Source organism: Xenopus laevis, chromosome 6L, assembly GCF_017654675.1.
Source record: "Xenopus laevis strain J_2021 chromosome 6L, Xenopus_laevis_v10.1, whole genome shotgun sequence".
Taxonomy (NCBI): domain Eukaryota; kingdom Metazoa; phylum Chordata; class Amphibia; order Anura; family Pipidae; genus Xenopus; species Xenopus laevis.
In genome coordinates this window covers 68,070,690-68,142,778 of record NC_054381.1, presented here as the reverse complement: position 1 = coordinate 68,142,778, position 72,089 = coordinate 68,070,690, and the positions used below count along the sequence as shown (strand labels likewise).

General features: G+C 38.7%; 1 protein-coding gene across 5 annotated transcripts; it reads left to right on the top strand.

Annotated features, from left to right (window-relative positions):
* Positions 1 to 11,954: 11,954 nt before the first annotated feature.
* septin7.L (septin 7 L homeolog) lies at positions 11,955 to 66,281 on the top strand. 5 transcript variants are annotated; one of them, XM_018266501.2, is made up of 15 exons: positions 11,955 to 12,145; positions 12,522 to 12,523; positions 30,278 to 30,380; positions 39,156 to 39,262; positions 42,833 to 42,933; positions 45,129 to 45,263; positions 48,218 to 48,335; positions 50,981 to 51,073; positions 51,673 to 51,769; positions 54,790 to 54,841; positions 56,885 to 57,010; positions 59,712 to 59,732; positions 62,430 to 62,565; positions 63,951 to 64,090; positions 65,216 to 66,281. In XM_018266501.2, exons 1-15 carry the CDS (start codon positions 12,142 to 12,144, stop codon positions 65,253 to 65,255), a joined length of 1,275 nt encoding a protein of 424 aa, XP_018121990.1. In that variant the 5' UTR covers positions 11,955 to 12,141; the 3' UTR covers positions 65,256 to 66,281.
* The last annotated feature ends 5,808 nt before the right edge of the window (positions 66,282 to 72,089 follow it).

Here is a 72,089-nt window from a genome sequence, read left to right as displayed (position 1 = left end):
GGACAGGAATTTCAGAACCCTCCAGGAGGTGACGCCATTCTTCAAGGGCAAGCTTGACTGCCAAGAGTTCTCGATTTCCGACATCATAGTTCTGCTCTGCGGATGAGAACTTCTTGGAGAAAAACGCACAGGGGTGCAATTTTCCATCAGTGGAGTGTCTCTGAGACAGGATAGCTCCGGCTCCGACTTCAGAAGCATCAACTTCGATGCAGAAGGGTAGTGCAGGATTGGGATGTCGAAGAACAGGAGCGGACGTGAAGGCCTCTTTCAAGGACTGAAAGGCTTCTATGGCAGATGGAGGCCACAGGCTGGGTTTACCCCCTTTCCGGATGAGGGCCAGGATAGGTGCAATGCGGGAAGAGAACCCCCGGATGAACTGTCGATAATAATTAGCAAATCCGATGAATCTCTGGATTGCTTTGGTACTCAGTGGGAGAGGCCACTCCAGGATGGCCGACACTTTCACGGGGTCCATCTCAAATCCCTCTGGAGAGATAATGTATCCTAGGAAGGGGATCTTGGATACCTCGAAAACACACTTCTCCAACTTGGCGAAGAGAGAGTTCTTCCTCAGACGAGAGAGTACCTCCTTCACCTGGGAGCGATGACTTTCAAGGTCCTTGGAAAAGATCAGGATGTCGTCCAAGTATACGACTACGAACCTTCCTAGGAGATCTCGGAACATATCATTAACAAACTCCTGGAAGACGGCAGGGGCATTGCATAGGCCGAAGGGCATAACGAGATATTCATAGTGCCCATCCCGAGTGTTGAATGCCGTCTTCCATTCGTCACCCTCCCGGATGCGAATGAGGTTGTAGGCCCCCCGGAGATCCAACTTGGAGAAAATCTTTGCCCCTTTCAGCTGGTCAAAGAGCTCGGCAATCAGGGGCAGAGAGTATCTGTTTTTCACGGTGATCTTATTCAGACCCCGATAGTCTATACAAGGCCGAAGGCCTCCGTCCTTCTTCTCCACGAAGAAGAACCCAGCCCCTGCAGGAGAGGTAGAAGGGCGGATAAACCCCCGCTGGAGATTTTCTTGGATGTACTCTTTCATAGCGGTAGTCTCTGCAGGAGAGAGAGGGTAGGTGCGCCCTCTGGGGGGCATAGCTCCTGGCAGGAGTTCAACCGGACAGTCGTAGGAGCGATGTGGGGGAAGGAACTCTGCAGACTTTTTACAAAACACATCGGAAAATCCCTTGTAAGTGGAGGGCAAAGTCTTTAGTTCCGCAGTGGAGACATTCACCTTCTCAAGGGGTCTTGGCGGAAGGCAATGTTGCAGGCAAAATAAACTCCAACGAGAGATCTGCCCAGTGGACCAGTCTATGGTGGGGTTGTGCAGACGTAACCACGGAAGACCCAATATTACTGGAGTAGAAGGGCAGGGAATGATGAAGAAAGAAAGTTTTTCTTGATGCAGCGCCCCAACTTGTACAGATAGTTCCGCCGTGAACATTGTGACGAATTCAAACTCCAGGGGTTTGTCATCTATGGCGGTAATTCGCAGGGGTGAAGACAATGGAAGCAGGGGAATCTTCATGCGTTCGGCAAAGAAGGCGTCCATGAAATTGCCATCTGCTCCGGAGTCAAGGAAGGCCCTTTCGAAGACAGACTTACTTGCCAGGTGAATCTGCAAAGGAAGGAGAAGTCTGCGTGAATTTTCTTGATACTTCTCCTGAGGCCTTCGAGTGATGCCCCCTACATGAGAAACCTGAGACATACCTCGGGGTACAAAACTCTTGGCTTTGGCAGGACAGGCGTTGGCAAAATGGGAATGCCCACCACAGTACAAACAGAGACCTGCCATACGTCTTCGGAGTCTTTCCTGCTCGGAGAGGCGAGCCTTTCCTACTTGCATAGGTTCCTCCAGGGGAGACGTGGACACATGAGTCACAGGGACAGTGGGTGCTTGTAGAATCGGCCTTTGAAAGCGAGGGGCCAACATGGGAGAAAATCGTCTGCTGCGCTCTCTCTCCACCTGGTGTTCTCTGAGACGGATGTCCACCTTAATAGATAGCGCAATCAGTCCTTCCAGGGTGTCAGGAGTCTCTCTGGAGACGAGATCATCTTTGATGCGGATGGATAGGCCTTGGTAGTATACGGCCTTGTAAGCGTCATCACACCAGGAAGTCTCCGCCATCAGTGTTCGGAAGTCTATAGCGTACTCATTGACACTGCGGCTTCCCTGCCGGAGCTGCAAGAGACGGGCAGGGGCGTTCGTAACCCGACCTGGAGCATCAAAGACTGTGCGAAAAGCTTGGAGAAAGTCTTTAACATCATAAGTCACTGGGGAATTCTTCTCCCAAAGAGACGTTGCCCACTCCAGTGGCTTGCCTTCCAATCGAGACATCACATAACCCACCTTGGAACGCTCACTTGGAAACTGTGTGGGTTGGAACTCAAATTGAATTTGGCATTGTGTGGCAAATCCCCTGCAGGCTTGTGGGTCCCCACTGAAGCGAGGGGGAGGTGGAATGCGAGGCTCACCTGTCGGGTAGCTTGCGTTCGTAGAGGCTGCCGCCATGGGGGGATCTCCAGTAAGTGGAGCAGCGGAGGGCGTAGAAGGCACTTGAGCTAGCAGGACATCGAGTGCTTGCCCAATGCGAACCTGCTGGTTTTCGTAGTCCTCCATGCGGGATGCCAGTCCGCGGAGCGCTCGTCCGACATGAGGTGTGGCTTCCTCAGAAGGATCCATGGCCCGAAAATAATGTCAGGGAGCCGGGAGCCCCCTCTGGGGAGTAGTCCGGATCTAGGAGGAAGCCCCTCAGGAGGGATCAGGGTCGTGGTATCCAGGGGTAAGACAAGAGAATAATCAAAGTCCAAGCACAGGTCAAAAGACAGGCGGAATACAAACAAAGTCCAGAGCCAGGCAGGGGGTCAATGGCAGGCAGAGTATCAGCGAAGTCCAGGTCCAGGCAAGGGGTCACAACAAGGAATCAGGCAGATATAAGCAGGGAAAACAGCAAGGGAACCCAGGAAACTCTCAGGGAACAGAATCCTATTTTCGGGCGCCATCTTGGCGCCTCAGGCGTCCTTTTATGTTTGAATTTGGCGCCCTTGCGCCAGCGTCGGCGCGCCTGCGACCGTCGCGCCGCGCTGACGTCACGGCGCCGGCGTCGGAACCCACGTGGGTTGCCTGGGCGCCGCCATCTTGGAATCTTCGCCGCCGGGAGCGGACGCGACTCCTCGCGCTCCCGGCGGTCTTGACATTAATAGTGCTGCTCCAGCAGAATTCTGCACTAAAATCCATTTCTCAAAAGAGCAAACAGATTTTTTTATATTCAATTTTGAAATCTGACATGGGGCTAGACATAGGGGCCGATTCATTAAGCTCGAGTGAAGGATTCGAATTAAAAAAACTTCGAATTTCGAAGTGGTTTTTGGGCTACTTCGACCATCGAATGGGCTACTTCGACCTTCGACTACGACTACGAATCGAACGATTCGAACTAAAAATCGTTCGACTATTCGACCATTCGATAGTCGAAGTACTGCCTCTTTAAAAAAAACTTCGACCCCCTACTTTCGGCAGCTAAAAGCTACCGAAGTCAATGTTAGCCTATGGGGAAGGTCCCCATAGGCTTGCCTAAGTTTTTTTGATCAAAGGATATTCCTTCGATCGTTGGATTAAAATCCTTCGAATCGTTCGATTCGAAGGATTTAATCGTTCGATCGAAGGAATAATCCTTCGATCGTTCGATCGTAGGATTTGCGCTAAATCCTTCGACTTCGATATTCGAAGTCGAAGGATTTTAGTTCCTAGTCGAATATCGAGGGTTAATTAACCCTCGATATTCGACCCTTCATACATCTGCCCCATATTGTCAATTTCCCAGCTGCCCCAAGTCATGTGACTTGTGCTCTGATAAACTTCAATCACTCTTTACTGCTGTACTGCAAGTTGGAGTGATATCATCCCCCTCCCTTTCCCCCCCAGCAGCCAAACAAAAGTACAATGGGAAGGTAACCAGATAGCAGCTCCCTAACACAATCTATAGTATATACAACTTACAAACGTGCATATATACATAAATATATTTATATATATATTTATTCAATATATTTTTCTCTAGTTTTGGTTTACTATATTACAACATACCATTATGTGCTAGATCACGTTAGATCATATTTAAGTATATGTAATTTTTGGATTCCCACATTGGTATTTATATATATATATATATATATATATACGTGACTACGATGTTTTTAATTGATTGGTCTTCACCAGGTGTTTTTAATTAATGGATTAAGCAATATGCATAAATGTGTTGCCAGCAGGGGGCGCTTTTGGCTTCTGATGAAGTGACCGTTGTAGTCACGAAACGCGTTGAGCCATGCACTCCCCTGCTCTGCCCTTTTGGATTTTTGTGTGCTTTTAAAGAATATTTAATAAAATAAGTTTTTTATATAACAGTTCGATACAAAAAAATCCTTTCTATCCTAACCAGTACCAGACTTATGCGCCTTCATTTGCTGTACCTTAACACAAGATAACAGCTGCCTGGTAGATCTAAGAACAACCCTCAATAGTAAAAACCCATGTCCCACTGAGACACATTCAGTTACATTGAGAAGGAAAAACAGCAGCCTGCCAGAAAGCATTTCTCTCCTAAAGTGCAGGCACAAGTCACATGACCAGGTGCAGCTGGGAAATTGACAAAATGTCTAGCCCCATGTCAGATTTCAAAATTGAATATAAAAAAAATCTGTTTGCTCTTTTGAGAAATGGATTTCAGTGCAGAAGTCTGCTGGAGTAGCACTATTAACTGATGTGTTTTGAAAAAAACATGTTTTCCGATGACAGGATCCCTTTAATATCCACTTACCAAAATTTGAAGAACAAACACATCATCTACAAGACTCACCTTTTAAAATAATGCTTTAAAATATAATACAATAATATAGGATACTTTTGTTGTTAGTAATGTTCATTGGCCACCAGCCTGCCTATGCTCTATTTCAATTTGCAGGCAGATAACACTGGACTAAAAAAGCATATCCCCTTTATTTATGCCACCTGGTATGCTTTAAAAATTAGAACATCAGTCTGCAGCCAAATTCTACTGTAAAGTGTTGGGGAGTCACACAAGCATGAAAAAAAAGCTCAAGGTATCTGCTGTTATTGCCTATGTGGTAGCTCCACGTGGACTGACAGCCTATAGGAAGCCTTATTTTTGCAGTCTATCTTTTTGTGCTTTATGCCTGCAAAACATGCCTCTAAGCCTGGAATTCAAAATACAGTATGTGCTGTGTGAAGGTAAGGAGGGAAAGAGCATGGACATCTAATTAGGTGGATTTAAAAAAATGAATGTTTCAGGGTAAGGAAATGCAGTTTAAGGAGGGGTTGCGATTTCACTGTTTGCCGTTAAATGATGCACTGCTATGGGGGACAAACCTGCTTTTGTTGCTGCCTATCCAGCGACTGCAACGACCACAGATGCATACATATGCACTCAAGCAATGACACATCATGTTTAAAGGGATACTGTTATGGGAAAAAAACTTTTTTTCGAAACTCATCAGTTAATAGTGCTGCTCCAGCAGACTTCTGCACTGAAATCCATTTCTCAAAAGAGCAAACAGGTTTTTTTTATATTTGATTTTAAAATCTGACATGGGGCTAGACATATAGTCAGTTTCCCAGCTGTCCCCAGCCATGTGGCTTGTTCTCTGATAAACTTCAGCCACTCTTTACTGCTGTACTGCAAGTTGGCGTGATGTCACCCCCTCCTTTTCCCCCCCCCAGCAGCCCATCAGCAAAACAATGGGAAGGTAACCAGATAGCAGCTCCCTAACACAAGATAACAGCTGCCTGGTAGATCTAAGTACAGCACTCAATAGTAAAATCTAGGTCCCACTGCGACACATTCAGTTACATTGAGTTATAGAAACAACAGCCTGCCAAAAGCAGTTCCATCATAAAGTGCTTGCTCTTTCTGAAAGCACATGGCCAAGCAAAATGACCTGAGATGGCTGCCTACACACCAATATTGAAACTAAAAAAAAATACACTTGCTGGTTCAGGAATGAAATGTTATATTATAGAGTGAATTATTTGCAGTGTAAAAAGTGTAATTTAGAAATAAAAATCATAACCAAGTCCCTTTAAGGTAAAGTGCCTTGTACGCTGTTACCTAGAAATGTCCTTCAGTGATGATGTCAGACGAAACATGCAGAGTAAAATGAAAGATGTGCACAGGGCTGGATTTGTGCTCCGCGCCCCGGAGGTCGGCTACCTCCGTCACACCTTCCCCTCGGGGAGGGGATCTGTTTCGTCCACAACCAGAGCACTGGGACAGGACGCAGAGTCCCTAGTGCTCCGGCTCAGCATACATTTAAGTGCGGATGGGCGGCATTCCGCCCCAAAGCTTATGCCGCTTTATTATTATTTTCTTCTTATACGGATATTGGGAGAGGATTTGCGGCAAGGCCGCAAAGGCCCAGGCCTGTATGTGCAGCACAGAACTTTTGTTGCACATGCTAAATACCCAACAACACATCCAAAAATGCCTGTGTATTGGAGTCTATCCAAATCTCTGCAACATATGAATAATGTAATCACACAAATTGTTCTGCATTTTCGCACAATTAAAATATTTATTTACTCTATATACCTTGATTCCACAGTCCACTAGCGTGAAATACTGCCTCTCTCCATTCATTTCTATGGGATTTTTAAAGGCATACTGTATTTATCAAAAGGTATAGTGAACTTTCACCCCTTGATAAATACGCAGTTAAAAATCCCATAGACATTAATAGAGAGAGGCGCTATTTTACGCTAGCAGACTGTGGTGATCTCTAACTTAACTCTTTGATAAATATACCCCAATGACTTTAAAGGAGTGGTTCACTTTTCAGTTAACTTTTAGTATGCCATAGAATGGCTAATTCTAAACAACTTTTCAACTGGCCTTCATTTTTTCCTTTTAATGGTTTTTGAATTATTTATTTTCTTCTTCTGACTCTCAGCTGCTTTCAAATGGGGGTCACTAACCCCATCTAAAAAAACGAATGCTACAAATGTAAGGCTAGAAATTTATTGTTATTACAACTATTTATTACTCGTAGTTCTACTCAGGCCCTCTACTTATCATATTTTAGTCTCTTATTCAAATCAATGCATGGTTGCTATCATAATTTGGACTCTAGCAACCAGATTACTAATATTGCAAACTGGAGAGCTGCTGAATAAAAAGCTATATATAGTGAATAAAGTACCCCCTCTTGTAAACTATAAGGATATTGTAAGTTACCAAGGAGTTTCATGACCATATCTGTTTTTATACAGGTCATGGAATCCGAGGTAACTTCTAATATCCAAATATTTTGCAACAGGGGGTACTTTATTTATTATAATACACAAGTTTCAGTGAGTCATGTGACAGAAATGACATCACTTCTCACTGTTTATAACTGAGGACATCAGTACCATTTATATAGTGAATAAAGTACCCCCTCTTGTAAAATATAAGGATATTATAAGTTACCGAGGAGTTTCATGACCATATAAAAACACGAGGCCGAAGGCCGAGTGTTTTTATACAGGTCATGGAACTCCGAGGTAATTTATAATATCCTCATATTTCACAACTGGGGGTACTTTATTTATTATAATACACAAATTTTAGTGAGTCATGTGACAGAAATGACATCACTACTCACCGTTTATAACTGATGACATCACTACTCACCGTTTATAAGGATATAATTTACAAGATATTCACGGCTTTTGTGTATTATATAGTGAATAAAGTACCCCCTCTTGTAAAATATAAGGATATTATAAGTTATCGAGGAGTTTCATGACCATATAAAAACACGAGGCCGAAGGCCGACTGTTTTTATACAGGTCATGGAACTCCGAGGTAACTTATAATATCCTCATATTTTACAACTGGGGGTACTTTATTAATTATAATACACAAGTTTCAGTGAGTCATGTGACAGAAATGACATCACTACTCACCGTTTATAACTGATGACATCAGAACTCACCGTTTATAAGGATATAATTTACAGGATATTCATGGCTTTTGTGTATTATAAGGATATAATTTAAAAGATATTCATAGCTTTTGTGTATTATAACTCTATAACCACAGCTAAAAACGAAAACCAATTACATATTGTCTCAGAATATCAATCTCTACATCATGCTAAAAGATAAAGTTGAACAACCCTTTTAAAGTCGCTCACTTAGTTATTTATAGAAAGGGAAGCCTTTTGCAGTTTATTGACATGCTTTGTTGAGATTGGGGGTTTGTAAATAACCAATTTTATGATTGTTTAGGAAACTAAGATCTGTCTCCATGCAGTTTTCATTGTTCAAAAAGTATGAACGCAGTACTTTACTAGAAAACACATAGGGGCAGATTTATCAAAATGTTAGATCAGAGCTCAGTGCAAAACAACTCACCCACTTTCTTTTCATTCCTATGGGATTTTTAGAAGTGTATTTATCAAACGGTGAACTCTTTCGTTCACCTATTGATATATACTGTATGCTTCTAAATATCCCATTGGAATAGATAGAAAGTGGATGAGTTTTTCTGTGCTGAGCTCTAATCCCACACATTGATAAATCTACCCCTAAGGGCTAGTCCACACGGGGAGATAGCGACGCGTTTGCGGTCGCGGCGACAAAGCGCCGCGACAGTCGCCGCGACCGGCGCAGGCGACAGTTTTGTATGGGCGCCTATGTAAAAACGCCTGTGCTAACCACACGAGGCGATGCGCTTTTCAACAGTCGCGTGAAAAAGCCTGGCGAGGCATTTTCAGGCGACTGTTGAAAAGCGCATCGCCTCGTGTGGTTAGCACAGGCGTTTTTACATAGGCGCCCATACAAAACTGTCGCCTGCGGCGACTGTCGCGGCGCTTTGTCGCCGCGACCGCAAACGCGTCGCTATCTCCCCGTGTGGACTAGCCCTAAAGCTGGCCATAGATGCTAAGATCTAAATCCTCGAACGATCCTGACCTGCCACTAACCATTCTGATCAAATAAAGTAGTAAAAGAACAGATCAGCCGATGTTCTGTCCCTGACTGCAATCGTACAAAAGTTATGTCCGACAAAGCTGATGACAGTCTCCCACTGAAAATCATACGATCGGCAATACATGCAGAGAAATTATCTGCAGTCGACCGAAATCTTTTAATCTGTCTGATCGACCAAAACGACCGATCTCCGACGAAAAATATCGGGACTTTCCACACACAGTCCAAAAATCATATGAATCCTCCTGAATGGGATGGATGCCCTCGCGTCTGCTGGAAGACCTACTGGTAAATAAACCATTAAAGAAGAAAATACCAAACTTCAAAGCCAGTGAAGCGGGTAGAAACCCTGCGTGTTTATTAGTCACTTGAGTGACTAATAAACACGCAGGGGTTCTCCTCACTTCACTGGCTTTGGAGTTTGGTATTTTCTTCTCATACGGATATTGGGAGAGGTGCCGACCCCTCCAACCATTGTCAAGCCTATCGCTACTGGGAGATAATCGGGGCTATAGGAAAATCCACAAAATAAACCATTAAAGACATTCTTTCAAGATCTCTATTCTGCCACTAGGTGCATAAGGTTTTTATATATGGACAAGAAAAGATACTATTCTATTCAGTGTTGGACTGGTATGCCAGGGGCCCACCAGAAAACCTTAGGCTGAGGGCCCACTTTCCAAACTATTATACCTCCTCGCCTCACTCAACCTCTTTATTCTTCTAATCTCTTTTCTCTCCTATACTCTATTCTTCCATTATTAAGCCTCTCTGTTCCCATAAGGAAGTTCGAAGCAGGAGGCCCACTGACACCTAGGCCCACTGGGAGTTTTCCTGGTATCCCGGTGGGTCAGTCCGATTAATCAAACAGGCCCACTGCCGTTCGTCGCCCCTGTCCAGGGCCGCCATCAGGGGGGGGACAGGGGGGTACAAGTGTCCCGGGCTTGAAGGGGTGCCCGGCAGTGCTGTGTTTTCGAAAGAGCCGGGCCCCCCTTGACGCTTGCCTCCGATTCGACTGCAGCCGAACAGTCCTCCCGATAAATAATGACTGCGCTAGAGCGCGGATTGATCAATGCGCATGCACTTTTCCCAAAACAAAAATGGCCGACCCCATACAAAGGCGCATATGGTGGGGAAACGGAAATTGCTGATGATATCCGAGAGTAATAAAATTGCGGTGGTTGGAAGAGGTGAGTAGCTTGGGTGTTGACTTGGTTACCATATAGTTTTTTTCCTAAATAACTAGTTCTTCAGTCGTATTTGGGGTTCAGATTAACTGGAATGTGACTTATTCAATCGGTGCCTCCAACCCAGCCATGTGGGACATTAGTCAGAGCTTCTTTTGCGCTGTATATTAGTTTCTTAACTACCGAGGATACTGCACAGGGCTGAGATCAGTGAAGGGGCACATGGTACAACTGTAAGTGGGCGTGTTATTGCTCACGAGACGTGGAGTTTTAAATATCAACCTCGTATAGACTCCCAAGGACAAAACAGCTTTCTGATGGCACCCCAGCACAAGATATATATGAGAAACCAGGGACTAAAGAGCATGTGACCTGGGCTCCCAGAAGGGACTATTAGGCAGCCCTGGACCAGGAGTCAAAAATAGGCCCTGACATCTCAAGCACAAAGAGACCCAAACAGCCTCCCACCAGCCCAATAAATAGTCTATTTCCTGTTACAGCAGCCCCAGGTTCTACAGATTTCCAGTCTCGGCCTGCTAATGGGGAAATTATGAGTTGTATGTAGGCTGGCCCAAAATCTTTAGTCAGTGGTGGACTTAGTTGTTGCTGGGCTGCCATCCCCCCCCCGAAATGAGGAAGTGCCGAAAAGCCAACCAGCCGAAGTCCCAAAGCAGCGAAAAGACCCGAAGTCACGAAAACAGCCAAAATTGTAGTCCTGAAGTGCCGAAAAGTCACAAAAGGAGGCGGAGTTGAAGTTCTGAAGCCACGAGTTCAATTCCTCTGAATACCAATGTGTTTTTTTATTTTTTGTAATCCCCTGGCCACCAATGTATTATTTTAATATTCTATAGGCCCCTGCCACCAATGTTTTTTAAAAAAAATATATTCTTCGCTGCCCCAATTTTTTTTAACTTGTAAAGGGGGCCCTGGCGCCAATGTTTTTTGTTTTTACTTATAGGTGGGCCCTGGTCACCAATTATTTTTTTTTAACTTGTAGGGGGGCTGACCACCAATTTTTTTAAAAACTTTTAAAGGGGGCCCTGGCACCACAGTGTTTTTTAACTTATAAGGGAGCCCTGACCATCAATAGCTTTTTATAACTTGTGTGTGGGGGGGGGGTTACCTTTTTTAGCACTGATGTCTGTGTGGTCTTTTAAATGTTATGTGGGGTGGGCGGGATCTGGGGTGGGTGGGGCCCCAGGGGGGCCCCAGGGGGCCGGCAATTTTGTTGTACTGGGCCCCGTGATTTCTAACGGCGGCCCTGCCCCTGTCCCCTCCTCTTTTATTCGTGCAAATTTTCATCATCATGTTTTTGAAGCAATGTGGGTGTGGCTGGGGAGCAAGCCGCCCCCCTTAAATCCTGCAGCTCTAGGCCTAGGTGGCCTTACTACAAATCCGGGCCTGCCTCTGAACTGATCTGCCCTGCCCCTCGTGTTCGGGTTTCGCCATCAGCAAAGGTGGCATAATATAAATTATATCATTCCAATTTACGGGCCAATGCCACGGTTACTATTTGAAGTACAACTAGTCGAAACTATTACACCACGAAACTGTGTTATGGGTTCCATTCATGATATCAGGTCATCCAATAAAAACCCGTGCTCTATCCTATCAGTTACACCAATCATACCCACTGAACGTCAGAAAGAAGGCAGAAATAAAGATAGCGGCATCCATGTTTTATCTCCATATTTGGATGTCAAAACACGAAGGACCGCCTTGCTCCGCGTACACAAAGTATTGGCGGAAGAATATTCGATAAGGGGTCCTTGCCAGCATAGCAAGGTTAGAGTCTAGTGCGCATTCGCGCAATCCTGTTGAACGTCAGTGTGTGGGCAGTCTCTTCAGCCTCCTTGCCATTCACTTACGTAACGCGTACAGCAACGTCCCGGGGCTGTGTCAGAGAGTATAGAGGCGCGCAAGGCGAGGCACTGACTCTACAGCACTGTTCGAACCATGGGTTAGTATTTTCTCTAATATCTCGTGTATATTTTGTTATAGCGATAGTGTAGGTATCGGTAGCGTTAATCTTGTACGGACGGGCTGCAGCGAGGGCCTTTGTTGCGCCTGATGAAAGGGGGAGAAATCATGGAACGAAGAGGAGGCCCTGCTTGAAGAGGGAAGGGAGGGGGCTGAGAGGAGCGGGATCTCGGTTGTGCCATATTTTGCTAAAGGCATTTGCAGCAAATATCTTTATAACTGTATAAAAGGCCTTTAGTGGTAATATGTGGTACACAACAACGGGTTATACTTATAGTACTAATTATATTGTTCTTCAGTATAATAAAGGGGATTTATCGCTGGTTGAGCGTTTCGGGTAACTCAGAACTTCCCAGCTGTTGCGGAGCTCTCGTTCTCAGCGATTTGATGGAGATTGTGAGCATTTTAATAATGCATCAACGTTGTTAAATGCTTCGTTGATATTCCCTTTGGAGTGGCTACTTGAAAAATGAATTGTAGAATGAGCCACACTGAGTTTTGACAAGTTAGAATGTTTGTGCATGTTTTGGGTGTGGACATGTTCTTTGTCACTCTATCTAGTCGGGAATAATCACTTTTACATTGCTATGGATGCCTGATATATAGGTGACTGTAAAGCCAGATCATCTGTATGGAGTATAAAGTATACATGTGTTAATTATTTAAGGCACTGTAAGAAAGAAAAGTTGGTTTTGGGTGACTGGATATCATTGTTGGAGTAGCACGTACAAGAATGCTTAACTAAACAGGAATAGGGAGGTGATAAACAGTGACACTCCCACCACTGCCTCTTCAAATAATATCACAAGATACTATAGGCATTTTGTTTTTGATACATAATTCCGATTTTAAGTTATTTTTTCTCTACTTACATCTCAACCCACATTTTTAAAGGGACTATGCACTGTCTGCTTTTATTATAAAAGGTGTGTGTTAATCAATAATCACCTCTCTATGCCATTGCTAAGCACCTGGGCAGAGTAATCGCCTACTTTTCATTAGTTGGTGTATTTAGCATTCTCACTATTGCAAAGAATGCTTAGCACTGATGGTTACAACTGAGCTCTTTAGCTACTAATGGAAGTACATAAGTGCCCCTTGAAATCGAAATATGATTCATGGTCTTGCATTAGTTATTAATATTTAAAATGTCAGTTGTTGACAACTGTGTAACTTGTTGTCAAAATGACTACGGAAAAAGGCCTCACTTTTGTGATTTTATAAGCTTTTATTTTGAATTTGTGATTAAAAGTGATCAGTGTCAAAGGCAGATTTTGAAATTATAGTGGTAGCTATTTAAAATCTTGTGGTACATCTCCCAAATCTTTAAAGTTTTCTTGGACTGGTTAGTGTTGCGTAGAGTAACTTGTTTTGCATAGGTAACCTGTATGTGTTTTAAAATTGAGTGGATGCATTCATTCTACTTTCATTGAAGAGCATTGTTAAGAGGCCTTATTTCATTATTGGTTATGCTCAGAAAAGCATGTTCTAGGTCCGTGGCACGCCACTGTCCTTAGGTGGGAAAACATCACCAGTTGCATTTTGTTATACTATTGAATAAGATGCATGCAACTGAAACACTCAGCCAGATCTCAGCACCTGAACAGTCAAGCTAGTTGTTTAGTGTCAGAACACCTAGCACTGTTATGTAGGTGTTCAGTCATGCACTTTGTTAGTATAATGGGTTTGGGCAGGGGGGCATTGTGTCCATTGCTATTCTCCGTCTAAAATCTGCAACAGACAAAGTGCCCTGTGCACAGGAACCCTTAAATTATTTGTTGGTCGACTTAGATGTCTTTTATACTATCAGGTCAGCTACTAATTATTTTTATGACATCCAATTTAAATAAGGCATAACTAATATGCAGGTATGGGATCAGTTATCCAGAAAAAAACAATCTCCCGTAGACTCCCATTATTATTAAATAATCCAAATTTATAAAAATGATTTCCATTTTCTCTGTTATAATAAAACAGCACCTTGTACTTGACCCCAACTAAGATATAATTAATCCTTATTGGAAGCAAAAGCAGCCTTTTGGGTTTATTTAATGTTACACGATTTTCTAGTAGACTTAAGGTATGAAGATCCAAATTACAGAAGGACCCCTTATCTGGAAAAACCCAGGTCTCGAGCATTCTGGCTAAAAAGTCCCATACCCGCATGCATAAAATTCACCCCAAAGACAATAACTAAAACAATTTTAATATTGAATATCAATGCTTTGCCTATAGCTAACATAGATATTTAAGTGTATATCATTACATTGTTAACTTTTCATGGCCTGAGCCATTTTAAAACACATTCTATGAAATACAGGTAGGCATGTAAAAGAAAAAAGGCCACGGTGTTCTATAGTCTGGAATCGGGCATCTGTCCTGCAGCTGAAAAGCACAGCATTGAACAGTTATTCAGTCTGTAGGATTTAATGTGCCACAAGGATGCTTCCTGTTAACTCAATACTTTTTTTAATGATCCTGGAAACTCGTGCAACTGGGGTTTACAGATATCATTGTTTGTTTTAATTGCTAAAACCTTTTATATGAGGCAGTTCTTTTCAGCTAATGTTACAGTGGGTCGGTTTCAAAAAGGAAGTCATGAAAACGGTTTAGTTAACCATGAGAACTACAACCGCTATGCATATTTGGTTCTTGCTTAATCTTGAGACTTATCTGTTTTCTGGAAGATCTATTTACTAGAAGTATTCTTCTGTGCCTTTGGATAACTCAGCCTTGTTGCCGCATGAAGCAAGTAGTTATTCAGCAAAAAAAAAAAACACATTGACTTTTAAAACCAATATGACCTATAGCGGCAATTAGGTGGGTTGCCACCTCACTAACTGTTTTTAAACTGGCATGACTGAAGACACCTGCTTGTTTGTTGCCATGATTTTTTTGTCAGGCTATTATTTTGACATAAAATGTGCACAACTGATAATTCTATAGTTTCACATCCATCATTTTTACATCTGACTTGATAGCTGCAACTGATTTCAGCAGTTAAGTGGCAGATTTATCAAAGTGTGTGTTTAAAGGGATACTGTTATGGGGAAAAATTTTCAAAATGAATCTGTTAATAGTGCTGTTCCAGCAGAATTCTGCACTGAAATCAATTTCTCAAAAGAGCAAACAGATTCTTTTATATTTAATTTTAAAATCTGACATGGGGCTAGACATTTTGTCAATTTCCCAGCTGCCCCAAGCCATATGACGTGTGCCTGCACTTCAGGAGAGAAATGCTTTCTGGCAGGCTGCTGTTTTTCCTTCTCAATGTAACTGAATGTGTCTCAGTGAGACATGGGTTTTTACTATTAAGTTTTGTTCTTAGATCTACCAGGCAGCTGTTATCTTGTGTTAGGGAGCTGTTATCTGGTTACCTTCCCATTGTTCTTTTGTTTGGCTGCTGGGGGGAAAAAGGGAGGGGGGTGATATCACTCTAAAGGTGGTCATACACGGATAGATCCGCTCGTTTGGCGATGTCGCCAAACGAGCGGATCTCCCTCCGATATGCCCACCTTGAGGTGGGCAATATCGGGCTGATCCGATCGTGGGCCCTAGGGCCCAACGATCGGATCCTAGCGTTCACCAAACGGGCGGTCGGATCGCGGGACCACATCAACGAACAGATGCGGCCGCGATCCGACGGGATTTTTAATCCCATCCGATCGAGATCTGGCCGACTTTCGGCCAGATCTCGATCGGGGAAGCCCGTCGGGGGCCCCCATACACGGGCCAATAAGCTGCCGACACGGTCTGTCGGCAGCTTTTATCGGCCCGTGTATGGCCACCTTTACTTGCAGTACAGCAGTAAAGAGTGAAGTTTATCAGAGCACAAGTCACATGACTTGGGGCAGCTGGGAAATTGACAATATGTCTAGCCCCATGTCAGATTTCAAAATTGAATATAAAAAAATCTGTTTGCTCTTTTGAAAAATGGATTTCAGTGCAGAATTCTGCTAGAATTTTTTCCCATGACAGTATGCCTTTAAACCTTAAGAAATATACTCACCCATGTTCTATGCATTCCTATGCGATTATTAGAACCGCATTTATCAAATAGTGAGTTCACTTCACTCATGATAAATACAATTCTAAAAATCCCATAGGAATGAATAGAACATGGGTGAATTTTTATTTATTAAGTTCTAAACTCACATTTTGATAAATCTGCCCCTAAGGGTAAGGGCAAACAATAATCTCCCCGAAAAACCTTCCCGCCGGCTAGAATGCGGGATGGCACTCGGATCGTTTCGTTTTCCAGTTGCCTGAAGTTTCCTCGTGAGGCAACTTCGGGTAACATCCGAAAACAAAGTACTAGATCTCCATGAATCTTAGCGTGTGCCATTACCCTAAAGTGTGGATGGGGCTGTCCGAAATCCTGAATTGGGAGTCACTGGGATTGCAAATAGAATCGCAACTGCAGGCACATATTGTCTTATCTTAAGACAGTCGGCCAAGAGCAGACAGAACGTTGGTTCTGCTGCTCTCAGCCTGCAATTATTTTTGCAGGCTGAGAGAATTCGTGCAGCCACACGCAGCAGAGTGGAGGTCAGCCTGAAAATGCCTGAATTCACATATTTGGTCCAACTTCCATTCCACTGCGTATGACTGCAGGCAAGTGGATCTTATTCAAATCAACGGAGATGGGGCACAGAACGGATCCGATTTTCTCAGCCTGAAAAAACTTTGCATACTGAGAGCAGCAAAGCCAACGCTTTGTCTGCCTTTGGCCTACAAAGTGATTGCTACTTTTTATTACTCCTCTTTCTGTTCAGGTCCTCTCCTATTCATATTCCAGTCTTTTTCAAATCAATGCATGTTTGTTAGGGTAAATTGTACCCTAGAAACCAGGTTGCTCAAAGTATTGCATATTGGATAGATGCTAAACAACTCAAAAAAACACAAATAAAGTGAAAGTCAAATTGTCTCAAACTATCACACTCTACATCATACTAAAACATAAAGGTGAACAGCCCCTTTAAGGATTGCTGGAGTAGTGAATTATGGAGTAGCACAGGCAAGTATTACCAATTTATAGTAGCCTATTAAAGACAATCAGAAGTGATCTCTAGTAAAGTAGTGCATTTAGACTAATTAAATATAAGATCAGAATATGTTAGTGAACTGAAACATCTGCCAAAATGACTGCATAATTGCTGCATAACTCCTCAGTATTATGGTAAACATTTTCAACTTAGGGGAAGAGGTATGTTATTTATGGAATACTTCAAGCCTCAGGGGTGGGGCAGATATATTTAATGCACAGGCAAACTAATTACTGAAAAATTTGCTGCAATCTATCTAAAAACTATCTAAAAAAAAAGTCATTTCAGATTCTCTTGATTTTTCAGTAAAGTATGAAAATAAAATGGTTTCCCATTTAAAACATGAGGCAATTAGTATATTTAACACCAACCTTTTTATTGAATTAGGATTTTCAGCAATACACTCATTAGGGTTAATAAATGCCTAAAACTACATAAAACCTATTTTTTTTTATATTTTTTTTTTTTTTAAAAAAAAGCTCTGGATAGGCAGTAAAGACAACAGACTTTAAAAGGAAGTCTTTAAAAGGGACGGGAATGCAAAACTCCTCCTCCTGTCATCTCTTAAGGAGATGCCTCCATCTGTATTCTGCAGAGGCAATCCGTTTTTTTGTATTTATGTATTGGGGGACAGATAGCTATGATTGTGATGAGAAAGCAGGAAAAGAGGGCTGCATGGAAATGGAGATGGAAGAACAGAGTTTAAAAGGTAAACTGTTTTGTATAAATGGTAATATTTTGTTTGCTTGTAAGTGGATAGTGCAGTTTTCTTTATATGATCATGTCTGCAATTGCAAACACATGCCTTTATATCCCATTCGTTTAATTTATAAATGCAAAATTTGGTGACTCAATTACAATAATGCTAAGATTATTGCTATGCACTTTAATCTGTTACATTGCTATTCTTAGCCCTTATACTATTGATGCATATTTGAGAATTCTGAAAAACTTCTCCACACTTCATGGTTCTCTAGTAAAAAAAAAAAAGTTTTAAAATGTTCGTAAGCACAAAACCATCACATGCTGTAGAAGCTAGCAAAACACGTAAAATTCAGTAACATTTTTCATCAGTTGTTTCTTCAACAACAAATACCTAAATAGTTCTGTAAATCAAATGATTGCATTAACCTGATTTAAAACAGTAAAGACTTTACAGACAGCAGGAGCCCTGTCACACGGCTAGCATATCCTGCTAAACATGCCAAAACAGGCACAACAATGTTCCTTCACCTTTCCAGTGTTTGCAATATATAAAGTAAGAAGTCAAAATGTTATTTTTATTATTGCAGTCCTTTGGAATGGAATTTCCTGTGCATTGCACATCTGTGAAATGTTTGATTAATGATATCCATGCTGTTAAATTAGCAATTTATTTTCAGGATTATGCATTACCCATAAGTGCAAACTTCTAAAACTATCTTTTTGATTTTATTTGAATTCTATTTATGTTGCATAAATAAGCACACTGATTGATGTGAGTTATGCTGTTCATATAGCTATTGAAGGGAAACATTTTCCATGCTATTAACACCCACGGTAAAGCCACTAAATTTGCCCATGGGCAGTAACTCCTAGCAACCAAATAGCAGGTAGCATTTACTGATCACCTGTTTAAAAGCAAACATCATATTGGTTGCTATGGGTTACTGCTCCTTGGCAAATTGAGTGTTTTTTATTTACTGTGTCATGCTACAAAATGCATATGGAGCTGCACACACTCTATTTATGCAGGGAGCTTACCTCATTTATTACTTTGCCAACGATATTAGAGTTTCGGGGGTACACCCTGAAACAGGTGGTTTTTGCCTCAAAACTACTCTGTTCTTATTTTTGCACTAAGAGCTGCCTAACACTGGTTATAGTTTTAATAATTTTAACACATTAATTGAGAAGTCACTTTTAGTTATAAATTTTCCTGAATGCCCTGCCTCCTGTCTTTTGTGTAGGTCTTAAGTCTTCTCAATCACATGTTGGAAAAACTGCTACCATATATACATACTTATTTTAACTTGCCTAATGCAATTAAATCCATTCCTTTAACATGGGCAGAAAAGGAACACATGAACATGCTGATGCAGTCTAATGAAACTAAGTATATATAGAACACCTCTTTTCTTGTAAATATAAGCATGATGGAGCAACTGTCATTTTGAATCACATTGTGCATGTTAAAACATTTTTTAAGTGGAAAAAAACCACCATGTTTTCGGTTGACAATTTTTTCTTTTTTAAAACACCATTACAGTTTGGTTGCATGTTTATTTGAATGAATCCCCCCCCCCCGATTTCTGACTGTAGCACAAAAGGGTATTTTGAACATTGTGGAGCTCTCATTGACAATCATAGAAGTAAAAATCCTGCATCTATGGCAGACACCGCCGTTGACCGATGGGCATCGTTCTGCAGTGCTTGCTTTTCATTGCCAGCATCTATCATATGCACAATATTTCTCATGCTTTTCTGTGCTAAGTGGTAGTATGTGATTGATTCAGCTTTTTCAGGGAGAACAAACGTCCTTAGTCTTCTCTCCTGATGTTCCATTAGTATAAGGAGAAATACATTTTCATTATACAGAGGGATTACCTTTTTCCATCCTCCTTCACAAAATTAAGTGATACAATGATTTCTGCTTCATTGTGAGTTTGTGAGAAAATTTGACCAGCATCCAGCCCACTGCTCTGCAACTGCTTATATACTCTGATGTTATCGAAAGGGGATGGTGCAGGGAGACTCGGGGGGGGGGGGGTGGAATCTTATATCCCATGTATGTCCACCAGAAGCATGTTTGATATGTTTAGAAAAATATAATTATATGATGGCCACATTCATTTAACATGCCAATTGAAACCTAATCCATGGAAAGAAGGTCTAAAGAGGGAGTTTGTTCATATTTTATTTCCTGACCAATCAATGCTGGTATGGTCCTGCCCTACACCATATTTCTAAGCCCTTCAACAACTTTGTCTTCTCAGCCTACAACTGCATGTCCTTACTCCTTAGCCTTTTTTTTTTTCTACCAGACAAATCCATTTTCTTATTTCTTCATAAATGTGTTGACTATTAGAACTTTTTTTCATCTTGTTTAGGAATTCAGAGCGTTTCTCCACAGACATTGCAATTGATTTAGAATTGTGCGAACTCTTTGTATGGGTCAAACAATAAGCTCTTGTTTTAACAGATGTCCACATTTAAGAGTAACCACACATTTGAAGTGATACTGACATGCTCCTATGAAAATTGATTCGAGCATGTTAGTATAATTAGGAATGAAAAGCCACAGGGTCCCTTTTTTTCTACAAGTACACATTTGCAGACTACAAATGTAAACAGTGCCCTAGTCTATTAAAAAGATTGCACCACCTGCAGCCCAGTGTTAATTTCAAAACTGCCTCCAGGCAACTCAGACATGTCTAGTGTTGGAGCTGATGAGTAACTGGGGCTAGGGGCACCTTTGTGGTACTTTTGGAGTTTGGCCCAGCCCATGCATTTCTAGTCCACTGGTAATACAGTACAAATTAGAGTGTTACAGTAATTCAGTCAGTTAAACGTTTTGATGATCATTTTGGCTGCTGACATAAAATTCCTATTTATTAACTATTTATAGCCGAGGTTCCTCATTATCAGTAAATCTGGACACCTTACTATATATATAACCATCTCGGGTGGAACAGACTGGGTCTATTTCTCAATCAAACAGCAATGTGTTTTCTACAATACTGCTTTACAACATGCTTTGCATTTGGTCAACTGTGTTCATATCTTGGTAAAGTTGTGCAAGCTGCAGTCCAGAAAAATACTTTCCAATTTCAAATTGGCCTTCGCTTTCCATATGGGTCGGGTCTGCATTTGTGCCTGTGGTCTACTTTTATGACCTAATTAGTTTTCTAGAACAGGATCACAAACTTTATGGAAAAAAAATGTCAACTATATAAGCTGAACCTTCGATAAGTAAAGCTTAATTTGGCATAATCAGTTCTTTGAAATGGCTGCAATAAAATAAAATAGTTATTAATAAAACATGCAAGTGTTGTTTTCACATGGGATCTTAGTGTTTGTGTTTTCTATCACTTTTTTTCATGTCTGGTGGCTTAGGGCATAGAATCTAAAGTCTAAATGCACTAATTATAGATTACTAGGACATTTTAGCATTTTTAATAATCATATTTGCAATAAAAACAATTACAAGGTGATCTTTAAGACCTCAAGTTTAGAAAAAGCTAGATATATTGCTAATTTTTTTTCTGGTCAAAACCAAATCTGTTCTGTATTATTGGAATTCATTTTATTGTTATCCCTCCAGCACTTTCTGCAGTGCTGCACAATCTGTACTTTCAGATTTCATAATTGAAAATGCTACAAGCTGCATCACAAGTGCTAGAGGTCACTATATTAGAGATTTCTTGCCTATGCTAACAATCGCTACACTAGTGACCTATTTCTGATATTGATTGCCATCATTTCAATTACAGATCCATTAAATTTAACCTTTTCCTCCCCCTGCCTAACTGCTAGTTGAGTCAGAGGAAAGAGAAAAAACCCCGTCTGAAGTCTCCAATCTTTTCCCTCTGGATCCGCTTTGTACTGAGTTGATTTCAGTAACGTTGTAATTCTTATGTTCTCAAAGGGAGACTTCATCTTAAAGGGAAATCCACACAAACATAACTTTTTGAAAAAGTAACCCTAATTTCAAGCAACTTTGCAATATACACCAATTAAAAATAAGCAGACTTTTCATGATTTTTAATGGTTTGGAACAGTTCCCTAAACCTAGCCCCCTGCTCGCCTGCTGATCTCTCTGACTACTTTGCTGAGCTGGCTGACTACTGTTAACTTTGTATCAGCAGCCAGCTGCCCTCCGCCTTCATCAAAAGGCAATACCTGTATCAAAAGTGGGGTGTTCCCAGGATTATTGAAGTGCTCAATACATGCAGGTCATGATCAAACGTTTCGGGACAACTTCCCTTCCTCAATGTATCCTCAGCCTTCATCCTCCAAACCCCACAATTCCCTGCACAAGTGATTTCAATAAGGAACAGAACATTACAGTGTAATGCATTGTGGGTTATGTAGCTCCTGCAAGCTGTCTGTAAGCTGTGGAATTGTTACAATTTCAGATGATGCAGAAAGAGAGCTGTTAAACTGCTGGATTTCAGCATACAAAATGGCATTTATTCATACTTTTTTGAAGAAACAGTTAACTGTTATATTAGAGGTTTCTGTGTTACGTGGGCCTGTCAAATTTAGGTTTGGAAGCCTAAGTTTCCTCCCCTTTAATATTCAAAAAGGTTTTGTTTTTTACAGTGAGAACTGTGACATTGTAATTCTTTCTCTGAAGTGGTTGTACTGGCTGATACATTTGATAGCTTCAAGGAATGGTAGGCGGGCTTTTTTAACAACTGAGAAAATACAGGGTTATTGAAAATAGGTCTTCGTACCAAGTTGATCCAGGGACTTGTCAGTAAGGATTTTTTTTTTACCTGAGACAAATTGAAGATGGCTTTTTTTTCTTTTCTAGATCAACTAGCAAACAGTATATGTATAGATAGATAGATAGATAGATAGATATAGATATATAGATATATAGATATATATCTATATATACACACATACACACATACATATAAATATTTTTGGATATTTGTGGTTTTTTTTTTTTTAAACCTAAGTAAAAAAGACGTGCATTCCCCAGGTGCCCCCAACCATGTGACTTGTGCTCTGATTCAGTCACTTTACACTGCAATTTAGAGTGAAATAACCCCCCCCCACCCTGTAGCAACCCATCAAAAGAACAAGGCAAATAACGCAAAAGCACAAATTGAAGATGACTTTTTTTTCTTTTCTAGATCAACTAGCAAACAGTATATATATATATTTATATATATATATATATATATAGACACATATATATATACAGTGGTGTGAAAAACTATTTGCCCCCTTCCTGATTTCTTATTCTTTTGCATGTTTGTGACACAAAATGTTTCTGATCATCAAACACATTTAACTATTAGTCAAAGATAACACAAGTAAACACATAATGCAGTTTTTAAATGAGGGTTTTTATTATTTAGGGAGAAAAGAAATCCAAACCTGTGTGAAAAAGTAATTGCCCCCTGAACATAATAACTGGTTGGGCCACCCTTAGCAGCAATAACTGCAATCAAGCATTTGCGATAACTTGCAACGAGTCTTTTACAGCGCTCTGGAGGAATTTTGGCCCACTCATCTTTGCAGAATTGTTGTAATTCAGCTTTATTTGAGGGTTTTCTAGCATGAACCGCCTTTTTAAGGTCATGTCACAACATCTCAATAGGATTCAGGTCAGGACTTTGACTAGGCCACTCCAAAGTCTTCATTTTGTTTTTCTTCAGCCATTCAGAGGTGGATTTGCTGGTGTGTTTTGGGTCATTGTCCTGCTGCAGCACCCAAGATCGCTTCAGCTTGAGTTGACGAACAGATGGCCGGACATTCTCCTTCAGGATTTTTTGGTAGACAGTAGAATTCATGGTTCCATCTATCACAGCAGGTCTTCCAGGTCCTGAAGCAGCAAAACAACCCCAGACCATCACACTACCACCACCATATTTTACTGTTGGTATGATGTTCTTTTTCTGAAATGCTGTGTTACTTTTACGCCAGATGTAACGGGACGCGCACCTTCCAAAAAGTTCAACTTTTGTCTCTTCGGTCCACAAGGTATTTTCCCAAAAGTCTTGGCAATCATTGAGATGTTTTTTAGCAAAATTGAGACGAGCCTTAATGTTCTTTTTGCTTAAAAGTGGTTTGCGCCTTGGAAATCTGCCATGCAGGCCGTTTTTGCCCAGTCTCTTTCTTATGGTGGAGTCGTGAACACTGACCTTAATTGAGGCAAGTGAGGCCTGCAGTTCTTTAGATGTTGTCCTGGGGTCTTTTGTGGCCTCTCGGATGAGTTGTCTCTGCGCCCTTGGGGTAATTTTGGTCGGCCGGCCACTCCTGGGAAGGTTCACCACTGTTCCATGTTTTTGCCATTTGTGGATAATGGCTCTCACTGTGGTTCGCTGGAGTCCCAAAGCTTTAGAAATGGCTTTATAACCTTTGAAATTGAACTCAGGTGTGATAAACCACAGTTAAGTTATTTTTTAACAAGGGGGGCAATCACTTTTTCACACAGGCCCATGTAGATTTGGAGTTTTTTTTCTCCCTTAATAACGTAAACCTTCATTTAAAAACTGCATTTTGTGTTCAATTATGTTATCTTTGACTAATAGTTAATGGTTTTTGATGAGCAGAAACATTTAAGTGTGACAAACATGCAAAAGAATAAGAAATCAGGAAGGGGGCAAATAGTTTTTCACACCACTGTATATATATATATATAGAGACACACACACACACACACACACACACACACACACACACACACACACACACACACACACACACACACACACACACACACACACACACACACACACACACACACACACACACACACACACACACACACACACACACATATATATATATATACACACACACACACACACACACACACACACACATATATATATACACACACACACACACACACATATATACACACACACACACACACACACATATATACACACACACACACACACACACATATATACACACACACACACACACACACATATATACACACACACACACACACATATATACACACACACACACATAAATATTTTTGGGTATTTGTGTTTTTTTTTTTTAAAACCTAAGTAAAAAAGACGTGCATTCCCCAGGTGCCCCCAACCATGTGACTTGTGCTCTGATTCAGTCACTTTACACTGCAATTTAGAGTGAAATAACGCCCCCCACCCTGCAGCAACCCATCAAAAGAACAAGGCAAATAACGCAAAAGCTATAAAAAAAAGAAAAAATCAAAACCAATTAAGGTGGCCATAAACGTGGACATTGTGGACAGGACCTGCGCAGAGAGGTGAGTAACAAGTTAGGGGCATTTGCCCGGGGGGATAGGTAGGCCAGGAGGGAGGGGGTGGCAACACAGAGGAGGATGGAGGGAATTTTGCGCCCAGGGGGTTTCCTTCTCCTTTAATGCCATTCTCTAGACCATAATATAGAATGTGATACCTTAACAAACCTTCAGATATAATAATATATTTAACTCGTGGATACAGTAATTTGTAATTGTGCATATAGACTATTTGAACATAGAAGTATGCACTGTAGCCACATTCATGTAAAAAGATCTGCATATTTTACATGCTTCTAGCAAGAAAAGAAACCTGTTTTTGGCGGAAAGACTTCTTGTCGTGATATGTTTTTGGCTCGCCACAGAACTTCCTGTAGTGCAAAATTGAAATGTTGTTCTTGTAAAATAGTAAAAAGAAAAACCTAGAATTTGCAGCTCAGTACTTAAACCAAGTAACCAAGCAGGCTAAGAATACGTTCAGTGTAAGGCCTCTTGCACATGAGTGTTTAGTCTTGCGTTCCCCTGCGGTGAACGTGTCATGCAGGGGAATGCAGGAGCAACCCTCTGTTTTCTATTAGTTTGTACTCCCCTAGTTTGAAACAAGCAGTTGGCAAGCCTCGGAGGCAGAGAAAAGCTTGTGTTGGTAGTAGAGGTGATCACAAAATCTGAATTACTGATGTTTACGTTCCTTTGCAATCAGTGGGCAATACTGCAAATAGCTCTGCTCACAAGAATCATGTAAGATATATTAGTAGAACATATTGGGCTGAGGTCACATACTGCGCTATTAAAGAAACAGTGACGCCAAGAAATTAGGGTTGTAAAATATAATGTATTGTTAGCCTGAACTGGTAAAGGATTTGTGTTTGCTTCAGGTAGAGTATAGCTTATAAAAATAAGCTGCTGTGTACCCATGGGGACAATTATACAACATTGGTACGGAGCACACATTGGCCGGACTAATTAAAACTTGAAAGGTTTAATGAAAATCTATTAAAATCAAAACATGTAGTATGAGTATAGCATTACCCCCAACGCTTAGCCATGGGGACAGCCGTTCAGTTTTGAAATAGTAGAAAAGGCACAGGTTACAAAATAGATTACAGATAACCTCAGTAAAACACCATCGTATTCTACAGAGCCTAAATGCTATGTAACCATTAAGACCAATTTCGATTTGAATAGCTACTTCTGAGTGTTCAGATTGGTGGTTCCCACTGTGTTAAAATTATTCCAAGCTGAGCAGTTGTTTCTGCTAACTGGTGTGCAGCAATCCTTATTTCTCACACCAGATTCCTTTTGCTCTGCTATAGACAGCATTTATCCATAGACACAACATTGATACTGTTCTAGCCCATGCTCTTGCTCTCCAGGATACAGTTATGAAAACATTCTTAATTCATAACTTGCCAGCTTTTCCCATTCCAGTCCAAAGAAAAAACATGCGTGAAATCTTTATTTAAGGACACTGTCACCCCAGACTCCTTATTTTATATTTGAAACATTGTTTCTTTTACCCAGTGTAAAATTTATGCCACCTACTTTTATTGAATATGGGAACTCGGAAAACCTCTTACACAAACTTTTAAATGGAAGAATAAGGATGTTATGTTTATTTTTATTCTTATCGTTAATGTTATGAGGTACTTGAAAGTATCCGTTATTGTATAGAAGTTATGTGGGGGTCGAGAACTTCTCAACCCGCTACCGACCCTAACCTGACTGATTAGGACCTGCACCAAAACCGATCTGCGCTTCCGCATCTCTTTTAATTACCCGCACCTGCCCTCTGGGAGGCGAGCATCTCTAAATTGATGCAATCGGCGATTAAAGTTGGGCACTGTTGGGTTGCGGGCCCAAATAATTTGTGCGATTGTCGGCCCGAACCTGCATGCGCCACAGGTCCCGCAGACTTCAGGCCGGCTACACATCACTATTGTATAGTATACATGTACAGACTACATGTATGCATGTGCACACTACAGTCAGCCAGAAGCCAATTAATCTGATGATTTAGTGGAGGCCTATGCAGACACAATATAATGTACACTCTTTGTAGGTGCATTTTGTAGATGCCTTGTAGTGCCTTGGTAAGCATAGAACTCCCAGCACTGCAGTACGGAAAGCCAATGGGCCACCATATTGGATTGTCCGTGTTACCGTTTGACCATTAGTTGGTACATTTCCCAGCAGTATCTCTGGAATATTAGCTACTTTTGTATCAATTCTAACAGCTGCCTTAATGGAACTCGGATTCTGCTCAGCAGGACCAAAGTTAAGAAATGTATAAACTAAATGTATCAATTTAAAATAGTTTGAGTTGGCGACACCCCCTTGCCAGAGCTGCTTTAGAAAAATAGAAAGTAATTGCAAAAAGTCTTTATTTCTGGTGAACTATCTGAAACCAACTGAACTGAAAAAAGTGTTTGAAGGGGAACAACCCCTTTAATGTTTTTGAACTCTTTTAATTTCATAATGCTTTTGTATCTGAGCTTGTGATTTTTCCTAATCTGTCTGCTTGACGCTCATTGGTGCCTTTTCTTTTTGGAAAATATAGATTTACAAATTCACTTACAGTAATGAACATTAAAATCATTGTGGTGTAACTTTGTTGCAAAAGGTTGTTCATTGCCAGAAGCAAAAATCTTTAATGTGTCTCTTGTGCTCCATGTGATGGAAAGCACCAGGTTTTTTGTTCTTTTTTTCCCCATTATTGGATCCTATATTGAACTTTTATTCTTATTACTGCTTACCATTTCTTTTTTTGCTCCCTCAAATAATATAATATAGTATGTACAGTATAATACAGTATTTATACATACTGATGCTGATTTTATTTTCATGTATACGTTAATTTTTTTTTTTTTTGCGTCAAATTGTCTTTTATACATGGCAAGAAAAGCAATGCATTATTTTTGTTTTAAGTTCCATAGTTTGGCTAGTATAGTGTGTAACTGATTTAATTTATCAACACTATTACATATGTATTTGCTGTGACTATTTTTTTTTGTGTCAGTTGCAGGGAGTACCCTGTATGCAACTGTCATAGGGAGTTTGCATTTGTGATACTGAGGGATGATCTGTATTTTATAGACTTGTCACAAAACAACTTAAATCATACTCCATAAATAGTCAAACTGTGATTAAAGTAACTGACTTAAATTTTTTTCTTCCCCACCTACTTCTGATCACATGAACTTCCGGACATCTGATTGTGGCCACTTGGATACTCCAAATGCTGAAAATGCATTATTTACAAAGTAGCTGTAAGTAGCCCTTATGTTTTTACTGTGTAACTTAAAGGAGAACTGCAGCTTAACTACAGAAGATGGGCAGAAATGTTGTAGGTTTTGGGCTTTTATACCAGCCCAAAACATGATAGGTGTGTGTGTGTGTATATATATATATATGTATGTGTGTGTGTGTGTATATGTGTGTATATATATATATATATATATATATATATATATATATATATATATATATATATATAAAACACGATGGATCAGCACACACTGTAATTTTGTGAAGCAATAGTGTTTATTTCATACAAAACACATTTGAATGTGTTTTGTATGAAATAAACACTATTGCTTCACAAAATTACAGTGTGTGCTGATCCATCGTGTTATATACATGCCTACCTTTGATCGTGCACTACTGGACACATCGGTTTGAGTGCTGGTACTGTGGGATTCTATATATATATGTGTGTGTGTGTGTGTGTGTGTGTATATATATATATATGTGTGTGTGTGTGTGTGTGTGTATGTATGTATGTATGTATGTGTGTGTGTGTGTGTGTGTGTGTGTGTGTGTGTGTGTGTGTGTGTGTGTATATATATATATATATATATATATATATATATATATATATATATAAATATAATGTATATAGATAGATATCACAAAGCTGATTAGAAAACAATTCAAATTATTGGTATATGGCTCCTCAGAAACTAGCACAATTAGCATCAGAATATGTGATGGGCAAGCCTCATTTTCTGGGTGACGATTTACGACTTCTAAACTTCACTTCTCAACAGCAGCTCAAGAGCACACTGCGCATGTGCATGTCGTAGACACTCTTAACAAAAAGAAAAAAAAAGATGGGAAACTCCTGTGGCTTTGAAGGCCTGAATCATAGCTGCTATAGAGATGCTATAGAGATGCTGCATCTTTGGGCTAGTTCTATCTATATAGGACTAGTGTATTCAATATATAACATATGACATTTCTAGCCATATCCATTTTTAGGGTTTAGTTCTCCTTTAATATAATGCCAGGCCTGTGCATGGTGTGGTTTATATAACAGTGTCTCTAATATGGTGTTCTCACCAGGCTGATTTCCCCCACCAGCCAGCCAGTACCTGTACTACCCCATATCATACACCAGTGATCCCCAACCAGTAGCTCGCGAGCAACATGTTGCTCTCCAACCCCTTGGATGTTGCTCCCAGTGGCCTTAAAGCAGGTGCTAATTTTTCAATTCCAGGCTTGGAGGCAAGTTTTAGTTGCATAAAAACCGGATGTACTGCCAAACAGAGTCTCAATATAGGTTGACAATCCACATAGGGGCTACTAAATGGCCAATCACAGCCCTTATTTTGGCACCCAGGAACATTTTTCATGCTAGTGTTGCTCCCCAACTACTTTTACTTCTGAATGTTGCTCACGGCTTCTAAAGGTTGGGGATCCCTGTCATACACACAGTTAGAATTTCCATAATGAAGCCGGTAGGACAGTGCTCTGTTTGCTGAAGTTCAAAATCCTTGGCATTTAAGGAGATCTTCTATCATTCAGGCAATTTCCCAGAGACCTCCAAACTAGAATAGTATTCTCACTCACCCTAGTCACAATGAACTGTAAAACATTTTTAGGGCCAGAAAAAAGTGAACGTGTGTACGCTAACTAAAGCTGTGTGTCTTGTGTTCTGTGAGTAAATAAAAAGTATGTGTTTGTTGGGGGGAATAACAAGTAACAGATACAAGGAAAATCACAGCTGATTAGCTTCCTTTCAAACATCATCCATTGCTTATTAGTTGTCAGAACTGTACTTTTGCATTCTATTTACATATTCTAATAATTATCCGTCTTTTAACTGCAGCAACAGAAGAATCTTGAAGGATATGTCGGATTTGCCAATCTCCCAAACCAAGTGTACAGAAAATCGGTGAAGAGGGGGTTTGAGTTCACGCTTATGGTAGTAGGTAAGAAATAAGAGATTTTATTTCACTAGAAGAAATGGAAACGGTTTTATGAGATTACCTATTCCATGGTTTAATACCCCCTTCAATTTTTAGATTTCTATAGTGATTCTAGTGCTGATATCAATAACTAGGAAATAAATAGTAACAACGATGTATCGATTCTTGTGAAATATTGATATAAGTAAACTGTCTTATCTTTCCTGCAACCATTGTCCTCCTTAGCTGTGAGGCTCAGGACAACTGTCCTATTTGACACCCATAGGTGACTCTCTATGTGTATGTCCACTAAACAGTTGTAAGTTCCCTTTAAAGGAATTGTTCAGTGTAAAAATAAAAACTGTAAATAGATAGGCTGTGCAAAATAAAAAATGTTTCTTATATAGTTAGCCAAAAATGTAATGTATAAAGGCTGGAGTGATTTGATGTATAACAAGTCAGTCAGAACACTACTTTTCAGCTCTCTTGGTTTACACTGACTGGTTGTCCTGGTTACCAGGCAGTAACCAATCAGAGACTTGAGGAGGGGCCACATGGGTCATATCTGATGCTTTTGAATCTGAGATGAATGCGGAGGATCAATTACAAACTCACTGAACAGAAATGTACCATGTGGCCCCCCTTCAAGTCGCTGACTAACTCAGAGTTATTGTGGGACATTCACTAAGATTCGTAGTTGCGCCAGGCGTAGTTTCGCCAGCGCTTCGCAAATTCACTAAAATCCGAAGTTGCGCTCAGGGGTTGCGTAAGGCTGTGAAGTTGCGCTACCGTTGATTCGCTAAGCGAAGCGAAGTTACGCTAGCGATGGTTAATTTGCATATTGCGCCAAATTCAAATTTCAATGGAGGAATATGTAGCAGCACTACAAATGCCTGGGAAACCTTCAAAACATCAAATAAAATTTTTATTTTACACTACACATGTGCCCACTGTATAGTTAAGTTGCCATGAGTTAGGAAATGTAGGGGGAAGGAGGGGAGCCCCAAAAATTTTTTCGATCTTTTTCAGCCTATCACCCATAATATAGAAAAAACGCCAGCGTTTTTTGGGACTTAGAAAAAAATGTAACTTTTTTTGAAGAAATCCCTATCTACTCTATTGCGCTTCACCTGGTCTAAGGTTGCGAAGGAAGTCTAGCGTAAAAGGTAGCGTTCAGAACAATGCGCGCGTTAGTGAATTTGCGTAGTTATGTCCGTTGCGCAAATTCGGCAGGTGTAAGGGTGCGAAGTAACACTAGCGAATTTACGCCAGCGTTCGTTAGTGAATTTGCGAAGTAACGAAAATGCCCAACGCTAGCGAATTGACGCTAGTGTTAGGCGCTTCGGCGCATAGTGAATTTGCCCCATTTAGCTGAAAAGCAGGAACTTGGATTCTGGCTGTTTTATTAGACATCTGTTCACTCCAGCCTTTATATATTACATTTTTGGCCAACTATATTAGAAACATTTTTTATTTTGCACAGCCTATCTATTTACACAATTTTTATTTTCACACTGAACTATTCCTTTAACAATTCAGCATTTGTGTAGGCTTTTGTAAATGCATAACATTGCAGTGTATTTGTATATGTTTCTGGCTTGGGGAGCATTGTATAGGAAAAGATGTCAAATGTCTGAAGTTCTCATTCACCCAGTTCATGGTATATCTATAGTAAAAAGTCAAATCTACCGGACTTGGAGGGATCTGGGGAATATAGTTATGCTGCATTTGAAGGAAATGTGAAGGTACAAGGCACTGATTTATTATTACAGAGAAAAAGGAAATACTTTTTAAAAATTTGAATAAAATGAAGTCTATTGGGAGATGGCCATCCTATAATTCAAGAGTTGTCTGAATAACGGTTTTCCAGATAATGGATCCCAAACCCGTATTTAGCTCAAATTTAACACCTGACAGGTACTTTCAGATGAGTCACTCAGAAATCAGTGGTTGTGTTTAAAATCTTTGGCGCTATCTTCGATCTACTAAAAGTGTTGTGTGGAGTGACTTCAAAAATTTTCTAAGAATTTGCAGTTGTCCTCAGGGTTAAATGACTGAAGCAGCCTGCAACATTGTTGCCCTCTTGCACCTGGATGTCGCTGCAGCTGTCAGAGCTGCTGTACCAAAAGAAGAATATTAAAGGTTAACAAAAAGCAAGAGAAGATTAACGTGAATTGCAGAAATGTTCAGACCACTCTGAGCAAATTTATGTTAAAATTTATGCCATTAAATTCCTTTTTAGGCAGTGCTAATTTTTATAATGCTCAACATTTGTAGCAAATGGCTGCTTGAGGGGTTATTCGATATATATAATTTTTTTTTTTTTAAAAATAGCTATAATGCTGTAATGCTGTATGTGTATACTTCCTTAGGTTTGCATATAATCATGCTACTCTGTTTATTGTTGCTGTAACTTCTTGTTTTCTGGATGATTTACAGTGGAATGCTTTGTTTCCTGAGAGCAGCTGATGCATTATAGGCACTATAAGCCTTGGCTTTGTAATACTGTTAGCTTTTTACTTAATATTTTGTGTTCCTACAGTGAAATTAGAAAGACGAGTTCATTTTTCATTTGAACCAGAAAATGATGTGATTAAGCTGTAGATTATCATGTTATTCAAACGTTTAAATACCAGATTTGGCTAATATGTCCATTTTCAGATGTGTATAAGGGTGCAGTTTGAGCAATAAAAATTGATGTAGCAAGGTTTGCTAGAAAATGCTCACTGGTAAACTTAGTTGCTTGTAACTTTCCAATACAGCTAACAACATTTTTTAATGGCGGATGTTCAGGTGTATCTGCTTTAGCATTAGGTGGATTATGGTGGCTATTGGAGAAAATGTGTAGCTCTCTATCCATATCCACTGGGGGGGGGCATGATTCTCAATCAGGCATCTGGTGATTACACAGAGACGTTGCTTCTTTTTTGGATTGCATATGGCCTCCTGTATAACAGTGTTGATAAAACAAATACATGTATGGGATACATTATTAGGAAACCGGTTATGCATAAAGCTCCGAATTATGGGAAGGCTGTCTCCCATAGACTTCATTTTATCCAAATAATCCAAAATTTAAATTGTTTCCTTTTTCTCTGTAGAAATAAAACTGTATCTTGTATTTGATCCAAACTAAGATATATTGGAAGCAAAACCAGCCTTTTGGGTTTATTTAATGTTTAAATAATTTTCTAGTAGAATTCAACCCGTAATAAAAAAAAAAAAAAAACCCTACCCTGGGTAGAACCTCCTCCCCCCAGCCTACCTGCCCCCCGGGGAAATGCCTCTAATTATTTACTCAACCATCTGTGCAGATTCTGGCCTCGGAGTTCACGGGCGCCATCTTCTTTCTTCTGTCTTTTTTGAGAAGTTTCGGCGCATGCGCAGTTGAAGTAAATTTCCGGTCCTGAACTGTGCAAGCGCCGAAAGTCACAAAAGTTTCTGTAAATGTTAGTGACTTTAAGCGCATGCATAGTTGTTCAAGGACTGGAAATCTACTCAACTGCGCATGCGCCGAAAATGGCGTCAAGACACAAAGATTACCGGAGAAGAAGAAGATGGCTGCTGTGAACTCTGAGGCCAAAATCTGCACGGAGGGGATAAGAAAAAAAATTAGGGGCATTTGCCCGGGGGGGGGGTATGGTAGGCTGGGGGGGAGGAGGAAGGGGGTCTACCCAGGGTAGTGGGGAGGAGGTTTTTTATGTTATAGTATGTTGCCAACTTTTAAATTAATCTTCATAGTTTTTTCAATTAATTGCCTTTTGGCTCTTTCCAGCTTTCACGTGGGGGTCAGTCACCCCATCCCTTTCCTAGCAGATGTATTAGAGCTCACTCTAATAACAGATTCCAGTAAAATCAAAATAAACTGTCTTTGGCACACACCCTGCTTTTAGAGATACATGAATTAAAAAGTGTGAACTCTAATGCATCTTCTAGGCAAAAGGAGCCCCCCTAAAATATAAATTGGATCTAACTTGTTCTGAATCAGACTTCCAACTCCTGCATTAAAGGAGAAGGAAAGCTATGGAGGGATTTTATTGCCAATAGATTAGCTGCAATAGTGCAAGCTGGAATGCTATATTTATTCTGTAGAATGTTTAACCATACCTGAGTAAAAAGCTCTAGAAACTCTGTTTGTTTAGGATAGGAGCTGCAGTATTAACATGGTGTGACATCACTTCCTGCCTGAGTCTCTCCCTGCTCTGGGCTCAGATTACAGTAGAAAAGGGAGGGGGGTGGGGAAGAGGAGCAAACTGAGCATGCTCTTGCCCAGGGCAATGAGGTTTAAGATGAAGGCAGGAAGTCTGATACAGAAGCCCATGTGTATACAATAGAAGGAAAGAAATGCTGTGTTTCTTTTGACAGAGGACTCAGAGCAGTATTACTTTGGGGGTTTACTGGTATATTTAGATGGACCTTTCTGATAAGGCTTACTTAGTTTTAACCTTTCCTTCTCCTTTAAGGTAGAGAATGGAGAGCTGACAGATGCAGACAGGGGAATTTTGAAAAATTTTATTTCTAAAACAGTTTAGTATAGTTTAGATTTTCGAAAAAGTAAGATAAAGCTTATATTGAATGTAAAAAGTTCCTGTTAAAATGTTTCATTTACTGTAACTTTTGTCTTATACTTATTTTAAAGTGGTGCATAACTTGCTGGTGTTATATGAATGGTTGATGATCCCTGGATCTATTAAGGGAAACACACAACTATAGTTCTGTAGGGGTTTTCTCGATATTATGCAAACAATGTTATGTGTTTTCTGTGAATCCAGTGCATGGTCACATTTTTTTTGGATGCTTATGGGTTAAAAAAAAAGTCAGTTTCTTCTGGATAGCTTCCTTTCCCATCCCCCAAAATTCTTTGACTTGGGCTGGGCTGGGAAACTTCCTGTGTTTTTCATTCAAGCAACTGCAGCATGTAGCCAGCTGACATTCTAGTGAACTATTCTAAGTACTGGCAACCTTTGCATTTTAGCAGAGGACAATTTACTGAAGTTTTCTTCTCCCGTTCGGAATACTGTATTTTACAATAATACAATAGACAACGAGGCCTGCTCAAAACAATCATTTGATAAAAGTGTAATGTAGGGTTTTCCAAGCTAAAGTGCAATTCCTCTATGCCAATAATGCTCGTCTGCTGGCTTTTGTCCAGGAAACTTAACTTAAGCTGGCCATAGATGTGCGGATTTTGTTCCCACGTACGAAGGACGATCGTTCATTCCAATGGACCGGCCTGCTACTAACCATTCAGATGAAATAAAGTACTAAAAATAACAAATCCGGCAATGTTCTGGACAATAATTGACAGAACTTAATCGTACGAAATTTATGTCCGAGATATAGTAGTGACAGTCACCCATTGATATAGTCAGATAGGCAATACATTATAGTTAGCCAAAATAAATCTTCTAATCTGTCCAATCGACTAAATTACTTATCGCCATGGTACGAAAAAATGTTGACTATTCACACACTGTCCGGAAATCGTGCGAATCTTCTTTTAGTATGACTGTATCTTTGCTTCTATGGCCAGCTTAAAGGAACAGTAACATCAAAAAATGAAAGTGTTTTAAAGTAATAGAAATATGATGCAGTGTTGTCCTGCATTGGTAAAACTGCTGTTTGTTTCAAAAACACTACTATTGTTTATATAAATGAGCTGCTGTGTAGTAATGGGGCAGCCATTCAAAGGAGAAATGGCCCAGGTTAAACAGCAGATAGCGGATGGAGATGTTGACTATTTTAATTTAGCTTTGAATGAGGTTAGTGCAGTTTTTCATCCAGGTTCACCCATGCCTTTTAGGGTAAGGTCACACTGGGAGATTTAAACGCCCGGCGACTAATCGCCTCTTCTTTGCGGCAACTAATCTCCCCGAATGGCTTCCGCCTGGTAGAATGAGAAATTGACCTGCGGCATGGCACTCATGGTGCTTCGTATTTCAAGTTGCCTCACGAGTAAACTTCAGGCGACTTCAGAAAATGAAGCGCCGCGAGTGCCATTTTCATTCTAGCAGGCGGAAGACAGGGGGAAGCAGTTTGGGGAGATTAGTCACCCCAAAGAAGAGGCGATTAGTCGCCGGGCAACTAAATCTCCCCGAATCTCCCAGTGTGACCTTACCCTTAGTGTTGCTGAGCCTCACCGGTACATTCCTTCTTTATAAGAATCTATCTAATTTGGATTTGGACGCTCCAAATGTTTCTGCCATCTCTCTCATGGGTTTGTTTAGTTTTCTCAGCTTTTGATGGTCTGCTTTACTTGCATCAACAACTTTTGGACCTCATGTTGAGATATCACATACGCTTTCAAATGCAAATGTCTTGGTTAGAATGAACTCCAGACCAATTATTAATTAACTAATTGGGTAACCGCCCACACCTGGCAATGAAACAACTTGTTAGTCAGTTGTCAGTCAGTTGGAGGACTACATATAGAAAAAGAACTATAATTCCTAATAAGACAACAGCCACACAAAGTTTCAAAGTTAATGAAAATTATAATTATATTTAGAACTGTTAAAAGCCCTTAGTTGAGGTACCTGGTGCTGCCCAAGAGATGTCATATAAAATCTTCTTGGAAAAATGGCTTCCAGGCTTCTTTGAAAAATTCATCTTCCGTCTGGTCTACAGATACAGATTCTGTCCTATTTGGCCCAACGCTGTATAAGGCCAATTTAAACATTTACATCTAAACATTTACCCCTTATGCTTTTGGTTTAAAATGTCCGTTTGATCTGACATATTCACAAACTCTTGCTTAGCACATGCATTCGGGGGTTCACACTGACTGTTTTCCATCTGAATTATATAAACATCTGTTTTGCAGAATAAAAATGACTTAAGTGATAGATTTCTAATCTATCAAGTAAGATACACACTTGTTTTGCAGTGTGGATGTCATTTGGAGATCCTTGTTCATATAATTGGGCTGTATACCACCTTGTTTAACATGAATTCCATGAATAGGGCTTTTTGCCTATTTTATTGGATGCACGAGAAGCATATGGTTTTTATTCTTGAATTAAATAGGTAAATTGAAGCTAGTACCTGTATGGTCCTTGCGAGTTAGATAATTAGAATACTCACAGGAACCATTTCCCAACCCTCAAAAGAAAAAAAGTGACAGCATGGGATCCTCAAAGCATCTCTCAAAAGATCTGAAAACAAAGATTGCTCAGTATCATGGTTTAGGGGAAGCTATCTCAGAGGTTTAAACTGTCCGTTTCAGCTGCAAGGAATGTAATTAGGAAATGGAAGGCCACAGGCACAGTTGCTTTAAAGCTGGCCATAGATGCAAAGATCCGATCCTCGAACGATCGGATTTCCCCATCTCCTGACCTGCCACTAACCTTTCAGATCAAAGAAAGTAGAAAAAGAACAGATCAGCTGATGTTCTGCCCCTGAAACAATCGTACGAAAGTTACGTCCGACGAAAATGTTGGTGGTGACACTGAAAATCATCCAATCGGCAATAAATGCAGAGTTATTATCAGCAGCCGACAAAAACCTGTCTGATCGACCAAACGACGAGCTCCATGGGACGGATAATGTCTGGACTCTCCATACACGGTCTGGAAATCGGTCTATGGCCGTCTTAAAACCCAGGTCTGGTAGGCCAAGAAGCGGACAACCCAAAGATCACCTCCAAAGACCTGCGAGAACATCTTGCTGCAGCTGGTGTATCTGTACACAATTCAGCGCAATTTGCACAAAGAACATCTGTATGGCAGGGTGATGAGAAAGAAGCCCTTTCTGCTCTCATCCCCACAAACAAGACGGATAATGTCTGGACTCTCCATACACGGTCTGGAAATCAGACTATGGCCATCTTAAAATCCAGGTCTGGTAGGCCAAGAAGCGGACAACCCAAAGATCACCTCCAAAGACCTGCGAGAACATCTTGCTGCAGCTGGTGTATCTGTACACAATTCAGCGCAATTTGCACAAAGAACATCTGTATGGCAGGGTGATGAGAAAGAAGCCCTTTCTGCTCTCATCCCCACAAACAAGAGTCGCATCAGTCACAAAGTTGAAGGGGTTGGATATTCCAACAAGATAATGACTTTAAACACACTTCGAAATCTACAAAAGCATTTATGCAGAGGGAGAAGTACAATATTCTGAAGTCCCCCAACTTGAATATCATAGAAAATCTATGGGATAATTTGAAGCAGGCTGTCCATGCTCGGCAGACACCAAATTTAAATAAATTGGAGAGATTTTTTATTTACGAATGGTCAATAATACCGCCATCCAGAATCCAGACACTCATCAAAGGCTATAGGAGGTGTCTGGAGGCTGTTACATTTGCAAAAGGAGTCTCAACTAAGTATTGATGTAATATCTCTGTTGCGGTGGCCACATTTATGCACCTGTCTAATTTTGGTATGATACATATTGCAAATTTTTTGTTAATCCAATAAACTTTGTCACTGCTGAAATACTACTGTTTCCATAAAGCATGTTGTATATTAATATAAAAGGAAGTTTCTACTACTGAAACCTCAGCCAATGATAAACAAAACGCTAACTCTTAAAGAATTAAGAGGGTTTCCCAAACTTTTTCATATGACTCTATGTATGTTGTCAACATTAACTAGCCTGTGATCCAGAGCCAAAAATGTGGTATTTTCTAGAGTCTATCATTAAGATTATTTTTAATACAGAAGTTACATGCAACAAAAAAGTATTTATTGAAAGCAAGTTTTGTACTCAAACCCAAACCCTATTTACTAAGCTCATTTTGGAAAAGGTTGTATATTGCCCTTTTAATTTTTTTCTTATTTTTTAACTTTATTACAGGAGAGTCAGGCTTGGGAAAATCAACACTCATCAATTCTCTTTTTCTTACGGATTTATATGCACCCGACTACCCTGGTCCATCACACAGAATTAAAAAAACTGTTCAGGTGAGTAACTAACAACATATAAAATAAACTGTTCTGTATTATAGCTTAACTCTCTTGTCTGTGTGGCTCCCAACTTCAGGGCCACCATGAGAAATAACAGTGCCCCATACAACAAAATGTCCTGGGCATCGCCCACAGCAAGCCCCGCCCACAGGTCTGGCCCACCACCCCACAGTAGTGGCTAGGGTCCCCCACATGTTAATAAAAAACATTGGTGGTCAGGGCCCCACACATCAATCAAAAATAAAAAAGCATTGGTAGACAGGGCCCCCCATAAAAAAAAAACCTTTTTGGTCAAGTCCCCATTAAAAAAATATTGGTGTCCAGGAACCCCGCCTGCCCCCCCCCCCCACATGTTATAAAAACATTGTTGGCCAGGGCCCTCCCTTACACGTCCATGTAAAAAATTGTGGGCAGCTCCCCCCCCCCTCCAAAAGTTTTAAAAAAAAAAAAAAAAATTGGTGGCCAGGGTCCTCCCATACAATAACAGGGACCACAAATGGTTAACTTTAGGGGGACCCTGCCATGTTGCTCTTACTTGATTAGCAGGGTCCACCTGCTGTCAGCTGCCAACTTTGTAAGGGGGGGGAGCACAGATGGCTGCTTGTTCCTCCAGTGAAAGCATTTACTTCCTTTTGGTCACCAAATTTTAAATCTTGGTTAAGCTGCATGGCGATTGGATGAGCTTGAGGAGAATTTCAGACCTCCGCTATACAATCCCTGAGCAGCTCAACCGGAATTTAAATTTCTGTGACCAATAAGTGAAGGGAATGGACAGAAGGTGCCTCGACCTGTGCTCCTGCCCTCCCTTCAGAAGTCAGCAGCTCTCTGAAAACAGGGGGCCCGGCTAATCAAGTAAGTGCAGCACAGCCAGGTACAGCACTCCCCCGTCCTCCTGACCAACTTAAATGGTTATGGGAATGTAAACCATTTTAACCATTATTGCCATGCAAAATAACCTTTTATGCATCCTAAACTGTCTTAATAATCCAAATTGTAGTGTAAAGTTGGAACCCATAAGAATGCTGCAGTGCACTGTCCCAACTTTCCTTCTAAAAGGAATTTAGAAACTGTGCTTTGTTTTTGCAATGTTTCATTCATTTTGAAGTACATTGACTATTGTTTGTGAAAAATTGCTTCATTCTCTTGAAATCTGCAAATATTTTATTGGCCTTACACATTTTGCTTGTTATGATTTGAAATGATGGCAAAAACATGGGTTGATATAAATGAAGACCTTGGAAGGCTAAGCCTCCCCAAACCAGTTTATTTCTTCATAACATTAAGATCAAGGTATTATACATCATTTTAACACGTGTCCTGGGGCATTATACATTAAATTGACACTATACTTTGGGGCAGATTTATCAAAATGTGAGATTCAAGCTCACCACAGAAAATATCACCCACTTTTCTTTTCATTCCTATGGGATTTTTAGAAACGTATTTACCAAAAGGGTGAACCCTAACTCCCACCCATTGATAAATGTGATTCTAAAAATCCCATATGAATGAATAGAAAGTGGGTGAATATTTCTGTGGTGAGCTGCCCTTATAGACTAGTATGTAGTCTGTGGACATTATATCTGCAATTGGCACATAATTTATCCCACATGTTTAGGAGATTGAAACTGGTGCTATATTTATCTTGTCCTATTTTGGGCATCATAAATTAAACTGGCACTGCATTTATCCTGCAACGTGTTTTGAGCTATTATACATGGAGTCAGCACCGAGACACTGAAATAATCTGTAAAATAATATTTTTACTTAAACCTCCCCAAACACGCATATCACCCTCCACCAATAGGCTAAATAAATTAACTGAACTGCAGATGGGTATGCTATTATTGTATTCTATGTAGGTAGTGTAAAGATCAGCCTTAAGCCTTCACATAGTCATGGAATCATTTACAGTAAGAGGTTCATTATTCACTGTATAGTTAGTATATCAAGTTTTATATAGTTTGAAGAAGCCTAGTCATAAGGTTGTTCTAGTCACACATTTACATTTATTTTTGGTATCATATTTTTTTTTTTTAAATATGTGCCATGCCCAAGTATTTCACAAGGAAATCTCATCTGTTGGAGGAATTTCGTTCTCAGGAAATGATTCGCATCAGTCCTTTTGACCCCTCCCTTGCTGCTGCTTAGCTTGGGCGTTTAAAGGCAGCATTAGTTCCACTGTTTTTACGCAGACATACATTTGTGCCGTTACTGCATTCTTTTAAATAAAAAGCACGAGTCTCCAGATTTAACATGTTCTAGGGGCCACAAGTTGATCTTTAAAATAGATGGAAGTGACCTGCTGCAGGGAGTGCATGGGAAAGCAACCATTTCAAGTATCACTGCTGAGAAAAGTTTAAAATTCCATGGCACAAATTAATTTGTTTTACATGAGTCCCTTGGGAATTTGTTGTTTAACAGATGACGGGATATGGTTGGATGTTTAACCGCAAATGACACTGGTTTACAGTTATGTATTGTTGGATCATTTCCAGATGTTTCTTTGTATATCTCTTTGACCATGTATGGAGAAACAAGCTGCTACAGGTCAAAATATTCAAACAAGATTGCAGTACCCTATGTTGCTGCTAAACTTTAAAGCCTCCCTTATAGCATTTTTTCTAGTTTGTTTATACTACATAAAATGGTTGAAAAAGCAAAATATCTTTCATTTATGCAGATTTTGCTATACATGGTCCCTTGAATGGGTATTATACCCACCTGCACAGTGAACAAAAATAGAATTATAAGAAACTTTCTGATATGCATTCATTAAAATTAAGTGATTTTCAAGCCATGACAAAGGAGCATGTGACTCACATTGCCTTTTTCTTCGAAAGTAAATTTATTAAAAATGTTATAGTGTACAAAGCATTTTTTTTGCATGCATGCCACAATGGGTTTTAATTTCACCTAGCTTGTGGTATAGCTGTGACACTCTTCTTTGTGAACTAATCTAAAAAGTGAAAGCCGTATAGCCTTATGTTGTTCAATTATGTCATCCAAAAGGCTGACCATTTTATATACTTGAGCCTTTCTTCAACTAAACATAGAGAAAGAAAAGGGCCCAACCAAAGTTATAGCTCAGCTGGCATCTGTACTATTGGTAATCAAGGGTAAGGTAGAAATAATAATGCAGATTCTGTAGTTGGTTGTATAGGTTTATGGATAAGTGGGGAGGCCAATTGAAACACTTGGAGGAGGGCCACATGGGTCATAACCTGTTGCTTTTGAATATGAGCTGTGTGCTGAGGATCAATTGTAAACTCACTGAACAGTTATGTTTCATGTAGCCCCCCTTAAAGTCACTGACTAACTCAGTTGGAGAGCTGTAAAGCAGGAAGCTTTGTGTTCTGTTCTGTTAGACATCCAGTCACTCCAGCTAGATTACATTTTTGGATAACTATATTAGAAAGTATTTTTTTACAGGCTATCTATACAATTTTTGTTTTCACAGTGAACTGTTCCTTTAAGTAATGTATGGATTATTGACATTCATAGTTGTTTGTATTAATTTATGCCATATGAATTTTCAATTTTGTTTAATTTTCTTGTCATTATTAGGTTGAGCAGTCGAAGGTTCTTATCAAAGAAGGGGGAGTTCAGCTGCTTTTGACAATAGTAGACACTCCTGGATTTGGAGATGCAGTGGATAATAGCAACTGGTAAGGTTTCATCTTTTCTAATGTTTTTGGCTTAAAAGATCAGTAGCATAAATTTTTTTAAAAAAAAAATTAGTTTCTACCAAGACAGTTTTAACTTTTAATTCGCAAAGTTTTTAATAAGAAATTACTTACTGATTCTCTGCTTGCGCTCCTCTTCAGAAACCGCGACAGGGCGGAAATTCATTTCTTAATAAAGACTATGCGAATTTAAAGTTAAAACTGCCTTGGTGTTTTTTTTCGTTAAGTAGAAACAAATTTCTTTTTAAAATTTTTTTTGTTACTGGTCCTTTAAGTCTCTTGTTCCTGTCTGCTGCTGCTTTTGTAAAGACTGATGCAAGGAGTGTGGTTTAGGATGTTCAATGGAATCCTCCCGAATAGGGATACATCTGTCCCGGAACTGTTTTTGTCAAAGGGACTCGGGGGAGTGCTTTTTGCATATTTAGCCTTTACTTCTCCCGTTACGTAAAGGAACAGTAACACCAAAAAATTTAATTGTTTTAAATAGAATGACAATATCCTATGTTGTTGCCCTGCATGATGTTTGCTTTAGAAACTACTATAGTTTATATAAACAAGTTGCTGTAGCCATGGGGGCAGCCATTCAAGCACAGGGTATACAGTAGATAAGATATAGCAGATAAGTTCTGAAGAATCCCATTGTATACTATAGAGTTTATCGGTCATCTGCTATGTAACCTGTACCATCTCTCCTTTTTTCATCTTTGAATGGCTGCCCCCCATGGCTACTTAGCAGCTTGTTTTTATAAATTGTAGTTGAGTTTCTGAATCAAATCCACCAGTTTTTCCAGAACAACAGTACATTATATTTGTATTACATTAAAACACTTTCATTTTATAGTGTTACTGTTCCCTTAAATACATAGCTGCCAGCAGAATCACATCTGCCATAGGTGGAAAGTGTGGAGAAGGGGCTATTGTTAGCTGTAGTTGACTATCATGCCCCTAAGGCCAGAGGCACTCTAGGTATTTCAGTTGATGCTACAAGTAGGGCTAAAAATGAATGATGTGGATTATATCTCTGTCTCTGGTTAACATACAAGTACCATAACCCAATATTCAGCAAGCAGTGAGGCCTATCATCCCCCAGTCTGAACAGTGCAATTTACTACGCCATAGCCATAATATCCAAAAGATAATTTTGCTGGATGATTAGTTGGATATCCTGCTCAGTGTAAAAGCTGATTTCTACGCAGTTCAAAAAGTGCCTCATTTGTCATTTCAGATTGTCTGAATCTGGTTCTTACACACATAAATCATGGTACAGTAACAATATCCCGTGTCCTAAATAGGGTACTGATATTCCAAATAACATTAAATAATGAGAAGCAGTGGGATCCTTAGACCCAAATACAATATATACTCAGGGAGCAAATCAGGTACCCCCTGAACCTCCGAAAAGGAAGGCTACCTGAATGCTTCATGCATAATAAACGAAGGTGGCTTTTCACACATCCTTATTAAAACTAAAAAAAAAAACTGATTTGGAAGTTAAAATTTTAATTGCAAGAATGGGTTATTTGCAATGTTTCAGTGTAATATAGTGTTAACTTCACTGTAGAAATTTTGACTCTTGAAATCACCAGCATCATTACAGTACAGATACATCTATCTGTGTTGGATACTTTCAGCCGTCACTTGCCTTTTTTGCCCTCTAGTAGACATTTGATTTCAGCTGGATGTGTTTGTTTTCAAATTTTAATTCAGATTGCTCCAGTTTAGGTTTTTTTAGCAATTTTTATAAAATTCATATTTTTAGTGAATTATAAAATATTCACAGCTTTAGATTGCTAATACCATGCTTTTGCTTTAACAGCTTTTTTTGAAAGTCAAGAGTATCAGTGGCACAAACTTCTTGCACTTCCTGTACAGTCATTTAACTTTAGGTTTGCTGACCTTTAGAGAGTTAGAATATTGGCTAAAACAAATATTTCAGAAATTGCTAGAAATAGAAAATGAATGTTTCAAAGTGCTCAGAGAAGCACTCTGAGTAAGATTACCTCATTTAATTTTTGGAGGTTTAGATGCTTTTTGATCACGACTGTTCAAACAGATGATTGTGTTTCTGGTTTGATGTAGGCTGTGAACATTGTTTCAACAAATAAAGTAGATTTTCTAAAATATTCTTGAAAAAAAATATTTTGTGAAGTCACAGTAAATACTCTGCTTTTTTTCAGTTGGCAGCCAGTCATTGATTACATTGACAGTAAATTTGAAGACTACCTAAATGCAGAATCACGAGTCAACAGAAGGCAGATGCCAGACAACCGTGTGCAATGCTGCTTATATTTCATTGCCCCTTCAGGCCATGGGTTAGTATTAAAAACACTTGTTATATTGTAAACTGAATATAATTGGACATACAGTACTATATATTCAGACTCCTTGCAGGAAATATATTTTCTTTTTGCCTTACAGGTGAAATAAATGGATTTCATGGTTTTAGTTATGTCGACAAAGCTGTTGATTGTTAGTTATTGTGTTAGTATGGAAATTTACTTTTAAACAGTTGTCTACAATTACATGGCTCAGCCATGTGCTGCCTTCACGCTGTCTTAAAGGGGTTGTTCACCTTTAAATAAACTTTTAGTATGATGTAAAAAGTGATATTCTGAGACGATTTGTAATTGGTTTTAATTTTTTATTATTTGTGGGTTTCACATTATTTAGCTGTTTTATTCAGTAGCTCCTCCAGTTTGCAATATCAGCAATCCGGTTGCTAGGGTCCAAATTACCCTAGCAATCATGCACTGATTTAAACAAGAGACTGCATTATGAATAGGTGAGGCCTGAATAGAAAGAGGAGTAATAATAAATGTGTTACTTCACAGAGCGTTTGCTTTTTAGATGGGGTCAGTGACTCTGGTTTGAAAGCTGAAAAGAGTCAGAAGAAGAAGGAAAATAATTCAAAAACTATAAGGAAAAAAAATGAAGGCCAATTGAAAATTTGCTTAGAATGAGCCATTCTATAACATACTAAAAGTTAACTAAAAGGTGAAACAAGCCTTTAATAGCACTTTTTTTTTCTGTCTTTATTGAGGTGCAAACAACTTCATGCAAAAGGAGGCGGTTAAATTAAATATTTCTTGTAGGCATAGTGGAAAGCTACCATTAAAACACTGGTCCACAATGTTCTATCTAGTCATACTAATTCATTCATTCGCAATGGTGGTTGGTAGTTGAGGTCCCCCTGCAGCATTCAGATGATAGTATACTGTCCGTGCCATGCAACATCCCAAATCAAAAATACAGTGAGCTGTCCTGTTTTACGTTTACACTACAGGTATTGGATCCCTTATCTGGAAATCCATTATGCAAAAAGCTCCTAATTATGAGAAGGGCATCTCTCATAGACTCCATTTTAATCAAATAAATATTGGAAAACAATTTCCCTTTTTTTCTGTAATAATCTAACGGTACCTTTTACTTGATCCCAACATTATTTAATGTTTTAATGATGTTTAAGGCAATTTAATATATGTGATCCATTGCTTTCCCACTGGCAATAAAGTCGATCACTGATTACAAAACATATGCAGTGTTTTGTTTTCTGAAGTTTCTTTACCCTCTTGAATAAACTATACTGTCCCTTTAATAAAAATTAAGTGATGAAAAATGTTCTGATCTTATTTCAATAATATATATAGCAGGTCACATTTTTCTATATAATATATCTTTTTTTATGCCTGAAAAGCACAGCCATTTTATTTCCCCTTATAGTTCATATTGTAAAAATTAAATTTTAGTATGATGCGGACATTGATACTCATATTTGCAGTCTTTATTAGTAATTAATAGATCCGATTTGATCTTGATTAAATGAATAAAAAAGTAAGGAAATAATTGAAATATTAGAATGTTTCTGTCTACAAGAAACTTTTATGGTTAACATTCAGTTTTTTTTCATTGCAGGGTGCACATGTATGTATGACATTAATTTGAAAAGATGAAATAATTTTATATTTAAATGGAGCTATGCCATGAGACATTTTAACTAAACACTTAAAAGTTTGCTGTTCATGCAAGGTTGCCACTTCATTCCAGCTTTCCCAAGCATATCTTAAAGGGGTGCTTCACCTTTAAGTTAGCTTTTAGAATGTTATAGAATGACTAATTCTTAGCAACTTTTTAATTGTCCTTCCTTTCCAGCTTTTAATGGGGTTCATTGACCCCATCTTAAACAGTGCTCTATAATGCTACATATTATTGTTATTGCTACTTTTTATTACTTGTCTTTCTATTCAGATCCTCTCCTATTCATATTCAAGTCCCTTATTGAAATCAATGCATGGTTGCTAGGCTACTTTGCACCATAGCAACCATAAAAAACACAAAATCAATTGCAAATTGTCTCAGAATATCACTCTCTACAATATACTTAAAGTTAATTTAAAGGTGAACAACCCCTGAGACCCTTTCCTTGATATATGCCACATCCCCCTCTTGAAATGTGGGGAACTATATGCACAATTCACCTCCCTGTAATGTAGTGGGGGATGTTAAATTGGACCCTAGCAATGCATTGATTTGAATAAGAGACTAGAATATGAATGGTAAATGGCCTAAATAGAAAGAGGAATGATAAAAGTATCAATAACTTTGCATTTGTTTCCTTAAAGAGTTTTTGTCTCTTATAAAAAAAAAAGTGACCCCCTTTGAAAAATGGAACTTCAAAAGAACTCATTAAAAAAAAAAAAAAACTATAAATAATGATGACCAGTTGCAAAGTTTCTTCAAATTGACCACTCTATAACATACTAAAAGTTAACTTAAAGTTGAACCATTCCTTTAAGATTCACAGGGCAAAGTCTTTCTGAAGTACCATTTTGCTTAGATAAATCAATGTGCATATTTTCATGGCCTTCAGTTGCATTTTAAATTGTAAAGACCACTAGATTGTGACGGTCTTCTGTTCCATGACATAGAATGTTTGTAGTTTAATTAAGACTATATTTTTAAAGTGTCTGTAGTTCCCAGTAACTCTGAACATCCATGGTCTTTTATGACTGAAGATCCATAGAAGATATGAAACAATATTAAAGCAGATCTCCAATAATAATGAAAGAAAATATATTTTGAGTCAACTATTCAATGTACATTAATTATGCATTTTGAATGGCTTTAAAAGTTATTTGCAAATGCAACTGAAAGAACAGATGGGGATAAACAAATGCTTCTAACATTGTCGCTGAAGTCAGTTATACAGAAAAAATAAGACCTTTACAACATATACTGCAATGTTTACAAGTAACTTATTTCTGTTTAGACTAAAGCCATTGGACATTGAGTTCATGAAACGTTTGCATGAGAAAGTCAACATCATTCCGCTTATTGCCAAAGCTGATACTCTCACACCAGAAGAATGCCAACAGTTCAAAAAACAGGTGACCAGTAATATAAAGTAATATTCAGTAATATAAAGTAATATGAATCCTGTTCCGAAGTGATGCCATTTTTAATCTATATGTGTCCACCTTACTGCTCTAATTTTACTAATACAGGTGTTGGATCCATTACCTGGAAACCGGTTATCCAGAAAGTTCCAAATTACAAGAAGGCCATCTCCCATAGACAACATTTTAATAAAATAATTCACATTTTAAATTTCCTTTTTCATTGTAAAATCAGTACATTCTACTTTACCCGACTTAGATATTTATTACTTATTGGAGGCAAAGCAATTGTTTATTTCAAGCTTAAATGATTTTTTGGTAGAGGTATTAAGATATTAATTAAGATCTTAATTTTGGTTCAGAGCTTTCCTCCTCAACATCTTCATCCAAAATGGCAAATCTGTTGTTACGATCCAGCTGTGGACCAGCCAATCCACTTAGCACTTCCACCTTTTAATTTCCTTTTTAACTCTGACAAACGTATATATATCGACTGTACCATCTCTTACTCCCACTTTACTGGCCTCTGCCAGTAGCCGCCTGTCTTCCCTCTTGTTTGCAGTTCCCCTAAATGCTGCAAGTTTCCCCTTTAGATTCTGCAATTCAGATTCTAAATAGAAACCCATCTGCATCTCTCTCAAGTGAATGCTACCTGGAACGGCTGCTTTCAGATTGAATTTATGCAACATGATGCACATTAAAGTTTCACCAACAATCTACTGAAACTCATCTATAAGAACTTTTTTTTTTTATTATTGCTCTGCAATTCCTACCTTCTCTGACTCCTATTTTTAGTTTAGTGTTTGGTTTCTACCACAAGCTAAAAACGTATTCACATGCAACACTCTGTCAGAGTACAACATCTATTTTATTAATGTTTCAAATATTACATGTTAAAGGGGTTGTTCACTTTCCAAACACTGTTTTCAATTCAGTTATTTTTAGATTGTTCCCCAGAAATAGACTTTTTTTCAATTACTTTCCATTATTTATTTTTTAATTTTTTTCCAATATCTAAGTGTAAACGTGAATGTTCGTGTCTCTGGTGTTTGAGTCTGGCAGCTCGGTAATTCAGCGCAGACTCTAAACTGTTACAATTTTGCAACATTGAGTTGATACATTTCTCAGCAGCATCTCTGGAGTATTAGCAACAATTGTATCAATTCTAACAGCTGCCTGTAATGAAACCCAGAGATTCTGCTCAGCAGGGACAAAGATAAGAAATGTATCCACTAAATGTATCCATTTAGAACAGTTTACAGGATCGGCGACCCCCCTCCCAGAGCTGCTTCAGAAGGAGAGAAATTACACTTTACACTACAATATTAGAAAAACCGTCACACATAAAAAATAGAAAGTCATTGGAAAGTCATTATTTCTGGTGATGTATCTGAAAACAACTAGTTGTTTGAAGGTGAACAACCCCTTTAAGCTTAAAGGAAAATTAAACACAAAAACAATGTAGGTATCTATAAAAAAACAGTGAATAAAATAGTTCATATGTAAAACTCTGCTTCTTCTAACTATTTTCATAATAATACTTTTTACTAGTATGTGCCACTGGCTAATCCTAAATGGAAGTTCACTCTTAGGATAAATTTTCAGCTCACACACTGGACCACCCTTAGAGCAGGCATTCAAAGCAAAGTATTTCATAGTGAACCAAACGCTGGTGCCTGAATGTTTCATACTATTCTATGATTCATAGGCCAGTAATCCCTTTCAAAAGTCACTTTCTTATTTGCCTCACCGGAAATTGCATGATATACTGATACGTATTCCTAACATTTGTTAACTTTCTACAAAGTATCCATAATATTATACAATGTGTATACATAGTGTTACCAAGTACATTAATTTCCCACAGACTTGAAAACATGTCTGATGAATTATAAAGTTATCATAAATGTATTTAATACTGTAAATTCTCTGATTGTTCAATAATTTGTTTCCTGAAGTTTTGATGATTTGGGCTTTTGATCCAAGGATAGACTGACCTGCCAGGGTAGTTGGCTACTGCCAAGAGCAATACCATATGATGCTTATTTCCCTCCTATAACTATAATAATATTTACCACAATCCTAATTTAATTTTTGTGGGCCCTGAATGTCAGGTTCTCTAGTTGGCCCTCTAGTCCAATACTATGGGGCAGATGTATCAAGGGTCGAATTTTGAGGGGTTAAATCCCTCGAAATTCGACTGGGGAATAGAATCGAATAGGGAATTTGGGCGAATTTACGCGCTGTCGAATGGGAGAATATTCGCCCGGCGAATAGTCGCACGATCGAATACCTTTTTATTCGATCAAAAACTTAGAAACAAAGCCTATGGGACTTTCCCATAGGCTTTTAAAGCAATTCAGTAGGTTTAAGGTGGTGTAGTAGGCAGTCGAAGTATTTTTAAAAGAGACAGTACTTCGACTATCGAATGGGCGAATAGTCTCAGCCTTTTTTCGCTCAATCTATTCAAATCATTCTACTCAGGCGAATTTACACCAATTCGATAGTTGAGGAGCACAAAAAACTACTAGAAATTCAATTTTTTTTCCCTCTATTCATTCACCCGAGCTTGGTGAATGTGCCCCTAAGAGTTGTTTTTTTTTCTGTGTGTTCTAAATAATTTTACTGTGTTTTAGATAATGAAAGAAATTCAGGAGCACAAAATCAAGATTTATGAATTTCCAGAAACAGACGATGAAGAAGAAAATAAACTTGTTAAAAAAATTAAGGTATACATATTGCATATTGTATAGTTTTAAGGCACATTTGACCTAGTTTTGGTCAGAACCTACTGATCAATAAATTAAGCTTTTATAAGAATTATAACCAGACTAAAATAAACTAATTATTAGCTTGATGTTGCCTCTAACATACACTGAGACCAATTCTGGTTGCTGGATAAAATAAAATCCTGACGTTGCCCGATAAGACTGAACTTGCATAGACAATCGGTTTTAATACATTTCAAAAACGAATATATGCACACTGCAACCTTGTTGCACATTTTTTTCCCCCCTAGCTGTAATTTAAATGTGTATTTGTATATTTTGCTTACATTTTAAATACATTACAGGAACCACATACCAATAAGACAATTTGCTTTTAAATGTACCATTGTTTTGTAGGTTCCTTACTGAGAACCTGTGCATCAGTTACCCAAAATTATGTGGTGTATTGAGGCAATACAATTACTTATATACATTTCTGTATATGAAGAATTTTTTATAGATGGGCACAATTGCTCATTACAGTATTGTTTCTTAATTATTTGTATATCTACTATCGGGTGGATTCCTTTCTCACTCAATAACTTTATATTTGGTTTTAGGATGGCCTACCTCTTGCTGTGGTGGGAAGTAACACTATCATAGAAGTTAATGGCAAGAGAGTACGAGGAAGACAGTATCCTTGGGGAGTTGCTGAGGGTGAGTTGTTTTTTTTTAATTTTTTTAATCTTAAAATCCTGCTCACACAATTGCTGAGGGTGAGTTGTTTTTTTTTAATTTTTTTAATCTTAAAATCCTGCTCACATTTGTAAACCTTGTTCTCAGCTCACAGGCATGCCAGCATTACCCTTTTGTCCATAATCACTAAGGTAAACCGTGGATAAACTCTTGGGTGACTTCTAATATACCTATATTTAACTTTTTTTTTTCTTTTTTTTTTTCTTTTTCTTTTTTTATAATACACAAGTTTCATTTAGTCATGCAAGACAACTACCCACCTACCCTACTTAGACCTCCCCCCAGCCTATGTGTTACCCCAGGCAAATGCCCCTAACTTTTTACTAGGGATGCACCGAATCCACTATTGCATTCAGCCGAACCCCTGAATCTTTTGTGAAAGATTCAACCGAATCCCAATTTCCATATGCAAATTAGGGGTGGGAAGGGGAAAACATTTTGTACTTCCTTGTTTCGTGACAAAAAGTCATACGATTTCCCTCCCATCCATTATTTGCATATGCAAATCCTGGCTGAATCCTCGCCAAATTCTGGATTCAGTGCATTCCTACTTTTTAGTTCGGTGCAGATTCAGGCATCGAAGTTCACTGGCGCCATCTTCAGCCTCTTCGGTAATCTTCAAAATGAGACCAGTGCTTCGGCAATTTTCGCGAGTTTAGGCGAATGCGCAGTTGTCACGAAACAGCAAATTGTTACAACTGCGCATGCGCTGGTCTCATTCCGAAGATTACTGAAGAGAAGAAGATGGCGCCTGTGAACTCCACTGGACAGAATCTGCACTGAGGGGTAAGTAAAGACTTAGGGGCATTTGCCCGGGGTAACAATTAGGCTGGGGGGAGGCGGGTTTTTAAACTTTTGGGTTTTGCTGCAGCTGATTTCCTGCTGTGGTCCTTGCTTCTCACTTACTGTATTTTAATCTAAGGTAAATTTCATCTGCATTCAAAACCAACATGAATAAACACACTTTAACACTAAGCAAGTCTTCCAAATATGATCTTTGTGATCCAAAAATTTTGTACAATTACATGAAAGAAAATGTATGTTTATTTATTTATTTTTTTTTGCACTTTCACTTAAGTATGCCATTCCTTGAGACTGTTTAAAATGCTAGAACAGGAAGTACTTTGATGTGTTTGGCAGACAGGAAATTGAGATTTGGCATAGAACATTAAACAGCTGCACTGGAAGAAGCTACTTCAAACATATTTTAGCAAGTCAGCTTTTTATGTTTGTTTTTTAAAAATAGTTTATTGAATTTTTCTTAACTAAGACATTACTGTTACTCGGATTATACTTTTGTTACCTTCCATCTTACCCCACTGAATTTGCATAATTTAAACTTCACTCAAAATATAATATAATATTTTGGAAATATCATGTAATCCAGGTAGGGATCACAACATGTGAAACACTTTAGATACAGTAATCTGTCTTGATTATGGGAAACAGCCGCCTTTTGCATATTTGCACAACTAAGCCAGTGTTTTTACACCTAACTGTTACAAGCTTATATCCACAAGGGACATCAGTCTACTGAAACTAAATTTGACAGGGCAATGTGGTGAGACTTAGAAAATATAATTGGTACAGCACTCTCTAATATATATTAACCAGACTTACTCAACTCAATTAATTGGGCGGTGCAGGAGATAAAAAATGTTGTATAAACACAAAGTTATCTCCAAAATTGCACTCGGTATTTAGTCTATAATTTATTATATTTAATTTTAATTTTTCTCACAGCCACCCGATTCAATAAATTAGAACCACGTACATGTATACAAATTAATTATCTCTTATACAAAAACCACATTTGGCGATGTAAATGCCCCGAAAATTGGATAAAGAGAGGGGCGCAGTCCACAGTGCCCACAGCCGGAAGCAATATGCTGCAGTACTTCTGAAGCGGTAATGTATGCCGGCAGTAACTCATGTGCTGTTTCACTAGAAGTGTGTGTAAGTGCAGCTCTTTCCGAGTAACTTTGGGCCTTGGGAACGGGATATCAAGCAACAGTTTCTTTCACAGTACCTTGTTGCGTTCTGGCTGGATCTCTAAATTAGCTGGCAATAGAGGGATGGTAAAGTTACATTTATTGCCATACGTTGATACAATTGTTTCCACTTCATTTCCAGCTGAAAAGATGAGTGCTTAAAGTGGCAGCACAAACAATTGGCAAATCTATAAAATTAATATTGGCAAGAGGAGGGATTAAACGAAGTTAGCGTTCCTTCAGTGTTTTTTCTTAACTCATCACTTGGAAAATCTATGAACTTTTTCTGGGACATTAACAAATTAACCAATTAAGGAATCAAAATGTTTCTACTAACTGGTTTATGGCAGATGAATTTACTACCAACTAATCTTGAACTTTTATACTAATGATCAACAGTTCCAGTTATTAAACCCAATATGAATTTAGGCACTTAATTAATAATGATTAATTGTGTTATTAATTTAAATGTGGTCTTTGTATTAAAGATAATTAATTTGCATACATGTACGTGGTTCTAATTTATTGAATCAGGTGGCTGTGAGAAAAATTAAAATTAAATATAAATTATAGACTAAATACCGAGTGCAATGTGGTGAGACTGCATGACCCAAATGCAAACACCCAAATAGTTATAATCTGAGTGACTGAGGTAGTAGTTTTGTTATCTGGTGTTATAATATATATAAGTGAGCAGATAGCACACCCTGAAATCAAGACCCTGATGCTTGAATCTGTATTCTCTTGTGCCAAAAAGCAGGTTATGAGGCCAATTTGCAACTACAATTATGCAATGGGTTAGCCTAATTAATGAAACCTTTTCCCACTTAATCTAATACATAAGGCAGATAATGTCTGTGGACATTGCTTCAGGGAATATCAAATACACTGTCAACCGTAATGTTCATATGCAATTTATAGTACATGCTCTCCATTTTTGCTTTTCTGCTGAAGAATTGTTTTTAATTTAACTTTAATTGTGTTTTCTAGTGGAAAATGGTGAACACTGTGATTTCACCATTCTGCGAAACATGTTGATAAGGTAAGCGGAAGACTGTTGTGTGGACTAGACATATGTCATGCTTTAGATATGAAAGCAACTAAAGTAATTCATTTGACCTTCAATTTTTTGTGGTGTCCTGCCCCTCTAACAAGTTAATTTTAAGTACAATGCAACATAAAATCAGAAGAAATAGTGATTCCAATTGCTAATCGAGGACTCAACACTCAACGTTGTTGCTGAGTGTGACACTTCTTCCAAATTGTCCCCTGCACCAAATGAAGGGGTGCAGAACACAATATAAGAATCAGATGATATTTGGGAAGAAGTCTAAACTAGCAGCTCAGCAAAGTGCACAGCTGTTCAGTACAGTATATTTTGCTGTTGCTGGTTGAGGTGCTAATTTAGCAGTTAGAATCACAATCTAGCAAATTGGCTCCCTCTGTGATTTTGGGTTGAATGGTTATAATACATAAATGATAAAATTCAGTTTGGTTATCGCAGCCAGTGTTCCTGGCAACAAGGAAGAGCACAAACCATTAAATATAAATATCATTCAAAGTACCATTCCATCCTCCCAAAATTGGAAGAATGTAAAAGCAAATGTTTTATTGTTCCCTTCAACCTCAGATTGATTATCAAGTAAGACTTTGTATTACCTTCTATGTTAGGATCGTGAAAGTGACTTGATTGATTTGTAAAAGGCAGAATTCAGCATTACCTAACTTACTGCCAGTTATTGGTCCTAGTGATTTGTAGGATAAAAAATGGCAATTATTATCAGTACATAATCTTTATTTAATCTAGTCATAGCATCACTATTAAACGTAATATTGGTCCCCCCCCCCCCCCCCGCCTCTCCAGTTGCACAGGTTTGGCCAATTTCCTAATCTTAGCTTTGGAAGCGGCAACTACAGCCTAGTTTTTAACTGTTTTTTTAAACTGTGCAAATTAGCTGTTTTGTCAAGAATCATTGCACTGAATGTGTATGGTTATCATGAAAAGTGTTATTGAAAATAAGCATGCTGCATTTGCACAGATTAATTGAAAAAACATTTTGGCATTTTTGTGTTTTTTGAGTGGTATGCTTATTTTACATTTCAGCATTGGCACAAGTGAGGAAAAAAATCAGCAAAATGCAAAAACTTAAACGATTGAAATTCTAGAGTTAAAGGCTCATGAGGGTTTATATGTTTCCCATTGGCTTACCTAATGAAAAACCTATAAAGCAGAATATATAGTTATTTGTCAAAAAATCCTCTTGAAGGTAGTATTGGCTCAGCCTGATTGCCTTGCTTAAGTAGTCAAGCTGGTTCAAGCTCCTTATCACCTCCAAAAGGAGATATATATACCAGCATATAGGTAGTACCCTGCACAATGAGAATCTGAGTGTTCTGCAGTCCTGTATTGATATTCTGTGGGCTTACTTAGCAGCTACTTGGGGGTATGGGATCTCTTATCCAGAAAACTGAATATCCAGAAATCCAAATTACAGGATGGTCCTCTGTGATAAAACTGTACTTTGTACATGATCCTAAAATGTTAAACCCTGCTGTTTGCAAGCTATTTGCAACAAGTCTTGATGCTCTATTTGTGCGCTCTCTCCAGAAATAACAATGATAAAACATCACATGTGCCTCTGCCCTTTTGAGATATTTCATTTTGTTTATAGCAGTTCTGGAGCACTGTCCAATTTTGCAGCCTATTTGCCTCCAGTATGTGGGAAGTAAGGGTATTAAATGATCTTATTGGCAAGCAAAGAAGCATATATCATTGGACTGTTCCATTCTTGAAAGGGTAATATACCCAATATGCTTTCAATGAATTGGGCTTGTGCTGGACATACTTTTGGCCTCTCTATGGTTTTTGTTATTTCTTACACTAAACAAGACAAACAGAACTTGATGCTACTACATGTTTGCTACTTGCGAGAAAGATAGATTGCCAGTGCACAGATAATTTAATGATCTACCTTGCAAGGACCAAACATGGAGTCATTTCAATCTTAACTCTTTGCCCTGTTCTCCAAAATTATTGTTCCCCTAGCTTTTTGCTAGACAAAACATTTTTCTCTGTTTTTGTTAGAACTCACATGCAAGATCTCAAGGATGTGACCAACAATGTACATTACGAGAACTACAGGAGCAGGAAACTGGCAGCCGTGACTTATAATGGCGTTGATAACAATAAGAACAAAGGGCAATTAACAAAGTAAGTGCCATTCACTACATATACTCTGTTCTGTGTAACATCTCAGTTTTCCATTCATCTAACTTTTTACAATATTCATTCTTTTCAACATAAATTTCACACTTCTCAGATCACCTCTCTTTCTCTCATTGTGCATGCACTACAGTTCACTCCTCCTGCCATGATTGATTACATCCCTATCTCTAAAGAGTTGCACAAGATTTGCAATTATATTAAGTAACGTTACCATAGCTGAATATTCAGCATATTATCTGGTTTAAGATGGTTACAGGAAGCACCCTCCAAATTGCAGTGTATTTGTATGGAATATGGCTACATGAGGGAATGACACAAGTTTACTTAAACAAGAAGTGTGGGAGAAATGCAGGCAATGTAATTGAACCGTTTCCCATATGTAGACGAAAGGGCACTTGCTAGATGTCTGAACACAAGCTTGAAAATCCAACTTTAGCTGATGCCTCTTGTTATGCCAGTTTGTTAAACAAATCATAATAATATAAAATATTAAAGTCTGTGAGGCTTTTTGCATTAGCAGCTGTTGGTTGCTTTGGTGTTACACCATGCTGCAGCTTTAGTTCACATTCAGTGGCCTGGGTACAGGTAAAGTATCAAGCATTAAAGCACATAGTACCACATTCATCAGGTCATGTAACAAGTTAATTCATCAAAAAGATAATTGATCCAATTTTTCAGTCACATGCATTGAGTACAGTAGACTAACAAAGCCATGAATACTCTTCCCTATGAAAATGGTGCCAAAACCGTTCACACGTTGTCATAGCAACACCTGCAAACAGCACAGTGCATTGTAGTGCTACCTGTGTAAATCGAATAAATAAAAAGAAATTAAAAACCGTACCGTCTATAAGACAATAGGAAAATACAAATTGAATATATAGTGGTCTTTAAGGACAATTTCACCTGCATGTTTTAGGATTTAATTGTGCAGAATGCATGCATGCATGGTGTGGAAGCTTCAGTACATCCTTTTTTTTTTCTTTTTTTGACAAATATGCAAAAATACAATCTTTATGGCGCAACTATACTAAATTATGAATGTGTTTTGAGCTGTTATTTAGAAGGTTTATATGCGAGATATGCTGCACAGTTATACATCCTTGTTATAATGAAGCATTTACAAGGATTAATATTACAAAATCTTTAAATTTAACATTGGATTGACTTCAGTGACTTAACTAGAAGAATTATTTTGGGCTGCCCTAAACCTTGGGAGTAAGACTTTTCATAGTCATATTCTGAAACAAGTTAATAATCTGTGTCCCATTATGCCCCCTATATGACCTGAACTCGCCCAACAGGCTGGTACCCACACATCATTACTTCTAAGCACCCCAGCAGTCACAGTCTGCTTCCTCTATAGTTACACACAGATGTCTTACTCATAGTAATTTGTTTGTTTTTTTCATTCACGTGTGTTGCATATAGTAGGTTTGTACACAAAGAGAATACGTTTTTACTAACATTTCTCCAGTGTACCTGCTTCAGAGCAATATGAATGCTGACTAGCAGTCAGGTGTCTTTTTGAACTAAGAGCTGCTTAATAAAAATACATTCCAGCCACTGTAATAGACCAGGTGAGTGGGTACTGTAGACAAGGCTACTTAGAATGGTGTGAGTACCTCAGAAAGGTATCATTTCTGAAAACTGCAGTGCATATTGTAGTATTTGTTAAAAGGCAGGAGGTTAATCGAGTAGCTGCTTTAGACACTCCCCTTTCCTATGATCCAATTGTTGGTTATCAAAGCAGGCCATACATGCCCAGATTTAGTCATGCAGTTTGACTGATTTCAACCATACTGCTGGACCATCCGGGAATGTACTGATAGTTAATGAAATAGAAAATACATTTTGGCCATTGTAATAAACAAGGTGAGTATTTGTTTGAGGATGATGGGGGACTAGGCAAGGTTGCTAAGAATGTGGTTCATACCACTAAAAAGTATCACTACTGTAAATAGGGTTGCCACCTGCCCAGTATTTTACCGGCCTGGCCGGTAAAAAATAAACTTGATCCCAATGGTATTAATAGGGGAAATGTGTAAAAAATATAGGAAGGCTGGTATTTTTAAGGTGGCAACCCTAGCTCTACTGCAGTGCTTATGGTAGGGTTTTTTGAAAGGCAGGGGAAATAAATTTAAGTTTGACACCAACATGTTTTCAATGTGCTAACCCTAGACATTCTGTTAAAAAAAAAAAACAAACCCATTAATATATAGAGACGGCAATATTCACTACTTTTTTTTTTTTTTTTTTTTTTTTACTTTCGTTTTACTTAGTGTGATCTTTATTGCTTTGTTTTGGTCTGTTATACTGCACATGCTAACACAGTTTAAAGCATTCATCAGCATCTTTAACATGCTGCAAGTGTTTTCTCTCCAGGCATAAATTCTAACAGCTCATAAATATTTAAGGAGTATAAAACATTAGTAATGCATGTTACTGATGGTGCTGCCCTCAGTGATCTGCTACTTTAAACTGGTCTGCCTAACTATCTAAAATACAAAAGCCTGTCCTATTATCTTACTACCTTCTTTAACACTGTTTGCCCTTTTCTGTAATCAATTTAATCTTTCTTTGAAACACTACATGAAAAATTAAAGCTTTTAATTGCTTTTTGGTATGTTTTTAATTTATGCATGCTAAGCCTGTATTTTTGTGTGTGTGTTGTTTTGTTTTTTAGATATGACACAGGTGAAGGCATGTAAGTGGTCCTTTTTCATTTTATTTTTTTTTCAAAGTTTTAAGTGTTTTAATCCTCTGTTAAGTTATCAAAAAGAGACGTAATGGTGAAAGTTAATTAATAGCAAACGGTATGAAGGAAACACCACATGTAAAAATTTCTAGAATTCTAGTGGAATTTGTTTCTTAAGGGGGGGGTTGGTTTATTGCCAGAAACCTGTTTTCTTCCGCTGCTTTTCAACAGGTTACTAAAATTTATCTTGTAGCATTTATATACATCAGTCAAATAAATGTAGTAGTTGATTTTGAAAATGTATTTTAAGTATACTGCCGCTTTTATCTGAAAATGTCTTGCATGGCCTTGGTTCACTAACCACACATAGACACACTCCTGGTATCCAGCCCTCACACAAAACTTTAAATTCATCATGCAAATTCATGCGTTTCTTTTTTTAGTATCCATTCTCTCGCCTCACTCTGTTCTGAGCAACGGAGGTAAGTGGGTGGGCAGATAATAGTTATTGATTGGTGCATTGCCTTTCTCCTATGAGGGAAGGTGAGCAAAGTAACTTTTAGAGCTGAATTTAATTTATCTTTTAGTGTAGAGATTGTAGTAACACCTAGCAATGGAGGGAAATGAGGGGACAAAATTAGGTCTGCTACCTCAGGTGGCCAGATTTATGCTCCTGATGAAAAGTTTGTCTCCTGAAAGGCCATGAAGAGGAAAGGCTGCTCGTTTTAATGCCCAAATAAGAATAATAGAAAAGTGGGCAAATATATGTGTGGCCAGATGTAATGTTTCCATCCATTCGACCCACAGGCTTTATCAGTCAGATTACCAGACAGGTTGGCCCTTGTATGACCTTCTTTAACCAACTGGGCATCACTTTCTTTTATATGTTATAGAGTTTTTAGACAGTAGTGATTTCTGATCTTTGTTAAAGGACCGGATGTCTTGCAAGTGATTTAATCCAGTGGGTTTCAGATAGGATTCTTGCTTTTTGTTACATAATGCTTTGTTCTAAAAATAGCAGTCATTTTCAGCCAAAGGAATTTGAACTTATATTTGAGAAAAAACTACCTGGACCTTTTCACAATTTGATGCCAACATTGCAATGAATGACACATTTTTAAAGGGGGCACTTACTTTTATATGGATTGTAAGTTTTCTGTAATGTGTTTATTTATATATATATATATATATATATATATATATATATATATATATATATATATATATATATATATATATATATATATATATATATATATATATATATATATATATATATATATATATATATAAAATATATATATTGCAATATATGGACAAACAAAATGTCTGTCTTAAATATATTGATAATGGGTTGAGTGCAGAGGACTCTTGTATTTATGTATTTATATATATATATATATATATATATATATATATATATATATATATATATATATATATATATATATATATATATATATATATATATATATATAGTTAGGTCAGTTTAAGGGTAATACATCAGAGGGAAGGGAAAAAACTCAGTTTACTGAACTGTATTATAGGCTTACCACATTAAATAGTGGGTCCAGGTGCCCATGCCCCAGACCTTCAGCATAGGGGAGCAAAACAACTGGAAAACTTAATGACAGACAGGCACAGATCTGAACCTTAGGGAGTTATTTATTAAAATCCGAATGTTAAAATCTTGAAAAATTAGAAATATTTGAGGCTTATTATACCCTGATGCTGCAAAAAGCCAGAATCCGAAAATCCGCCATCTCAGACCTGTCGAGGTCCTGTATAAGTCAATGGGAGAGGCACCTATCTCAATTTGATGTTTTTGTGGTCTGCGATGGGTTTAACCTGAAAATCTGACCTTTTCGAGAAAAAACGTGGAAAATTCAAGCAATTTGGGGGGGAAATCCAGAAAAATTTGAGTGTTTAGGGATTTTATTGTTTTTTTGCAATCCGATTAAATTGTTTTTTTGTTTTTTTATTATTAATAAGCTAAAATCGGCCGAAGAAGAAATGATTTGTCACTGAGCGGCTAATCTCCCAATATAGCAGCGTGTGTCTCTGCCCTAAGGGATACTCTGAATTCTCTTGCTTAAAAATAGCCATACCCATAATGGGCTGCTTGTTAGGCTAGCAATTGAATGTTTAAGCTATTGTATTCTTTTGGAATTACACAAGTAGAGTTTTCCAGTTGACCTAACGTGCAAAGATTGTGTTTCCAAGAGATGAGTAAAGGCCAAGGTGGGGTAGACCAAATTACTTAATGTATCACAAATATAGAGTACAGATCATACATTTATTAAACCATTTTTTGCTGATTCATGTGGCTAACTTTTGTAACTGTGGGCAATTAGATCAGGCTTTCACTGTTCACAATTGTTCTACATACTTTTACTGGCTGCAGTCTAGGCTGTTCAATGAGTAGTAGATTTTGACTTTTTCCACATGAAGTTGTGGTGATGGAATGAGAACATTCACTGCAGTTTCACCTTAAATAAATGCTGTTTTCCTCCTCTGTGGAGTACAGCAAAACATTTTCTTTTCTAAACAAGAGATTGCAGGTCCTGGCTTCCACTGGTCATAGTTCATTCTGATCATTTTTCATGGTCATGCCATCTCTCATTACTTGTTCTTTTCTGTCTTATTCAAGCATTGTCTAGGTTTTTGGAAGTTTTTAAATTATTTATGAGTTTTGTTGTATTATAGGAGCCCACTGGCACAAATGGAAGAAGAGAGACGGGAACATGTGGCGAAGATGAAGAAGATGGAGATGGAGATGGAACAGGTCTTTGAAATGAAGGTCAAGGAAAAGGTTCAGAAACTTAAGGACTCTGAAGCAGAGGTAATAAATAGCCTTGTTTCAGGTCAATTAAAAAAGGCATAGTATAAAATTAATTGTCATAAATCACATTGAAGTACACAGTTGCAATAGAGCATGTGGTGAAATAAATTACCTTAGTCCTGGTCTGGCAGACTTTGGCAAATTCTCCATCCCTGCAGTCTTGTTCTGTATGCACATTAAAAGTGCTACTAACCTTTATGTATATGTAGTCAGGTCTGGACTGGGATTTCAAAGTAGGCCCTGGCATTTCAGGTACACAGATGCCCAAACGGCCTCCCACCAGCCCACTAAATAGTTACTATGACATCTTACAGCAGCCCCTGACAGGCATTAGACTTTTCAGCGCTGTGCTATAAATAAGTGTATACATTATGCATACAACACACAGATTTACATAGAAAAGCAACCAGTGGTAAAAAGGGCTCTGCTCCAAATAGCTTTAAATCACTTGGCAAAAATGCAGTGTTCTTTGGCTTGCTGGAAGGAGTTGGAAAAAGGACTAAGTACAATTACACCTAAATGGAGTTTTCCATTGCTCATCAGCCAGTATTGGGGTATAAAATGTATCCTGAGTGCTTATTTGTACAAGTAAGGGATCTGTTATCTGAAATGCTTGAAACCTTGGGGTTTCCAGATCAGGGAAAGTGCCCATTTTTTTGTGCATCTTTTTTTTGTAAAGTAGCAGTTATACAAAGATTTCAACAATTTGTTTTCTGGTCAAAATCCACCTTTCACTGCTAGTTTTAGGAAATTTTATTTGTGTGAAACTACTGCATGGTCACATTCAGGAGGGTATCCACTGCCAGGAAAACACCATAGAAGAATACATTCAACACTGTGGGCTTTAAGGCTGTTTTCAAGATTCTGGTTTGTCAGAGACAGGATTATCTTCCACACTGGATTTAATTTATTCTTTATAGCCTGTGTTTATTTAAAGAATGTTTAGGTTATTTAATCCTGCCTGTGTTGTTCGTTTATTCCAACTATCTTTATTAATCTTACTACTGCTTATTGCTTTTTCTTTCATGGTATTTTGCCTTCTACTTTTTAGGGTAAGGCCAGACGAGGAGATTTGGGGAGATTTTGTCGCCTGGCGACTTATCGCCACGTCTTTTGCGCGACTATCTCCCCGAACTCAGTGAGGCAACTTCGGGCGTCTATTGAAAACGCATTGCCGCGTGTGCATTAGCGCAGGCGATTTTGCGCTGTAGCCTATGGCGAAAAACCGCTGAGGCAGTTCGGGGAGATAGTCGCGCACAAGACGTGGCGATAAGTCGCCAGGCGACAAAATCTCCCTGAATCTCTTTGTCTGGCCTTACCCTTAGCGCTTTATTTTTATACAGTTTGAGCCTGAACTTTCTTTACTTGGTTTACCTATCTTGTAGCTTCAGCGACGCCACGAACAGATGAAAAAGAATCTAGAAGCTCAACACAAAGAATTAGAGGAGAAGCGGCGTCAGTTTGAGGAGGAAAAAGTAAACTGGGAAACTCAACAACGTATACTGGAACAGCAAAACACTTCCAGGTAACATCCATATTCTCTTATATTATATGTGTTTTAGTTTCTTTCACTGCAAATATTATATAATAGACTTAATAGTAAAAGAGAGAAACTATATAAAACAAGAATGTAACCCTGTATTTATAGTTTTTAGCATTTAAATAATAAAACGTGTCAAATGTATTGCTGAAACTTGAAACATTTAAACCCATCCAAATTGACATTTAAACCCATCCAAATTTAGCCTAGTTAAGGAGAAGTAAAGACAAAATCTCTGTAGGTGCCCAGTTGTTACGTAACAACTGGGCACCTAGTAATTGTAGTTGCTCACCTCCTAACCCAGGCCAGCACTTCTCTTGAAAAAGTGCACCAGCCCAGTGTACTATTCCAGGAAGCAAGGTGCTGCCATGTTTTTTTTCTTTGGTAGTGTAGTGTTTCTGAAACAAACACACCAGTTTTACCAGTAAAGAAAAACAATGCATCATACCTTAATTACTTTAAAGGAACTGTAACACAATAAATGAAAGTGTTTTAAACATACACATTTCAGTCCTGAAGAATTCTCAGACTGAGATGCTGAGAGGACAGGCATATTGCAAAAGTAAAATCTGTGGTCATGTTTACTATCCATGAAGATCTTGGCCTAAAAGCATCTTAAATTCTATTGGCAGTGTTGGCAAAAACGATATTAGTATAAGTTGCCTTTGATTCCCTTAACTCTTAGCTCAGTGTTTTATCTGTAAGGATAATTCAGCAGCTTCTTTAGCAAAGTCTGAATTATGTGGACAAATTTTGTGCTCATCACAAAGTATTTAAAATCATAATCTATTCATAAAGAAACAATGGGCAGCTACTTGAAGTGCCCCTCCTTTTGCTAGGAGAACCTACTGCTCTCCAATATAAAGATTCCTTTAGGAACATAAACCTTATTTAACAAATTACATGTTGGAAATCGAATTGAATGGAATATGGGTCTAGAAACTGGCCAGGTTGCGTTTACTCACGTTGTTGACCATATTTAATATATTGTGACAGTGGTACATTTAGTAACAATTTCATAGTGCAATATTTATTTTTGCAATTCTATTACGACTGCCTTTCTCTCTTTCCATGTATTCGTTTACTTATTTATCTTGCTTCTCTACCCAGGACTTTGGAGAAAAACAAGAAGAAAGGGAAGATATTTTAGAAACATTCCTGGAGCACCACTTTGTCATACTTTATAAGTTGCCAACTTGCCAGCCCAGACATCAGTGTTTGTTGGAACCATTCTGCCACTTTTGAAACCAGTTGCATCCATAAATGTTGGATGTTAAACAGCATGACCTTTTTTTATTATTCTTGAGGGAGATTAACCATGCCTTGAATTGTCTGAGGTTTTGCATACTTGGAGAACTATATACTGCAAGTGATTGCTTCCCCTTCTCCTCTCTATCTCTTTTTAACAGATGTCTTCATTTTAAATACAAGATAAAGCATTTTCCTCTTGTATGACTAAGGTCTTGGGGCTGATTGCAGGATACTCCACAATACATGGACTCTGGCTTACAATGAAGATAAAATGCCATACTTGCATCTTTTAACTTGCTTATATAATGCAAGACTTCCATACATACGGTTTATTGTAATTTACATCTTTCCCATAATTTTGACACTTCCATTGTTTAATTCCACACTTGGGAATATAGCCTTTAAAGTGCACAAAATGCTTTTTCTTCCTTTTTATTATTTTTTTTTGTTTTTTTTTTATATACAATCACCCTGTTGTGTTTGGTGAAATCTTTACGTATATGCTATTTCCATTTAGTTAATACTTTAGCCAGGAAAATCTAATTTCTGCTTCCTTTTGTAATAACATTTACTTTAGATATTTTTCTTCCAAGTATTGGCCCTTTTGAATTAAAGTGTAGTTTATTTTGTTGTGGTATGAAACGTTGAGTACAACTTTCCTCCATCCTTAACTTCTAAATCCCTCCTTATTTTTTCTGGTAAGGCAGCAGGAATGATTCTTTATTGATCATTTCTAGGTCAAATTAACAAGTCTGTTCTACCTTTCTGTGCAGTCTGTTTTATGTTTTAATAGATATGAAATAATTGCCTAATAAGAAGCGGAACATCACAATTTTGCATTTAGCCGTGTCATATACTGCAATTCTGTATTTTTTTTTTTGTTTGTATTGTACAAAGTCACATAATAAACAATGTTGTGATGTAATACTGCAAGTAATTAGTTGTATCTTGTTCTTGCATGCTATCGCTTGCTGTAAATATATTTACAGTTTTACTTTATACGTTTGGATATGCAAGATTTTAAAAAAAAAATATAAATTAAAAAAAATAGGTAAACCTTGCCCTTATGGCAATAATTATGAATTAAAGGACCAGTAACGCCAAAAGTAAATATTTTATGCCTTTAAATATAATTGACTGTTACCCTAAAATAGTAAAAGTAGAGTTTGCTACTGTCTATATAAATCTTCTATGTAGCCATGGGGGTAAAAGGAATGTGTTCATGTAGCAGAGAACAGATAACCTTTTGTACCTGTGAGCCACATTCAATTGTAAAAAGAGGTGGGAAACCAACACAAGCATGAAAAAAGTGAAAATCACATGCCAAATGAGGGATGTGATTTGCTATTTGGTGGGTCCTATGTGAACTGGCAGTTAAAAAGAATGCTCTGTTTGGCAGTACATCTGGTTTTTTTGCAACCAAAACTTGTCTCCGAGCCTGGAATTCAAAATAAACACCTGCTTTGAGGCAACTGAGGGTAACAGCCAAGGGTTTGGTGAGCAATGTGTTGTTTGGGGATCAAGGTAATAATAATGGCAGATAGGATGTTAGTTTGTTGGGAGTACTGTAAATAGCCACTGTTCAGACACATGGATTACAAGGGAACTATGAGATGCGTATGGGTTTACAACCTACAATTTACATTAATTCTGCTAAGAATGTGACTTTGGACAATTTATTGCCCATACTGTAGCAGATTAAGCACAAGCAACTAAACTTCCCCATTACACAAATGGCAAGAAACTTTTTTTTTTTTAAATGATTTTGTGGGCCACTCCCCTAAAGCTGGCACATGTGCCTGTATAGAAATCCAGACCTAAGTTTGCATAAAGCTGCTTTTTTGCACACTTAGGTTTGTAAATAATTGCACATATAAAATTAATGTCTGGACACAACTGGCCCCCACATATCGGCAGATAGAGTTGGCAGTTATTGGCCCGTGTGTGGGGCCATCCGACAATCGTCCCCAATCGATCTGGCCGGATGCCGATTGGGCAGGGTAAAAAAATCCCGTCAGATTGCGGGCGCATCTTTTCGTTGATGTCGTCCCGTGATCCGACTGCCCATTTGGCCTCCATTCTGATCAGATTGTTGGGCCCTAGGGCCCATGATTGGATCAGCTCGATATCGCCCACTTCAATGTTGGCATATTGGGAAGAGATCCGCTCGTTTGGCAACATGTGTATGGCCACCTTTACAAGAACTTGCATATGCCCCAAATAATGTATCCGTGAGCAATCACTTGGTCGCTGCACTCCAATTAGCCCCTGCATGCTGGCTACCTTTAGGGCTCTTACTGACGAGCGACAGCATCCGACAATGCATTCACTTACCTTATAACAAAACTTATAACCTAAACTATATACAAATACAATACAGAATGGCAAACCAGACAACATAATGCACTACTATACATAAGGAAATTCCTCCCTACATATCTGCATTAATGGGCAAAGAACACCACTCTGACTCTGCTTTGTTGTGATGATACTGCAGGCTTGTTCCAAAAGAGTGTTACCAGGTGTGGATATCCCTTGGTGTCCCAAGGATAGGAAAATGGAGACCCGCAACACCAGATCATCTAAAAAAAAAAAAAAGTGTCTGTCTATTCGCCAGCTTTAAAAAACACACTATGGGCCTGATGCTTCGGGGGCTTCCGCCCTTCATCATAATGACTATATATCTGCATTAATGCTCATGTGAAGAAGTTAAGATTTACATAACAGAAAAAATGTATAACTGTTCTTATAAGCAGTCCATCAGTCCATCAAAATTGGGTGAACTAGGAGAGTATAGATAAGATAGGAACTACAAACTTGGAGGAGTCATTGTATTAAGTTTCAGCACAATGGCGCTGATTATGACAATGGCTCACTATATAGGTGGCTGCATGAGGGACATCCATTATTTTAGTTATTTTTGGGTATTGTTTCTTATATAATCTTGTTTTTTGGGTCCTGAGCATATTTTTCAAAACCAACATCTGTGGAGAAGTTCCACCTCATACAGTAAAAGTGCCCCACAGGGATTGCCCTTAACTCATGATGTGGTGTATACCACCTGCCCACAACAAGAACTAGTTTATGTAGGCTTCCTAAACACTTGTAAACTTGGTAGAATCAGCTCCATTTATATCTTATATTCAAAGAGGATTTCCCAGTGCATGTGCAGTTAATGGCCACCATCCATTCACATACTATGGAATACTTGAAGCACAGCACCGGTTTATGTTTAAAGTAAAAAGCCTTTATTCGAAACACATGGCAATGATCTGGATAACAGCGACGTTTCAGGCCTTGTTATGCAGATCGTTGCCATGTGTATCGAATAAAGGCTTCCTAAACACCTCCGTTTAAATAATTTTATCAACAATCTTAATTTTCATGTCTAAAATGGTTATGCGTACCATGTCATATATGTATGGATATTAAATTCTACTTAATGACATTTAACTCGGTTAAGGGCCCTTTCCATAGCAGTAATATGTTGTCAATAATCTGTAGCCATAAGGGCACTCTGGGGTTCCAATAACTACCTCTAATTTACAGCCAGGATATATACTGTATATATGTATAGGTGGGGACAGTCTGTTCCAATGGCTGTCCCTGTTTGTTGTAAATAGTGACAAAATACAACATCCCCTCAAGTTCAACCCCTCAAAGAAAATATGCATCATAACAATATTAGACAGGTGCATACATTTGGGCACCCCAACAGAGATATTATATCGATACTTAGTTTAGCCTCCTTTTGCAAATGTAACAGCCTCTAGATGCCTCATATAGCCTTTGATGAGTGTCTGGATTCTGGATGGCGGTATTTTTGACCATTCGTCCATACAAAATCTCTCCAGTTCAGTTAAATTTGATGGCTGACGAGCATGGACATCCAGCACGAATAATTCCACCGGCACACAGGTCTATATACTATAACTAAAGACCTGTGTGCCGGTGGAATTATTCGTGCTGGAATTTTGTGGGGTTTCCGAAGCCCTCTCGGCCGGGCACCGGGCAATACACGTTTTGGAGAGCCAGGGTGTGCAATCTGGTAAATATTTTTGTGTCTGACGAGCATGGACAGCCCGCTTTAAATCATCCCATAGATTTTCGATAATATTCAAGTCGGGGGACTGACAGCCATTCCAGAATATTGTACTTCTCCCTCTGCATAAATGCCTTTGTAGATTTAGAAGTGTGTTTAGGGTCATTGTCTTGTTTAAATATCCAACCCCTGCGTAACTTCAACTTTGTGACTGATGCTTGAACATTATCCTGAAGAATTTGTTGATATTGGGTTAAATTTATCTGACCCTCGACTTTAACAAGGGCCCCAGTCCCTGAACTAGTCACACAGCCCCACAGCATGATGGAACCTCCACCAAATTTGACAGTAGTTAGCAGGGGGTTTTCTTGGAATGCAGTGTTCTTCTTCCGCCATGCAAAGCGATTTTAGTTATAGCTAAACAACTACATTTTTGTCTCATCAGTCCAAAGCACTTTGTTCCAAAATGACTGTGGCTTGTCTAAATGAGCTTTTGCATACAACAAGTGACTTGCACTGAATTGTAGGGATGTCGCGAACAGCCCGCGAACATCGACCGTTCGCGTCCGCCGAATGTTCGCGAACGTCGCGCGACGTTTGCCAATTTGGGTTCGCCTTAGCTGGCGCTTATTTTTGCCCTCTCACCCCAGAGCAGCAGATACATGGCAGCCAATCAGGAAGCTCTCCCTCCTGGACCACCCCCACACCCCCTGGACCACTCCCCTTCCATATATAAACTGAAGCCCTGCAGCGTTTTTTCATTCTGCCTGTGTGTGCTTGGAAGAGTTAGTGTAGGGAGAGAGCTGTTTAGTGATTTGAGGGACAGTTGATAGTAACTTTGCTGGCTAGTAATCTACTTGATACTGCTCTGTATTGTAGGGACAGAACTCTGCAGGGATTTGAGGGACAGTGAGTTTAGGTTAGTTAGCTTTGCTGACTAGTAATCTACCTTCTACTGCAGTGCTCTGTATGTAGCTGCTGTGGGCACTGCTTCTGATCTCATCTGCTGACTGCTGTAATAACCCAATAGTCCTTGTAAGGACTGCTTTTATTTTCTTTTTTGTTTTTTTACTTTGCTACTATAAGAGCCCAGTGCTATTAGTCTAGCTGTGTTGGGGAGTGGGACTGGTGTGCTGCTCCTAGTAGTTCAGCACCAACCAGAGTAATTTTTTTTTTTAATATATATATATATATTTTTTATTTTATTTATCTTACTGTTCTTTAACGTGTCCAGTGCTGTTTGCTGTTCTTCATAGTAGTGCACCAATAGTAGTGCACTTGCAGGCATTGTTTGCCCAGTGTGTTCTTCAAACAACTGCCACCTAGCTGTGTGAGCTTGTTCACATTCTGTCTAAATATCAATAATAATACCGTCTCCAGAAACACCACCTGAGTGACGTTTTCCAAGCAGCAATAATATATTCCGTATCCACTGCTGTAGTGTATACGTTGACCTTGCAGGCATTGTTTGCCCAGTGTGTTCTTCAAACAACTGCCACCTAGCTGTGTGAGCTTTTTCACATTCTGTCTAAATATCAATAATAATACCGTCTCCAGAAACACCACCTGAGTGACGTTTTCCAAGCAGCAATAATATATTCCGTATCCACTGCTGTAGTGTATACGTTGACCTTGCAGGCATTGTTTGCCCAGTGTGTTCTTCAAACAACTGCCGCCTAGCTGTGTGAGCTTTTTCACATTCTGTCTAAATAACAATAATAATTCCGTGTCCATAAACATCACCTGAGTGATGTTTTTACAGCAGCAATAATATATTCCGGACCCACTACTGTATACGTTGCCCTTGCAGGCATTGTTTGCCCAGTCTTTAACCAAGTGCCACCTAGCTGTGTGAGCTTTTTCACATTCCGTGTCCAGAAACATCACCTGAGTGACGTAGTGTGATTTCTGCCCTTTACAGCACAAAACGCAGCGCTGTGTCAACAATGTATTTTTCAGATACATTTTTGCCCTTGATCCCCCTCTGGCATGCCACTGTCCAGGTCGTTGCACCCTTTAAACAACTTTAAAATCATTTTTCTGGCCAGAAATGTCTTTTCTAGCTTTTAAAATTCGCCTTCCCATTGAAGTCTATGGGGTTCGCGACGTTCGCGAACCATTCGCATTTTTGACGCAAGTTCGCAAATATGTTCGCGAACATTTTTTCCGCCGTTCGCTACATCCCTACTGAATTGTAGAATGATGTACAGATACACCATCTGCAGCAAGGTGTTCTTGCAGGTCTATGGTGGTGATCTTTGGGTTGTCTGTAACCATTCTAATTTTATTGGCCTGCCAGACCTGGATTTTACAGTAACTATGCCTGTGGCCTTCCTTTTACTGATTACATTCCTTACAGTTGAAACTGACAGTTTAAACCTCTGAGATAGCTTTTTGTAGCCTTCCCCTAAACCATGATACTGAACAATCTTTGTTTTCAGATCTTTTGAGAGTTGCTTTGAGGATCCCATGCTGTCACTCTTCAGAGGAAAGTCAAATAAAAGCACAACTTGCAATTGGCCACCTTAAAAACCTTTTCTCATTATTGGACACACCTGCCTATGAAGTTCAAGGATTAACGAGCTAATCCAACCAATTTGGTGTTGTCAGTAATCGGTATTGAGCAGTTACATGCATTAAATTAGCACAATAACAAATTTTTGCACAGCCAGTTTTTTACATTTGATTTAA

Excerpts from the sequence above, each read along its gene's own strand:
- septin7.L (XM_041565449.1), top strand. The coding sequence starts at position 17,829 with ATGTATTGGGGGACAGATAGCTATGATTGTGATGAGAAAGCAGGAAAA. Across the intron at positions 39,263-42,832 it reads GAATTAAAAAAACTGTTCAG|GTTGAGCAGTCGAAGGTTCT; the intron begins GTGAGTAACTAA and ends TGTCATTATTAG. Across the intron at positions 57,011-59,711 it reads AACAAAGGGCAATTAACAAA|ATATGACACAGGTGAAGGCA; the intron begins GTAAGTGCCATT and ends TTTGTTTTTTAG.